General features: G+C 38.2%; 3 long non-coding RNA genes across 6 annotated transcripts; 2 read left to right on the top strand and 1 right to left on the bottom strand.

The window, feature by feature from the left end:
- The first annotated feature begins 32,798 nt into the window (after positions 1–32,798).
- Positions 32,799–65,062, top strand: LOC135734359 (uncharacterized). The gene is made up of 5 exons (XR_010527297.2): positions 32,799–33,370; positions 64,333–64,426; positions 64,525–64,658; positions 64,741–64,844; positions 64,955–65,062. It is a non-coding gene; the product is annotated as an uncharacterized lncRNA (long non-coding RNA).
- LOC135734420 (uncharacterized) lies at positions 34,330–64,051 on the top strand. 4 transcript variants are annotated; one of them, XR_012336997.1, is made up of 8 exons: positions 34,330–34,404; positions 42,394–42,436; positions 42,692–42,809; positions 43,115–43,263; positions 50,336–50,507; positions 58,940–58,997; positions 60,356–60,467; positions 61,340–64,051. It is a non-coding gene; the product is annotated as an uncharacterized lncRNA (long non-coding RNA). The 4 variants fall into 4 exon arrangements; XR_012336996.1 differs by lacking the exons at positions 43,115–43,263; positions 60,356–60,467 and adding an exon at positions 60,928–61,119 and having other exon boundaries at positions 50,428–50,507; XR_010527326.2 differs by lacking the exon at positions 43,115–43,263 and having other exon boundaries at positions 50,428–50,507.
- On the bottom strand, positions 65,010–66,688 carry LOC141282420 (uncharacterized). The gene is made up of 3 exons (XR_012337068.1): positions 66,176–66,688; positions 65,473–65,609; positions 65,010–65,149 (listed from the first exon to the last, which is right to left on the bottom strand). It is a non-coding gene; the product is annotated as an uncharacterized lncRNA (long non-coding RNA).
- Between the last annotated feature and the right edge of the window lie 5,401 nt (positions 66,689–72,089).

Raw genomic sequence — 72,089 nt, 5'->3', positions numbered from 1 at the left:
AGCAATGAGCTTACAACAAAAGATCGTCTGTAGATAGCAGAGAGACACTTGCTAGCTGCTAACATTTCCAACACACAAGTTACTGTTGATTTGTTTGTTTTAAGCAAAGAACGTCTTATCTTGGCTTCTTTAAAGTTTTGTTTTTAAAAATTTAAACATCGAATTGATTCTTCTAACAGCCCGATTTGAATGTTACTTCGCGTATTTTTAACCTCATGTTTACCGCTGTGTACCACGTATACCCTTAAAGTTTTACTGTTTGTGCTTTAAATTCAAACAGTTCTAGTATAAAGACAAAAACGAATCATAGTAAATAACATAAAATTAACAAATAGGCAACCGATCAGCGTGATGCAGACAAATGAATTAAATCAAACTTACCGTAATGTCGATGAGCAAACAAAGAGACCGAGAGTAGTCCATGCAGTAACGGTTCGCGATTTTGAATCTTCCCGTCAAGCCCATAGGTAAAGCGGTCGCACCTGAAGGGTGGGGGCAGATGAGTGGGTGCAGGTGCATCCTGGGAAATGTAGTCCTTTGGCGTTGTTTCTGCTTGATCCTCTGCTCGCACTTAATATACTTTTTTATAATCCGCGTTTTCACACTATGCATTGTTCTTTATACTTGATAATTAATAAAAAAATAAAAATAAATGTTTTTATAAAGTTTATTACATTGACAAAGCATGTTTAGTTGAAAAACATGTTAACAGTTATTTTGAATGATGCTCAGATTTTCTTAAATATAAAATCTTTGTGAATCAGCACTTTCTTGATGAAATACAAAACTCTGTATAAACATGCCTCAGGAATTATGTCTGGGTTTAGTGGATAAACTGCCATACTAATCATTGGAAACATTTAACGTATACCTAAATTAATTCTTACTTAAATATAAGTAAATATAAACTAATACTGAGTTAAGACATAGCCTAATTAATTAATTGTAAATGACTACATTAATTAACAATGAAAAACATGTCATGTTGTAGTTAATGATATCTCTTCAATAGTTTATGATTAGTAGGCTATATGCCTTAACTCAGGGTTAGTTCATGTTAAAGTAAAAATGCATGTATGTCTTTTTTCACTGTGATATATTGACCCTTATTATATTATAAAGTCCCCATCTCTTTTATTTAAATTGATTGATTGAAGACAAACATTATAATATGTGGTCTGACTTTGTATAAGCATGCATTATATGGTAAAAGTTACCTCCTCAGATAGACTAGAACAGTGGTTCCCAACCTTTTTAGCCCTAAGTACCCCCACAGCCCTATCAGTAAGGCTCAAGTACCCCTTCATCGAAACTAAACCAAAATTGTAATTTAAAGACAAATAATTAGTAATATTAATTAATTAATTTTAAACATTAAAGTAAAAATCACTGACAGATGAAGCATGTTTATTTCAACAAACCACCATCATTGCGATCAGTGTTTGCATTTTATCAGTTCATTTGCATTTTAAAAGACACACCCAAAACGGCACATTTTTGCTCAGGCCTATAAAATGTCAATTTTGACATGCTATAATTAATTATCTGTAGGGTGTTTTGAGATAAAACTTCACATACGGACTCTGGGACCGCCAAAGACTTATTTTACAAATGTAAAAAATTTCATCATATGACCCCTTTAAGGGCCAGATTTAGTAACAGCTTGCGCAAACCACAATTTTGGCGTTAATAACGACTGATCTTACTAAAGACACGCAGTAGATATTTAGATCTGAAAAGGTGTTACTTTTGCGACCTTATTGCATATGCATTTGAAGAAGTTTTCCTTTTAGGAGCAACATTAATGTGAGGAGAGTATTACATTTTGCCAGAGGAACATACTTTTTTTTAAAAATATATATAGTTTTGCCAAACCTATGCTATGTTTAATTTGCTGGAGAAAAGAGGAGGAGAAGTCACGAGGAGAAGTCAAATCAGGTTTTTCAAAACTTCGAGAAGTCAAATCAGGTTTTTCAAAACTTATTTTACCCTTCATCTTTCGTCCTCCGGTTCTTAGTGTGCTTTTAGCTGGAATTTCACACTCCGCAGTCCGCATTTTCATTGCGATGTCCTGGCAAGGTCTCTTTTGCGCTTTTGCAGTAAATCACACGCAAATCGTTCTTGAGTTGGACATCGCTAATGCGTTTTGGAGCATGCAGCGCATTTACTCAGGACGGCTAGTAATATTAATGATAAGATTAAAACGACATTTAAAGTTGTCCTTTTTACAATGCTTTCCTCACAAAAATCAATCTTATGTCAATGACTGGACAAACGAAAGACATTTTAATTAAAAGTAAATGAGATCAAAGCAAAATCTAAATCTTTTTGCGTACCCCCTGGAAACTCTTCACGTACCCCCTGGGGTACGCATACCCCCGGTTGGGAATCACTGGACTAGAACATTGATTGGTGCCCAAACATTTTCCTTACAAGGGCCAAACCTGACTGAGGGCCGTGGGCCAAAAGTAAATGAGTCCATTAATTTTCGTGATGCATTTTATACACCTTCAAGAATGCATGAAACATAAAAAAATTCACTTTAATCCCTTGCATTTAATTTTAATTTACATTTTGTAATGTAAAAATACAACAAAAAATGATACATTTAGAAAATGTTTAATAAAAAATACGAATATCTGCGTCAATGACTTTTGTTTTCTTTTTCCTTATCTCACGTGGCATGATGGACCAAATTAAAGGTCTATTGTGGGCCAACTTTGGGCACCTCTGGATTAGAAGTACAGTAGCTGACAGGTATCTGCAGATATGTTTACCCGAGTTTGTCAGTCTGTATCACCCAACATGTTTTGCATTCATATGTGAAAGACTGTCTTTTAGATTATGGACCTGTCTATTGATATTTTTGTTTCCAATTTATCAACATCCTAGCTAGCAAAAATGTGTTACATGATGTCATTTGAACGGCTTCTTTTAAACGATGTATGCAGCATTGAGACATACGTGCACAATATTCTGACCTAGGGCAGTTGGAGACATGTTTTCTAAAGTGTTGTAAATATACATTCTGAAATAACATTTGTTGCATTTCTCTTGAGTCAGAGACATAATTTTCACACATTAAAATGGTAATTGTGTCCATTGAATTTTAGTTATTTTGAATGATGCTAAGTTTCTTAAATAGACTAATTAAATTATATTAATAATAAACGTATTTAGAAAACACAGTTTTTATGTACCACAATACTTTATGTGCTGTCTTAAAGAGACATGATTAACCCCCCACCCCACTCAGCTCTGAAAACAAAGAAGACACCTCTACCTGTGGGTCATTAACACATAAAAAGCCCTTCACACCTCACACCCACCCCTCCTCACAACCAGCTGTAAGGATTCCTGGAAACTTCCACCAGTTCCTACATACATCCACAAACGTAAGGTTTCTGGATGTTTAACAAGTTTACTTTGGTGTATTACCTTTCCAAGCACTCTGCCTCAAAAATCTGGCAAACCTAAAGTTTAGCAGAGATTTCCCATCCCGTATTTGTCCGTATACAGCTCTTTTCATGCAGTGTTTCAGCCTGCAGGCGAAGATAGACACACACAGACAAAGAAAAAACAAACTGTTCTCCGCACAACTTTGAGAGTCCTGCAATTTGTCACTTTCCCCCCAGTACTTTTCCACTTCACATATGATTGACTTCACATAGCATATTATAATGCTTTCTTAAAAACAAATCATTAATAAAACATTCATTTATTCATAAAAAGACATAAGCTGTAAGATGAAAATGATTATTATGTAAAACACATTTCAATATCATAACATCATTTCATTATTCGTAAATTTGGTTATATGAATAAGGCACACATTAACTTCTTTAGATAGATAAACACATATTAAATCTTTTACTGCAATACTACTTCTAAGCAAACACTTTAATCATTATTAATAACCATCTGTTAGGGAGGAAAACACACACACACACACACACACACACACACACACACACACACACACACACACACACACACACACACACACACACACACACACACACACACACAAAGAACAAGCACAGGAGGCCCTGTTCTTCAAGGTTGAGCTGCCATGCCCCCACTAGGCCACTCTGTATGCAACCTTTATTTCATTGGTTAATACACATCTATCAAAGACAACATCTTATATTTATTACATCAATTATTCAATGATTAACACTGACCAAGTAAGAAACACATTGCATATTTTATCCTGTAAATATTAAAACATTGGTCAACAACATGGATGTCTGTTTGCTTTTCTCCCTCAGGCCTCGCTCTTATCTTGACCAATACCAGCTGTATACATTCCAAGCTAATCCAACCGAAACCACGGCCTTGCAGCTTTTGCACACACAAACTGCTCCCTCTCAGTAACTTTCCACTCTCTTAGACAAACACAAACAATCTTTTACTTCAGCATGCTATAATGATTATTGAAAACACTTCTAAGTAAACTATTTACAAACATTAGCAAAACCATAACAATGGAATATGTCACCAAATGCTGTCAATTAAGGTTTGTTTCTGAAAAGCATACAATAATGTGGTAAATCACATTAAAGGCAATTTGTATCTGCATTGAAATACTATGTGTCATAAAATGTGTTGCATAAGATTTTAAGTTCAAGTTCATGTTTTATTGTCAATTCTGCCATATGCGCAGCACAAACAGGGAATTGAAATTGCGTTACTCTTAAAGCCTAGGTGTATACAGACTTTAAACACTACATGTTAAACATTATTTTAAACACTAAACAGAGAATTTAGTGCATTGAGAAACAGAGGAGAGCATAGAGCTGGGAGATAGTTCAGCTTCCTTACAGCTTTATGTATGAAGCTGTCTTTCAGTCTGCTAGTCCTGGCCTGGAGACTCTGCAGTTCCTTCCCTGATGGCAGCAGACTGAAGAATCTGTTTGTCAGTGGGTCTGACCATCTGCAATGGAGAGGGTTTGTGGGTGAGATGGGTATATAAATGTCTTGAAGTAAGGAGAAAGCAACACCAATTTTTTGTAGCTGCTCTCAATACGCAGAGAAGGGTCAAATGGCAAAGTTGTATTTCAGGTAGCATATCACACTGCGATGCAGCTGGTCAGGATGCTCCCGATGGTGCCTCTGTAGAAGCTTCACATGATGGGGTTTGGGGCTGTGGCTTTCCTTCGAAGGAAGTAAAGTGTGTTGTCAGTCCAGGATAGGTAATCTGTGATATGCACACCAAGGAACTTTGTGCTACTATTCTCTGTACAGAACTGTTGATGGTCAGTAGACCATGCTGAGTGTGCAATGTCCTGAAGTCAACAACAATCTACGTTGTGTTGTTCCCTTTCAAGGGATACTTGATGCTGTGTCATGGTAATGACATTATGGGGAACGCTATGCAGCATGACGCATGTGAATATTCTTTCAAACTAGGTCTATATATAGACGCCGGCGGATGACGTCTTGTGACGTCGCAACGTGAGGCAATAAGTAGGCGGAGATAATGTAGGTCAACAGCTTCTGCTATTTTCAGCGAACGCTTGTGTGAATGTGTCTAAATCTATATCTAGTGAGATTAGATAAGATTAGATTAGTTTAAAAAACTAGGAAAACATGGATAAGAGAAAGGGATTTAGAAGTGTGTTACCCCCTGTCCTAGATTATTATTGACGAGGATAGCACGAGCTTTGTGTGTGTGTGTGTTTGGTGCGGACTACACGCACGCTTTCCCCGAGGGGAGGCGTGCGGGCATTGTGAGAAAATACTATTTAAATGCTCCGCTCTCGATGGTTTTGTTTGATCAAACAACCCCGCGTTAAAATGGGTAAAGCCGATTTACGGGCACCCGTGCTGTGAATTACTCTAGTTCTGAGGATCTAGATGTAATTAATGTTTATACAAAAAACACAAATTAGCTTACTGATAATACCATTTCACCATGCTACGAAGAACTATTATGTTGTGTCCCGATCGGTTGTAACAATTTAATATTGACTGGCCAGCACTTGAACAAAATGTGAAGGCTGCCAGTGAACTTGACGAAAGAGGTTTCACTTTCTTACCTGATTTACACTGAAGAAGTTATTAAACGGAAGACCATGCAGATTCCTCTCATTTATTGTTAAACACATCAACGAGTTTCTCAACCATTTTGGGTTTTTAAATAATCCAGATACGGCAAATGCCCCGTATTGAAAGTTCCTCGCGGTTTATTTGTTGCGAGAGACAGCAAAAAAATAAATAGATAAACAAGTTTATATGGTCGTGGGTCGCGCTGGAGCTTGCCTTCACAATATTGGCATTCTTCACGCATATCAAGCAGATTTATTGGATGAAATTAAGGATGAACCTGAATCCTGAAATATTAGTTGAGCTCAGGAGAGGGCAGACCTTTCTCTCCGTGCTACTAAAGAAAGGGGTTTTTCCTCGCCGTAGTTTCCCCCCAGAATCTGCATCTAAACAGTTTTACACAACATACAGATAATAAAAACAGAGTGTTATCTCTCGTGCCCCCCCTCCCTCAGAGAGTCTGCGGGACGAAACAACAACCAGCAACAGAGGCATATAAAGGCTGATCTGAGAGCAGTCATGTCTCAAATCATAAGGCTGCGTTAAAGGGGACCTGTCGTTCACACGTGGCTTTTTGGGGCACCCCTCATGAGAGCGCAGATAAAACCTGCGCTCGATGTGCCCTCACATACAACATAGTTTGTTAACCCCTTATGTTCCGTCTTCATTAAAGAAGACCTATTTTGTCTCCATTAAAAAAGACATATAAAACAGAACAATAGGGTATTTTAGTAGCTCAGCTGTGCCCTGCCGGTCCTCCGCTTCAGGGCAGTGAGCATTCGATTTCCGGAATCAATCTAATTTTTAGTGTATTTTTTCCACGAGTGGAGAAAAATATAAAATGTCACAAAATGGCTGCTAGAGGAACCAAAGAAGGATGGAGGGCTGAGGCCTATTTAGATCAATCTCTGAGGAGATACAATTCTAAAACTGACAATTCCTTCTATTGTGGCGCCAATCAGCTCTGAGGACTGGTTCGTCATGATACATTTAAATGAACCCTATGTCCATATATATATCCTCCTGCCGCATCTGGAATATTCCAGCTTTGCTTTCGAGGGCAAACCAATATTGGGTTCTGCCGTTCAGCGTAGTTCTTTTACAGCGCATAATGCATGGATTTAACCCTTGCTCCTCTGAGACTTCAAGGGATCTAAATACTTAATTACATAGACTACTGGCTAGTGTAAGTCCAGTCTCGAGAGATGGCAGTTCGGCATCGAGATGTCATCCTTGCCCATATGAAGAGCCTAGGGCTACAGAACAACGCCAAAAAAGAAAATATAATTTCTTTGGGTAACTTGGGACTCAGTGAAGATGTAGGCACATATGTCTCCTGCACACACAGAGTCGATCCTGGCATTAGTGTCTAGGATCAGATAAGGCCAACTTTACACCGTAAAGCACTTTCTAGAGTGTTAGGTCGGTTGGCGGCAGCGTCCAGTATTAGGGAGACCTGAGGTCGCGCCCTCTATACAGACTGGCACAGGAATTTTTTTGTCATTCAGACATCCCCGGAGTCCAAATGTGAGAGCAGACACCCTGTCGAGGCAGGGGCTGAGGCCGGGGGAATAAAGACTCCACCCAGAAGTGGTGATGGAGATCTGAAATTGGTCGAGCCAAAGTCGACTTATCTGCGTTTTGAGGGACGACTCATTGTCCATTGTGGTTTTTCCATTCATATCCAGCCCTGTTGGGTCTGGACGCTATGGTACAGACGTGGCTGAGGCGACGTCTGTAAAGTTTTTCCCCAATCGCTCTGCTCCCGGGAGTTTCAGCAAGAGTTTGTCAAGAACAAACCAATCTGGTTTTTGGTAACCCGGTCATGGTCAGCCCGAACATGGTTCTTAGACCAATTTGTAAATCAGGGTCTCTCAACCTAGGTTGTAGAGCCCGTACTATTCGAGACCCTTCTCTACCAGAAAACAATTATGGTTTAAAATGGAGATTACTCCAGATTTAAGATCCGAACTGCCCAGTGGCTTCAGTTCTGGAATTTTTTACGAAATCGGTTTTCATCAGGTTTATATCCATTTACTACCAGAGTTTATGCTGCGGCTATCTCTGTTTTTATGCTCCTATTACTAAGGGCTCTATCTGTAGTTGTTTCGAAAGCCCATCTCATGGACTCATGTACAGATAAATTTCTGTCACTGTATATAGCCTTTTTATTAGCCATCACTTCTCTGAGGAGAGTGGGTGACTTACAAGCTTATCAGCTTCTTATTCATGCCTGGTGTTCGCCTCAGATGAATTAAGGCTATTTTAAATGATTCACTACTTAGTGTAGTGACAAATATATAGTTCCAAACTGCCCAGTGGTTTCCGTTCTGGAATTTTTTACAATACCGGTCTTTTATCCGGTTTATACCCAGAGTATATGCTGAGGCTATCTCTGGTTTACATAGCAAAATGTTAAGCCCCAGCTGAACCAGTGTGTGTTTATGTCACGACTGGAACACAGGGAAGACGAGGGAAACCCAAACGCAGACTTAAATAAAGAATACTTTAATATACATGAACATACGAAACCAAAACACCCACGAGGGGGTAAAACATAACAATGACAGACACAGGAACTAAACTGACTAACATCAACACTGGAAACACTAAACTACATAAACTTACACAAGACTAGGAACGGGAACACACGCTAGAAACTTGGGAAAGGAACAGAGAATAATACCAATGCACGGAGGACAGGACAGAAGGGAATTAAATAGGGAATTCTAAACAACAAACACCTGAAGCTAATCAAACATAAGGGAGCGGGAAACAATACACGAACCCTGAGAGAAACGTGGACCGCGGAAGGGCCTGTCACACAACTCTCTCAGGGCAGACATGTACTGTCACAACCTAATCTCTCAAACTCGGATAAGACAAGAAATGGAGAGACCAGGTCGTGACAGTACCCCCCCCCCTAAGGGCGGATACTAGACGCCCTCAGGAGGAGACACTAAACACAGGACCTAAAATGAGAAAACCAGGAAAACAAAGAAACCAAAACCAATGGTAGACATGACCATAAAATGGTAGATTATGAACACAATCACAGGGTTGGGATGGGTTAACAGAAACAAAATACATGGAAGAGGAGGGGGAGTAACAGCAAAGTTTGTATTATGAAACTCAGTTTGTGCCCTTACAGTCTTATGAGTCTTTTTGGTGGTATTGGTGACAGATGGAGAAGTCCGGGGGGAAAAACCAGAGTTCACAACAACGGGAGGGGGCTGACGTGGGAACACAGGGGGCACAGGAAGCACAGGGGACTCAGAAACAGGGAGCACAGGGGACACAGGAGACGAAGAGTGAACAGGGCAACACGGTTCTGATCCGCCGGAAAGGGCGGATTCGTCAAGATCCATTGGACGCGCCGGCGACTCTGGACGCGCCAGCGACTCTGGCGGCTTGGGGGAAGCTGATGGTACTGGCTGCACAGGAGAGGTGTTCTTCCTCCTCGTCTTACGTCTGGGACGAGGAGCGGAAAGCGCCGGAGGAGTGGGAGACAGCCTGGCCGGACCACCCAACTCCGAAGCTGAACCACCCGACGCCGAATCCCAGGAGGCATGTCTCTCTCGTTTCCCCCTGAGACTGTCGGGTGGACAGGACACCGGTGGCAGAGACGAAAATGGCCTTTCTGAGGAAAACACTCCAACTCGCCGACGCTCCGGGATGGTTGCCAGAGGGGCTGGAAAAGAGGTCCTTCCTCCCTGGAATGCCCCTCTGGCCGTGGCACCTCTTCACGCATTGCTTCCCCCGCGTCGAACCAGTCTTGTACCTCTAAACGCCTCATAATCGATACTGGGGTTGAGGTCCATAGTCCGCTGGGTTTTTCGTTTGGCGTTGGTATTCTGTCACGACTGGAACACAGGGAAGCAAGGGAAACCCAAACGCAGACTTAAATAAAGAATACTTTAATATACATGAACATACGAAACCAAAACACCCACGAGGGGGTAAAACATTACAATGACAGACACAGGAACTAAACTGACTAACATCAACACTGGAAACACTAAACTACATAAACTTACACAAGACTAGGAACGGGAACACACGCTAGAAACTTGGGAAAGGAACAGAGAATAATACCAACACACGGAGGACAGGACAGAAGGGAATTAAATAGGGAATTCTAAACAACAAACACCTGAAGCTAATCAAACATAAGGGAGCGGGAAACAATACACGAACCCTGAGAGAAACGTGGACCGCGGAAGGGCCTGTCACACAACTCTCTCAGGGCAGACATGTACTGTCACAACCTAATCTCTCAAACTCGAGACAAGAAATGGAGAGACCAGGTCGTGACAGTTTAAGTGAAACTAAGTGTGAGGAATGACAAATACAAGGATCCCAGCGCAGAGGTGTTTATTCAGTATGTATAATAGATGACACAAATGTGAAAGTCAATATGTGTAACAGGAGACACTCAGTGCAAGTCAATATGTATAAGAGAAGACACTCTGTGTTCGTGGAGATGTATGCGAGGAGGAGACAACACAGGCGAGACAGGCTCAACGGAATCCCTTCGGGAAAGGCTCAGAGTGGGAAACACAGCACGGCCGTAGAACGTCCACTCGCACATCCGAACTCCTCAGAGAAGAAATCCTGGCGGGGCACAGAGAGAGAGAGAGGCAGTCAGAGTCTTCAGCAGAGTCTGTGCTGGACAGCGCACAGCGGCAGTCCGAGCCTTACGCAGAATTACGCGCCCAAAAGCGCACTGCTGCTGGACAGCGCAAGAGGTAGACTGGCGCTCGGAGAATCCACAGACAGTGAGAACACTGAGGTTTGACGGTGACACACCACTCGGGAGAGACTGACAGCAGGGCTCGGAGTCTACGGGGTAAAGGCAGCAGAGAGCATGGTGAGTAATCCAAAATCAGAACAAGAGACAGAAACCAAGACACGACAGGACTAGAACTAGACAAGCTAGCGGGCAGGAACATACTAAGACGAACTTGCAAGGAACAGAGGAAACGAGGGGAATTTAAATCAAACCGGATGGGCAGATAATAAGGATCAGGTGTGGGACGCCGGTGAGAAGAGTCGGAGATGAGGTCACCAGGTGGAAGGCGCGCACGTGTGGAGCTGTCAAAACATAAACACAACACAACACATGGTGAGACGAAGACAAAGCGGCCAATAAGACCGAAATCATGACAGGACTCCCCCCCCACGACCGCCACCGGGCGGTCCATGAGGGGGCTCACCCCGTCGCCGGCGGAGATCCTCTATCAGCCCAGGGTCCAGGATGTCCCGGGCCGGTACCCAACACCTCTCCTCCGGACCATATCCTTCCCAGTCAACGAGATATTGAAATCCCCTACCCCGGCGACGCATATCCAGTAACGACTTAACCGAATACACAGGGGCACCATCTATAAGCTGAGGGGTGGGAGGGGTGGGGGCAGAGGGAACAGGGTTAAGGTGGGAAAAATACACAGGCTTCAGTTTAGACACATGACAAACTGGATGAACCCGACCGAGTGCTGGGGGCAATCTGAGCCTGACCGTCACGGGATTAATGACCTTAACAATGCTGTATGGCCCAAGGAATTGTGGAGCCAGCTTGCGAGAAGGCTCACGGAGAGGTAAATCCTTGGACGAAAGCCATACTTTCTGCCCACAGATAAAACGGGGCGCAGTTCTACGGTGACGGTCGGCTGCGGCTTTGGTTCGTCTGGAAACCTGACGTAATGTAAATCTAGCTTTTCTCCAGGTGCGTTTGCAATGACGGACAAAAGCCAGCGCAGACGGAACCACCGCATCGGGTTCCTGTGATGGGAATAAAGGGGGCTGAAACCCCATGGACGCCTCAAAACGGGAAATGTTAAGGGAAGAAACAGGGAGAGAATTATAGGCGTATTCAACCCAGGGTAACTGTTGGCACCAGGAGCTTGGATATTGTGATGTCAGACAGCGGAGAGCTCTACCTAAATCTTGGTTAGCCCGTTCACATTGCCCGTTGGTCTGAGGATGATACCCTGAAGACAAGCTAGCTGTGGAGCCTATTTGTCTACAAAATTCCTGCCAGAAACGAGAAATAAACTGAGGACCCCTATCTGAAACAACGTCTGTGGGCAGACCATGTAAGCGAAAGACGTGTTCGATCATAACCTGGGCAGTTTCCTTGGCAGTGGGCAACTTGGGCAAAGGGACAAAGTGAGCCGCCTTGGAGAAGCGGTCGACAATGGTCAAAACTACAGTGTTTCCCTTAGAACTAGGCAAATTGGTTACAAAATCGATGGCGATATGTGACCAAGGACGAGAGGGAATGGGTAGTGGTTTAAGCAGACCAATAGGGGCTTGATGAGAGGCCTTATTACGGGCACAAACCTGACAGGCTAACACAAACTGTCTGACATCGGGGCCCATAGAAGGCCACCAAAAACGCTGACGTACGGTAGCCAACGTTCTCCGAACCCCCGGATGGCAAACAAACTTGGACTCGTGACCCCACCGGATGACCTCGGAGCGAAGCGCATTCGGAACCCACAATCGACCCGCTGGGCACCCTTCTGGCACTTCCCCCTCCCGGCCGGCCCGTCTCACCCGTTGTTCTATTCCCCAGCGCAGGGCACCCACCACCCGCCCCTCCGGGAGGATGGTTTCGTCCCCAGCGGAACCGGGGCTTTCGAACAAACGAGAGAGAGAGCATCGGGCTTAGTATTCTTGGAACCGGGCCGGTACGAGAGGGTGAAGTTAAATCTGTCAAAGAAGAGCGCCCAACGAGCCTGACGAGAAGATAACCTCCTGGCTGAACGGATGTATTCGAGGTTCTTATGATCCGTCCAGACCAGGAAGGGCTCCGAGGTCCCCTCTAACCAGTGACGCCACTCACCCAAAGCCAGTCTGACCGCCAGCAGCTCCCGATTGCCTATGTCATAATTTCGCTCTGCTGGGTTTAACCGATGGGAGAAGAAGGCACAGGGATGCACCTTGCCATCCTTAGCAGACCGCTGAGACAAAACGGCGCCTACCCCGACATCCGAAGCATCCACCTCCACAATAAATTGAGCAGCCGGATCTGGAATAGAGAGAACAGGAGCAGAGATAAACCGGGACTTTAAAATATCAAAGGCCTCCTGAGCACTGGAATTCCAGACAAACCTCTCCTTAGTGGAAGTGAGAGCAGTAAGAGGTTGAGCAATCTGACCATAATTTCTGATAAATCGCCGGTAAAAATTGGCGAAACCCAGAAATCTTAATAAATCCTTACGGGAGTCGGGGACTGGCCATTCGGCCACCGCTTTGATCTTGGCAGGGTCGGGACGGATCTCACCGGGGGCAACAACAAAACCCAGGAACGAAACTGACTTACGATGGAATTCGCACTTCTCCGCCTTGACATACAGCTTATTTTCTAACAGCCGGCGTAAGACTCGGCGAACATGCTGAGTGTGTTCCTGCATAGAGGGAGAAAAGATGAGAATATCATCTATGTACACAAAGACAAACTTGTTAACCATGTCTCTCAGCACATCATTAACCAGAGTTTGGAAGACAGAGGGGGCGTTACAAAGGCCGAACGGCAGAACGCAGTACTCAAAGTGTCCGGTAGGGGTGTTAAAGGCTGTCTTCCATTCATCTCCCTCTCTTATTCGCACCAGATGATAGGCGTTGCGTAAATCTAGCTTAGTAAAGAACTGCGCCCCCTGCAGGAGCTCAAACGCAGTAGACATTAAGGGAAGGGGGTACCTATTCTTAACAGTAATGTCATTTAAGCTTCTATAATCAATACAAGGGCGCAGGGAGCCGTCTTTCTTGCCAACAAAGAAAAACCCCGCCCCTGCGGGCGAGGTGGAGGGACGGATGAGACCGGCACGCAGGGCATCATTAATATACTGGTCCATAGCCTCTCTCTCAGGACCCGATAACGAATAAAGTGTACCCTTAGGCGGAGAAGTGCCGGGGAGGAGATCAATAGCGCAATCATATGGCCGGTGAGGAGGCAGGGAGGTGGCCCGGGCTTTACTAAACACCTGAGCGTTATCCGCATACTCCGCCGGGACCCCGGTCAAATCGACCGCCGGAACCTGAGGAAGAGAAAGAACAGAACCAGAAACAGCAGAACCAAGACATGACACATGACAAGACTGGGACCAAGACAAGATAATACTATGCTGCCAATCAACGTGAGGGTTGTGTTGCGCTAACCATCCATGCCCTAAAATAATAGGAGATAGAGACGCATGAAGGACGTGCAACACAATCTCCTCACGATGATTACCAGACACAGAGAGACTCACAGGAGAAGTGCAATGTGTAATCCGTGCCATCTGCTGCCCCTTGAGGGACCAGACATCCAAAGGGGATTGGAGAGGAACAACCGGAACACCCCAGGCGCGCACCAGCGCTTCATCAATGAAGTTGCCCTCCGCGCCAGAGTCGAGAAGGGCAGTGGATGGATGGTCACGCCCGGCGAAGGACAACATGATGGGAAGCTGGGTACTAGAAGCAGGGGAGAGCTTTGAAGAAGTGGCGCCCACCAGGACTCCCGTATTCACAGATGGGCAGCGGCCTTTTAACAGGCAGGTCTTAGCAAAATGTCCGGATCTCCCGCAATACAAACACAGAGCCTTCTGCAAGCGTCTCTCTCTCTCTCTCTGTGACAGGCGCATGCGCCCCAGCTGCATGGGCTCAGACACGGCAGAGGGTGAAGATGATGAAGAGGGGAAAGTGGTGGTCTTGTCCGAAAACGCTCGCTGGCGAATGGAGCGTCGCTGCTCGCGAAGCAATCTCCGGGCTTCGATCCGAAGAGCGAGGTCAATGATGGCATCCAATGAGGGAGGAAGATCATGGACAGCGATCTCGTCCTGGAGATCATCAGACAACCCCTCGACAAACTGCGCTCGGAGAGCCGCTTCATTCCAGTGGCAGGCAGCCGCTAGGGTCTTAAACTTGATGGCGTACTCGGTGACTGTGTGTCCTCCCTGAACCAGATGTGCCAACCGAGCCGCAGCGGCGTCCCCGCGCACTGAACGGTCGAAAAGCCTCTCCATCTCCTCGCGAAACTCCTGAAACGACCGACAGCAAGGATCGCGGGCGTCCCACACGGCCGTAGCCCACTCGCGCGCCTTGCCAATCAGAAGGGTGATCACAAACGCAACCCGGGTGATCTCCAAGAAATAGCGGCGGGGCTGGAGGGCAAAAATTAAAGCGCATTGAGTCAGAAAAGCCCGACAGGAGGTAGGATTACCGTCGTATGGAGGTGGGGCAGTAACATGAGGCTCCGTCTGCGATGGCAGGCTGAGTTGGGTGGCATCGGCACTGAGCTGGTCCAAACGTGAGGAAAGGTCCGACATACGGGCAGATAAGTCCTCAACCTCCGCGGGATCCATTCTGGCAAGTTCGTCCTGTGAGGAATGACAAATACAAGGATCCCAGCGCAGAGGTGTTTATTCAGTATGTATAATAGATGACACAAATGTGAAAGTCAATATGTGTAACAGGAGACACTCAGTGAAAGTCAATATGTATAAGAGAAGACACTCTGAAAACATAGCACGGCCGTAGAATGTCCACTCGCACATCCGAACTCCTCAGAGAAGAAATCCTGGCGGGGCACAGAGAGAGAGAGAGGCAGTCAGAGTCTTCAGCAGAGTCTGTGCTGGACAGCGCACAGCGGCAGTCCGAGCCTTACGCAGAATTACGCGCCCGAAAGCGCACTGCTGCTGGACAGCGCAAGAGGTAGACTGGCGCTCGGAGAATCCACAGACAGTGAGAACACTGAGGTTTGACGGTGACACACCACTCGGGAGAGACTGACAGCAGGGCTCGGAGTCTACGGGGTAAAGGCAGCAGAGAGCACGGTGAGTAATCCAAAATCAGAACAAGAGACAGAAACCAAGACACGACAGGACTAGAACTAGACAAGCTAGCGGGCAGGAACATACTAAGACGAACTTGCAAGGAACAGAGGAAACGAGGGGAATTTAAATCAAACCGGATGGGCAGATAATAAGGATCAGGTGTGGGACGCCGGTGAGAAGAGTCGGAGATAATGAGGTCACCAGGTGGAAGGCGCGCACGTGTGGAGCTGTCAAAACATAAACACAACACAACACATGGTGAAACAAAGACAAAGCGGCCAATAAGACCGAAATCATGACACTAAGTCTATGAAAAGCATTTTAACATATGAGTCTTTTTTGTCCAGATGTCTAAAGGCTGAGTGGGAGGCAGTGGCTATGGCGTCATCAGACTAGCAGATGGACTGATTTGCAAACTGGAAGGGATCCAGAGAGGGGAGGTCATACTTTTAAAGCACTTCATGAACATAAGAGTAAGTGCAACCAGACTTCAGTCATTGGAGCAGTAGTGTGTCATGGTCTTGTCAGACATCTGTGCTAGAGTTAGGTCTGAGTGCATCTGACAGGACCATGACAGTATTATGTTCTGTGTGGGGGACATGTGGAGTCATATTGTGTGTGTGGCTTCCACATGTTCCCAGTGTCTTGTCGCTGTCGTGATCTTGCCAGACCTTAGTATAGGTTCAGGTCCATGTTCTAGTTGTGACAGAACGAACGCGCCATATTGAACTCAGCGGACATGTACAGCTGTTTGGCGAGACGGGGAAGGAGTTCCTATTTAGAATATGAGCCGGGTTATGACTGGTATGACCCGCTCGTATTCGGACCCGAGGTAAACGCCAGGCGGAATTCGGCTGGGACTGCCGGACCCCGGTCGCCCTCATCCAAGCTCAGAAGTCTTCGCTCGGGGGCGGTCAAGCTGGGGAATCCGGTTTTCGTCTCTCCGGCTCTGGAGACCTCTTCTTCGCCGACCTCACCCACTCCTGCGCTTGATCTCCGTCCCGCATCCAAACGGAGGAGGAGAAGGACGAAGGACGCTCCGGATCAGCCGCATGCAGGACCGAAGCCACGTCAGCCGCCTGCGCAGCCAGAGCCACGTCAGCCGCCTGCGCAGCCGGAGCCACGTCAGCCGCCGGCGCAGCCGGAGCCACGTCAGCCGCCGGCGCAGCCGGAGCCACGTCAGCCGCCCCACGTCACCCGCCGGCGCAGCCGGAGTCACGTCACCCGCCGGCGCAGCCGGAGGCTCGTCACCCGCCGGCGCAGCCGGAGGCACGTCACCCGCCGGCGCAGTCGCCTGCGCAGCCACGGACACACTATCCTTCAACATCTCATCCGTTTGTTTTTGGGACTCATTTTAGTTACCCTGGACATTTTGCACGCCCTGTTGTTGCCCCACCCCCCCCCTCCCTGAATTGTTATTTTTGTTAAATCACCCCAACCCATTTGTCACCTATGTTTGTCTCCCATTGATGTTTGTTGTTGTTATTTCTTGGGTGTTGTCTATTGTTCAGTCTCTCGTTCCTCGTGTTTAATGTTTTTTTTGTGGTTTTTTTTGTTTTTGTCGTCTGGAATCCGCCTTTAAAGAGGGGAGTACTGTCATGGTCTTGTCAGACATCTGTGCTAGAGATAGGTCTGAGTGCATCTGACAGGACCATGACAGTATTATGTTCTGTGTGGGGGACATGTGGAGTCATATTGTGTGTGTGGCTTCCACATGTTCCCAGTGTCTTGTCGCTGTCGTGATCTTGCCAGACCTTAGTATAGGTTCAGGTCCATGTTCTGAGGGCAAGGTCATGGCAGCATTGTGGTCTGTGTCCCAGTGTCTCGTCACTTTTACCCTACTCCCTTATGTGCTTGTGTCTTACGTAATTAATTATGTTCACCTGTTCCCCATTGATGTCGTGTCTTTATATTGCCCTCTCGTTCTCTGTTGTGTGCGCGTTCGTTCGTCTAGATTCAGTGTATGTACTTCATGCCTTCCGTGTTACCTGAATCATATTCTCTGAGTCATTGTTATTTTGTATTCCGTGTTTGTTCCTGGTTTTGTTATCCACTTCGTCATTTATCTCCTGTTTTACACCCTCACCTTCAGTTTATTGTTACATTGTCTGCGTTTGGGTTCACTTCCTAGTTCCAGTCGTGACATAGTGAGACGACTTATTCAGGACTGGAAGGATGGCTTTAAAGCATGTTGAGATGACAGCTTGGCTTAGTGAGATGCTAAAAATGTCTGGGAAGACAGTAAGTTCCACTGCATACCGTAGGTGGAAAATCATTTTAGAATTTAAAAAGTTACAGTTAAAAGTAAACAACAACTATGCTGGTTATTGTTTATATAGTCCCTGAAAGCGCGTCTGTCCTTTGAAAAAATTATGTGATTTCTGTTCAATAAGGATGCATGTAGTTATAGCTGTGTATCATCTTCCTCTTGTGATGTCCTCACAGCAGTACATATTTCTACAGGGTAAACAACAAATATTTTCTATGATTATTTTTAATCTTAGGCTATTTTAATGGTAATAAATAGAAAAATAAACATACTCACATCAAAAGTCTATTCAGTATCATGATGTTTTAAGTAGTTAAGTGTCCTGTTTCTGTTATAGCTGTGTGCTGATGTACATCAGAGGATAAATGATTCCTTGTAGTACTATCGGTTCTACAACATAAACAAATTATTAATTAATATGCCATAATAAATATTAATGTGTTAATTAAAAGCTAGTGTAAAACATCATTCATAAAAATTATTATACTTACTTAAATGTCATTGAAGATGATTTTTCCATCTGCAACTTTAACCAGTTTGTACTGTAGTCTTGTAATCTGGCAGGTTAAATAAATATAACTGTTCTTTTAATTTAACGATGGATATGAACTTCAGTTGGAATTTATGCAGATAAAGAAGCTTGTTGAGCAATTGTTCATAAGCTAAGTTCTCCGTAAGGTCCTGATTGCTTGTACATTCAGAAAGGTTTCTGTTGGTCAATATAAAACAAACATTACAGGAAAGGAAGGTTTGTTGCTTTAGGCAGATGCAGAAGCTTTTTGCACAGATGTTCAGAAGCTCAGTTGTCCATATGGTCCAGATTGTCTGTGCATTAAATAAGGTTCCTGCTGGTGAATATAAAATGGACATTACAAGATAGCAAGCTCAATTGTTGTAATGTACATGGAGAAGCTTTTTCAGCAATTGTTCATAAGCTAAATTCTCCATAAGGTTACAGGAAGGTTTGTTGCTTTAGGCAGATATAGAAGTTTTTTGAACAGAGGTTAGAAGCTGAGTTGTCCATAACTTCCAAATCTGTACATTGATGAAGGTTCCTGCTGTTGAAAATAAAATTAACATTATAGGACAGGGGGGTCAGTTCTTTTAAGCAGATTGAGAAGCTTTTTGAGCAGAAGTTCAGAATGTGAGTTCTCCAGAAGGTCCAGATCTTCTGTCCAGTCAGAAAGGTTTCTCAATAAAAGGTTAGTCACTAAAAATGAAGATTACATGACAGGTAGGTTTGTTGCTTTAGGCAGATAGAAGCTTTTTGAACAGAGGTTCAGAATCTGAGTTTTCCATAAGGTCCAGATTGTCTGTGCATTGAATAAGATCCTGCTGGTTAATATAAAAATGAACATTGCAGGACATGAAGCTCAGTTGTTTTAATATAAATCGAGAAGCTTTTTCAGCAAAAGTTCATAAGCTTAGTTATCCATAGGGTCCAGATTGTTTGTCCATTGAAAAGGGTTCCTGCTAGACAATATAAAATAAACATTACATAAGCTAAGTTGTCCATGAGGTCCAAATTGTTTATGCTTTTTTTACATTAAATAAAATCATTTCTGCAGTGCTTCATGAAAATGTAAACATTATACAGAATAAAATATAGAGGTGTAAGTAGATCTACACAGCTATAAAGTGCTTGGCACAATTAACTGCACAATAACCATTCAAACATAAAAAAGCCCTGATAATTACTGTGATGTGGTTTTCCATTATATTATACAAACATCTTGATTCAAGTGTAATATATGTGGACTAATTTTAAATATCAGAAAACTAAATAAAAAAGAATACAAAGAGGAGAACTGGGTTGACTGGCATACAATTTAAAATTGTTTAAATGGTTAAAATATTTATTGTAAATAAACTTTGTTTTTCTCATCCTTGCGTTAATTAAACACCAATTTCAAACACACCCACACATCACTCATGTAAATAAATGAGTTATTGCATTTATAATTTATAAACAATCCAGATTATGTCATAACTGTGAAATAAGATGTGAAAGCAGTTCATGGTAAAAATAACTCAAACAAAAATAAAAGGGAAATACAGTATGAGGACACATAATAACATAAATTGTGAATAAATAAATAAATAAGCACTTCTCTATAGTACTTAAAGTACATTGCAACAACAAAAGGTTTAAGGGTTGGTTGACAGAGTTTTAAAAGTTACAAACAGTTTTGTTGATTTGTTAAGTAGGTTCATTTTTTTAGTAATGTTTTTAAGACATAATTATTTTAATCTATGTTAATACATTGTAGACGTTTGGATAAGTATAACCATAATTACTAGTTAACATTGTTATCAGTCTTATTAACCTATAAGACAAAATTCATCCCTTTATCAACCAACCCGTGCCAGCCAACCTAGTCTCCCCTCCGCCTCCCCAGGGAGCCGCCAATAGTTTGTGTCCTCCCCCCCCCATTTAATAGGAGGCGGAACATTTCTACAAACCACTTCAACAAGTTTTGCCTAATGAAAACTATAGTTATTTGCACAAATCAATAGTCTTATCTCTATTTGTTCATATGAACATGCATAATATATCTCTATGTTTAGTTGGATATTGTAAATGTTAACTGTCCTCATGTTGTTGTCATATTTAGTCACCCCATGTTAATATATATATTTTGGATATTAATATATAATTAACATATAAAACTGATTTGTTTTAACAGTAGCTATATGATTTAGGCCTATAGAAATGTACAGTAGTTAAATTGACATGTGGGACAACCAGGTGGCCTATAAACTATCTATTTATTTTTATACTAATGTTACAAGTATTGCCTGATGAAAACTGTAGTACGTTTGTACAATTTCAAGAGTTACACTTTCCATATCTTTTGTATACACATGATCAATTAGTGTACCTTTTTCTGTGGTTGAATTGTGTACCTGTTGAGTGTATCCCAGTGTTGTTTTTGGCAGCCCTTTTAGTTTTCGTTTTAGTCTTAGTCTTTTGGACGAAAATGCTTTTAGTTTTAGTCACATTTTAGTCACTTATGAAATTGTTAGTTTTAGTCACGTTTTAGTCGACGAAAACACAAAAAGGTTTTAGTCAAGTTTTAGTCGACGAAAACGCAAAAAGGTTTTAGTCAAGTTTAAGTCAATTTTAGTTAAAAAAGTATTTTTTAACAAATTAATTTAGGTTAAAAAGTGTGGTGTATTTAATACTATTAAAATGTGCATTAAGGTTCTCCCTGAGGTCTTGCCATTGTTTTAGTTGATGTGCCTTCTGCGCATGTCATAACAAAAAAGTTGAGCCTGATATACCCTCATGTTGAGTTTGTGTGTTACGCTGAGACCTCACTTATAAATTTGAGAAACGCGTGCCTTGCCTTATTTAAATACACCACAAAAAGTATAGGAAATGGGCTTAGGTTTGACAAGTAGATACATGTAAAACCTTAAGCTTACCATGAAATGTGTCACAAGCCGAATGTCGAGTAAAATGTATATGATTGTTAACAGCGTGACTGGTTAGTTACCTTTACAAAAAAATATTAGCGTGATGAGCCTTCAGGTGCCGCTTGAGGTTGGTGGTATTCTTCCCATTCTTGCCCTATTTGTGGCCACATTTACCGTCGTCTCCCAATATGCATTCCGTTTTTCTGTCTGATGGATTATACTGAAAGTATGTCCATTAATCATCTCATCGTTTCCGTTTATTGGCGCCTCCGCAACGTCCTTCGAACTCGCCACAGCCGCAGGTGTGGTGTTGTTGTTTGAAATCTGGTGCGCGTGCGCGGCATGGCGGCAGCCGCGTGGTGGGCGTGACTGTGTTGACCCAAAACAAGGAGAGGAAACGGCAGCATTGCGGATACTTTTTAGCTAAAAACAGACAGATTTCACGCAAAATATGCAGAAATGACATGCATTGTAAACGTCAGACTTACATTCATTTTCGTTCCGTCTCGTCTCGTCAACGAAAACTCGAAAGCGTCTCGTCATGTTTTCGTCACCTTAGAGACATTTTTAGCTAGTCATCGTCGCGTTAGCGTCATAAAAAATAGGTGCGTCAACGAAATCATTTCGTTATCGTCATCGTTGACGAAAACAACACTGGTGTATCCATGTTGTTCCATTACTTTTACAATTGTGCAAGAAGTAAAGATGTCCTCAATAAAGTCTCCCATTATTATTTTTTGTCCTGTATGGTTCTCCATCTCATTAATAACATGTAAAAGGTGCTGGCGAAACAAATCACTTTTATATGAATTAGGCCTATACAAAAGTGCAGCAGTCAAATTGACACATGGAACCACAAAGTACAAATACTCAAAGTTAGAACACTCAGGTACAAAGATATTACATTTAATGTTCTCAGAAAAATAAACTCCAACTCCACCTCCTCTCTGATGTTTTAGGGTGTTTTCACATATACACTGTTTATGTCGACCCAAATGACGTGTCGCTCCGAGTACGGTGCGTTTGGGTCAGTGTGAACACAACAGCCGCACTCGGGTGCGCACTAAACGACCGCTCCGAGACCGCTCTAAACAGGTGGTCTCGGAGCGGCTGTTGCTGAACTCTGGGGCGACCCACCTGTGGTGTGAACACTGCTGGACCTCGGGCCGAACCAAATACAGGAAGTTCTCCACATGTTTGAGCCACTGGGCTTTCGTTGTGACGTGAGCCGGGTGTTATATTGTGGGTTAACAACAAACAAGCCAATCCTGGTCCGTTGCATAGAGATTAGCTGTCTCCTTTACGTTTGAGCTGATGATTTTATAAATGCATAGCTGTCCTCCACACACAAATAGTGACATTACGGGCTTTTAGCAAACGGCTCCGTGAGAAAGGCTTTAATAGAACAGCTACGCAATTTCGCGTTAAAGCAAAGAAACTTCGCAAAGACGTGCATCGTTTATCTCCACATCTTGATAGCTGCGCTCTCCCTGTCAAGCTGGTTGTCGTGGAAACGTGGGGGTGGTCATGAGACGGTAAGAGCTGTCAGAGACCAATGACAGCGCTGACCGTTGTCACATGGTGTACGGTGCGGCATTTCGAATAAAGTAAAAAATATATATATGTGAACACGGACCGCACTAACTGAAAAATGATACAATGTATTTTGGTGCGCTCCGAGGCCGCACCACGGTGCGCACCAACATATGTGAAAACAACCTTAATTCAGTAAAAAGTGCAGTGCTGTCATCATAACAGTTAGCTCTTGGGTTGCTTTTGAACACAAATCCTGGTATCTGTGGTTCTTGGTCATTAACATTTAGCCATGTTTCAGTTAAACAAATACAATCAGCATTCATCAAAACTGTATGTGACAGGACACCCTGAAAGTGTGCTTTTAGACTTTGTACATTAACCAGTGCTATTCTGAATGTACCAAGAGATTTACAGAAAGTATACTTTTCCAAAGTGAATTTTGGCATATCTTTTAAAGCCATCTCAATTTTGTCATTACAGAATATGACAGAATCTTTAAAGTCCTCAATTATTAATCCGTTAAGAGATCTTACACGACTCAATGCAACATATGCCTGTCCTGCTGTAAAGATTTTATTAAGTGATACAACAGCTTTATCTACTGTGAGACCTTGCACTTTGTGAAATGTACATGCCCACGCCAATCTGAGTGGAAACTGCCTTCTTATGCCACCAGCATTAGTGACTTGGTCTTCTTGTACCTCAATTACAGTAGAATTTTGAGAAAACGTCTCACATGTTCTATGTCTTTGGAATTTTTCCAACTATTGGATTATCAAACTCCACATGAATAGCTGATGGGAAATCATCATTGTCTTCACCTTTTTTTCTGACTTTCACTAATGTGGACAACTGTACCAAAAGCTCAGTTGACAAGACCGTCAGCAACATCAATATTTTTCTTCAACATGACCCTTGCTCCAACACCCAAGGAAACACATTTAGACAAACATGAGTTGAAAACTTTAGTGTGGTATCCAACTTTACGTTCCATTCTTCCAGTTTTTGAATTTCTGATATAATCTTGAGCATTAAAGGGACACTTCATCCATTTGCATTAAGCTTTGTAAAATTAGAACTGCAGTCATGTTTTTGAATAGTCGTGCATCATTTCCTCAGTTGCCGCTGAGACAGGAGAAATACAGATTTCAGTGTTGCACTTCCTTCTTTCAATGATGTAAAAATCATCATTTTGCATCACTGAAAGAAGGAAGTCCAATATCTTTGTTGAGGGGGTGAGACTACAAACACCCCTTTTCTCTGTCAAATAGGCACCAAATTCTAAATGTATTTTACATTTTTACTACAAATATGACGCACTTTTTATAAAGATTAATGTTTCTACGGGTGAAATGCTCCTTTAATACTGATTGCTTCCGGACAACATTCGTTTAGTCTTTCAATGTTGTATTTGTCAACCTCAGCATTTGTAGCAAATATGTGAAGATCATTACATTTCTCCCCTGTTTCACATTTTTTCAACATATCAGTGTCAGTAGATGTAAGACAATCTCCTTTTTTACGTATTCTCAGACGATTTAACATCTCAGCAAAAGTTGCATCTTGTTGTCTAACAACTAGGGGTGGGAATCGCTTGGACCCTCATGAATCGATTCAGAATCGATTCTTGACGTACTAATTTGCATATCTGTGACGTCATTACGTCACATTTGCTCTCAAAGCCAGGTTAATGTTTGCGCTTTTGCTAGTAGTCTCTGAACTGTCATATACTGTACTTTAATGCAACTAAGGGATAAATAATGTCATTCTTATATACATATATGTCCTGTTTCTGTAAGACATTAAAACCAGTAGAAATAGTAATTAAACGTGACATAATAATTCTATATGTTAACCGGCATTAACTTTCACGAACTGACTAACGTTAAGCGTCTAATCATCATCATTATACAAAGTGATTGGCAGTATTACTGTATTTATATAATGCAGCGCAACCAGCGACTGAATAGCAAACTATGTGCATATTTTACAGAAGTATTCATGTTATATCTAAACAGTCAGCGGATGGTTTTGGGCAAGGGTGTCCAATAAGTAGATCGCAAAGGCAATCCCGGTAGATCACACATAAGTTAACTGCTGCTCCACCAGTGAAATTGTCATTATGGTCTTTTAGAGTAATTGTGAAACACGCAGGTCTTTTTTAAATGCTGCGCCTTCCTTCTCAACTGTGTTTTGCCAGGCCACTGCAGCTCAGTCGTCTTTAACTTCCAAAATTCACAAGGATGCGCATTCTTGCCTCATGCAGGAGCAGATGCACGCGCACTGTGTGTGTGAGCGAGCAAACGAGAGAGAGAGAGGCAGCGTAGCGCTGATTTGTATGCTTCTGATACAGTTGTAATTTTCTAGTTTGTTTCACTAAACCGCATCTTCGCTATTTTAAGGAGTACTCGACATGTACTCAAAAAGAATAAAGTAATGGTGACAGCCCTAAATTCAGTGTAAAAATGTATGCAGTATAATCCTAGAAGCATTTAAAGTGTTCTTTCTCTTCTGCTCTTTTAAGCTCCGCTATGCGCTTGTGCAGTGCGCGCTCTCTTTAGTTGTCCGTGTGAGCACCGCTCCCCCAGTTGAGTTCCGCCTTTTGGTTCTGATAACGTCACGTTATTATTTTGTAAACTAACATTTAAGAATTTAACACGTCCGAATCGCGATTCATCTAAGAATCGATTTTTTTCCCACCCCTACTAACAACTTTAGTTAACTGAGCAAGTTCAAAGTTGTTTTCCAATAGGTTTACTCCTTTTGTGTCAGAATAAAGAGCAGTACCCTTTACAGGCGGTAACTGATAGAAATCACCCACGGCAACAATGCTTACTTTTCCAAATAGAGATTAATCAGCAGTTTGTATTATTTGTATTATTGCCTTCCAAGAATGTATGACAACAGACGATGGTCAACCATAGAGACTTCATCAATAATCAAAATGTGTAAATTACCAATTTTGGCACGTAAAGAATTTATTTTGTCATCACTGAGTGGCTGATATGGCAATCTTACATTTGCACCAATTGAAAATGTGTTATGAATAGTTGAAGCACCAACATTAAAGGCTGCTACTCCTGTCAAAGCTGTTAAAAGCACTGTAACATCTTCAGGATTTTCAGACAGCTGAGATAACAGTCTGCAAGATTCATAGTGTATTGCCTTAATTAAATGACTTTTTCCTGTTCCTGCTCCACCAGTAATAAACAATCTTAAAGGTTCGGGGTTCTGTCCAAGCACTTTCTGTAGACACCACTTGCGGACTTTATAAAATATAGCTGATTGTTCCTCATTAAATGATCGCAGTAAATGTAACGCTTCATCTCTAGGCATTGTGGTGTGGTTTGTTTCTACAGTACAAATTGTCACGGCGTGGTAACGCCGGAAAGTGAAAACAAAAGGAGAACCCAAACGCAGACACGAAATACAAAAATAAACTATGATTTATTAATAAAGAACAGAAAATACCCACGAGGGGGTAAAACAGAATATAAACTAAACACTGGGGTAGGACACAAACTTAAACAGAAACAAAACAGGAACTTGAAACAGACACACGGAATACGAGGAAACTCTGACATTCAACAATGCACGTGCACAACACAGAGAACGCGAGGGCATTATAAAGACAGCACATCAATGGGGAACAGGTGAACATAATTAATCACGTAAGACACGAGTACATAAGGGAGTAGGGTGAAAGTGACAAGACACTGGGAACACGTGTCACACATACATGATGTGAAAACACACGTGTTCCCACGTAAACACAATGCTGCCATAGCCTTGCCCTCTAACATCCGACCTGGATAATAACCAAGACCATGACAGCCACAAAACACTGGGAACAGGTGGAAGCCACACAAACTATATGACTCCACATGCTCCCACACAGAACATAGTACTGTCATGGTCTTGCCAAATACAGTCAGACCTGAGTCTATTACGAAAGGTCTGGCAAGCCCATGACACAAATAGTTTGAGGGTTTCCGATCAGGGGATCTCTGGATAATCCGTAATTCGATTGTAATTATAAAACGAAAATACCGTTTTTCTGTTTTTTGTTTCAAGACGAAAAACCAAATAACCGTTTTTATTGTCAGAATCAAAAAAAGAAAAAACAATTAAAAATGGCCCGTTTTTCGTTTTTGGCGATCATTTTATCGTTATTCCTATTTGGACAAAGAATCTTCATTCTTTGAACTTCAGTCAATTCGTTTTTCGTTTATTGCAAGTAGTGCTCGCTGCAGAGCCAAATGGGCGGAGCTAAAGCTCCAGCTCCCCCTCGCTGGATCTAGTGGGCGTGGCAGCATCAAGTGCGCACTGCGCAGGCGCAGATAGAGTTTGTTTAAACTAACTGTACAGCCTGTATCAAGTACTCCGGAGTATTGCACAGTAAGTAAACGGCAATTTAAAGATAAACTGAACTTTAATATGTATATAAAATCTTAATCTTACCATTATCGCTGTCTCGACGTGATTTTCGGGAGTATATTGAGTTTTGCGTTAAACACTCGCTAGCTAATTTGCTAACATTCTCCCGTCCATCACAAGTTGTACGTAGTGTTTTTATTTTTATATTTAAATATTTGTTTAACCTGCACAGGTGCATCAGACAATACTTTTGCGTGGACAGGATCTTCTGCTGTCTATATCACTGTCTGTGCCTACTGTAAATAACCATTTACACGAGCTCTAAAATCATGCAGTTCAACAAAAAGGTATGTGTGTGTGAATTACCTATTTTAATTATACTGTGTGTGTGGAAACATCATGTTTGTTGAACCTTTATGTTTGTGAATGTCGACCTTGTATTTAAAACTAAAAACATATTGTTTATTTAATATTTTCTTGTCTTGTGAAACCTTTAGGATGTCTGAATTTAAACTACTTTACTTCAGTTGTTGTTGTTATAGTTTTTCTGCGTTACATTACTTTTGACAAGTTAAAAACATGCATATAAATACTCTTTATGTTGTGCTCTTGAGCAAGGTGATTCATCACGAAAGCTGTTCATATGCAATGCATTGTACAAAACATGTAAACAAGACAATTATGCTAATTTATTCTTTCTATGTTTTAGATTTTATCATCATCAAGCATGGTCTCAAGATTAGGCAATCCCCACTTGAGACCAATTTCACTGCTGTTACTGTACATCAACAGTAATCAGATGTGATAGTTTTATTACACATTTTAAAATGTGTAAAAATCCAGCCTCTGGACAACCTCCCATTGGCAGCACCCCACCTTCATTTCGCCCGGACATTGGAAGATGTCTGTACTGATTTTGAGGTACAGCTTTTTAACTTCTTGCTTGTAAACTTTTTTTAATATCTTTAGTGGAGTATTAAGAAAGAACAAAGTACACAGTTGTCACAAATAACTTACTGAGGGTCACTTAAGTAAACCAAGTGCACGTTTTTAACAAAACTATAAACAAACAGAAAGACTTAACTTAAAAAAAGCAATCCCTAGATGTGACCGCTGTATACTGTATTAATTGTATATCTAATTGTATTGTCTATAATTAACAGGGTGCCCCTCTACAGCTAGGAGGAATTGATTGTGGGGTATTTATGTTGATGGTAAGGGGTCTTTTATTTGCTGTACACCTGTCTCTGTGTACTGAACACAGCATTTGTTAATATTTTGTTTTTTTGTATGCACTCTATGTTATGACTGTGAGAACACATAAAAAAATGAACGATTTAGATTTTCGATTGCTATCTTTTACCAGTCTGACACACTAATAATCATGAAGTGGTGGTGCTCGGTTAATTTAGACATTTCCTCTGACAAAGTATGATATTGATAACTATACTTCTGATAAAACCTCCATTCTGTGCAATTCCAGTATGCAGACAATATATATAAATAAAGCAATGCATGCCTAAAAACATTCTAATGTTTGTCTCTTCCCACAGTCAAGTCCCACAACTACTCACCCAGGAAGTAACATATGCAGATAACATGAAATTCACTCCACCTGAGTCAGATGTCATGGAGATCACCCAGACATCAGAAGTTGTATGTAGAGGGAATGTTTATGTGCTGATTGACTTGTTTAACTTGTTAATGTGTGTATTAACCTTTTCTGTTTCATGAATTTGTTTATGAGCAGCACATCATTATTAAGTGTGCTTGCAAAAGCACACTTATTGTTCTTCTGAAGTTTTATTATCTTTTTTATTATTTTTCCCGGGTAGATTTTTTTGGCCAGCTCTAGCTACTAGACCGTTTGACACAGAGAGACCGTTCAAACTTTAAAATGTCAGGGCAGTACCGGTGTAAGTTGCTTGAGAAGATGAAGTCACAGATCGATGTCGTTCTTCCGCCATATTGGATAGAACACAAAACCTTAAAAAAGTTTCACAGGTCACAAATTTTGTCCAAACTTCACGAAAATCGACGTACACGATCCTTGGACCAAGCCTCACAAAAGTTACTAGAAGGATTTTTGATTTTCGGTAGCGTTTGCCCGTCACAGCCCAAACTAAATGTGCGTCGACGTCGCCAAAACAGGAAGTAGTTTATATCTCAGGAACCCTTTCACGTATTGGAACCAAACTTTGAACATGAATTTAATTCTCCAATGTGAGGATGCACAACATCAAAAGAACATTTTTTTTTCTAAAATTTTACGCCGCGAAACAGGAAGTAGTTTATATCTCAGGAACGCTTTCACGTATTGAAACCAAACTTTGTACATGAATTTGGGTCTCCAATGTGAGGATGCACAACATCAAAAGAACATATTTGTTTCTAAAATTTTACGCCGCCAAACAGGAAGTAGTTTATATCTCAGGAACGCTTTCACGTATTGAAGCCAAACTTTGTACATGAACTTGGGTCTCCAATGTGAGGATGCACAACATCAAAAGAACAATTTTTTTCCTAAAATTTTACGCCGCCAAACAGGAAGTAGTTTATATCTCAGGAACGCTTTTACGTATTGAAACCAAACTTTGTACATGAACTTGGGACTCCAATGTGAGGATGCACAAACTAAATCGGCGGCACCAGAGCAAGCACACTTTTGCAGTTCGTCCCGAAATGCATTTTCTAGTTAATTATATTATTATTGGAATTCTTATATAGCACACAGGACTCAGCGGTGATGAGAAACATTCAGCTGACCTGTGAGTGGGTAAAGGAGACCACTTGCTGTGAAGATGAGCTGGAAAAGATCTAAAGGATGATTCCATGTTGTCTATAACAATGTGGGACTTGTTTATAAACACAATGATTTATGAGGGTGAAAGGAATTAAGAAGAAATGTCGACTCCCTTCCCTTTTATATTTTAGAGAAGAGCAGGAGATATATGAGACAAAAGAGTTATCCATGGGTTTTGTTTACACAACAAAACCCTGTCTTGTGAATCTACTAGTGGGGATAGACTAATGTAAATATTGATTTTTTTTATTGGTTTTGTAAAATACCATTAAACTTTTGTGTGAACTATGAAGTGATGTGTTCTTGAAATAAATATATAATATTTATTATTGTATCTTATTATACCATTAAAGTGTCGTGTTCTTGAAATATTCATGATATTATTTTAAATCTTCTTATTATAACATCTAGATTTATTTTATGTTAGATGCACATTTTACTAAATTTGGGTTAATAGAAACCAATAAATCCAACTGTAGGACAGTGGAGTTTAACACTTGTAGGACACCTGAGTATGTGACTATTAAATTACATAATTTATCTTCTACAAAAATGTAGTTGAAGCGAATGGCTCACTAATCTCAAAGCACTTTGTATATCCTCTACTATGGGAAGTCACATGATTGATTTTAGACTACATGTCTGCTTATTCATAAAATATAGTATACTGCATAGCCTATCACATAAATGTTGAATCTATCCAAAGTTACAGTCAATATTCCATTTAAATTTGCAATATCATTTTTACATGCTTTCACATTTACATGCAATAAGGGCAGATTAGGTAACCTAATCTTATTTATTATTATATTTATTTATTGAATTAATGATGATTTGGTAATACAACAAGGTCGTAATAAACATTAGTAAATGCATAAGCTAACATGAAAAAACAATGAACAATATAGCTTTTCAGCAAGTACTATTTCTTGTTAATGTTAGTTAATGTCAATACAGTTATTTAGTTCATGCATTAACTAATGTTAACAGTAACAACGCTTGATTTTATAAATGTATTAGTAAATGCTGAAATAAACATGATGAACTAAGATTCATAAATGCTGTAGAAGTTTTGTTATTTGATAGTTCATGTTAGCTAATGCATTAACTAATCTAAACAAATACAACCATGTTGTAAAGTGTTATCGATCATTTAGATTAGTTCACAACCCACACGTTGTGGTGGACACAAATAAAGAGGGGTGCACAGATAGTACGCTTTCACTGGCAGGACAAAGTAGCACACCACTCCTTTCTCCCTAAAAGGGCATTGTTGTCACTTTTAGATATTTACATCATGGTTTATGGTGAGCCACATCTTTGAATTGTGGCACTACTTTTGTAGAATTGGATGATGTCAACTTGTGTCTTTAAATACAAATGTACATCATAATGTACAACAGTACAGTGTAGCAGGGCTCTGCATTTCAACTCTTTCACTTGCATATATGCCCTTAAATGATTTACAAGCAGTGGGTAAGTGAAGACTAAAACCTACTGTAAATGTTATAATGTTAAGGTTATATTATACTTTTATACATTTACTAGTTCCTGTGGCTTACCATAAACAATGATGTAAATATCTGAAATTGACAACAAAGCCCTTAATGCATTTATTAATGTTTAATACGACCTTTTTGTATTACCAAATCATATAATTAATTTGATAAATAAATATAATAATAATCTAGACTATACCTAATCTGCCCCTATTGTATGTAAATGTGAAAGCATATGCTGTAAAAATGATATCGCAAATTTATATGGAATATTGACTGTAACTTTGGATAGATTCAACCTTTATGTGATAGGCTATCAATATATACTATGCTCCGGAGTACTTGATACAGGCTGTACATTTAGTTTAAACAAACTCTATCTGCGCCTGCGCACTTGATGCTGCCACGCCCACTAGATCCAGCAAGGGGGAGCTGGAGCTTCAGCCCCGCCTATTTGGCTCTGCAGCGAGCAGCACTTGCAATAAACGAAAAACGAATTGACTGAAGTTCAAAGACTCTCTTCATTCTTTGTTAAAAAAAATGAATAACGATAAAATGATCGCCAAAAACAAAAAACGGGCCATTTTTAATTGGTTTTTCGTTTTTTGATTCTCACACAAAAAACAGTTATTTGGTTTTTCGTTTTGAAACAAAAAACAGAAAAACTGTGTTTTCGTTTTATAATCACAAACGAATTACGGATTATCCAGAGATCCCCTGACCGTTTCCTGTAAGATCTGGAATCACTTCTCGAGTGTCATCTTCATCAGGTAATACTTTATTCTTCATTATTTCAATACATTCATGACGTTGTCTTTCGGTTTCAGGACATATTCCAGCCCAAGCATCATCTAAATCTATATCCTGCTCCAAAAGCTGTTTAGCTTTTTCTATTTTGTCAATTTCCTTTTCAAACAATTCTCTGTTGCCATCAACAATTGATTTAACTTTATGCAGTGTACAACCAATTTTTATGAAACCACTGCTGTAAAAGTCCTCATAAGTCTCATAGAGTCTAGGCTTTAAAGAGCACCTATTATGGGATACACGTTTTTAAACATCCTTTTGTGTGTAAGTGTGCATTAGTACATGCTAACGATATTCAAAAAGTACATACCTCAAAGAAAACGATGACGCGAGTTATCGTCTCTAACGTTCGAGGACTACAAAAAACACTCGGATTGTAGGCAACAGTTTACTTCCTGGGATTAGTGACGTAGATAAGACCAACATTATCATAGTTCAGCCCTCTCTGCTTTGCTTGGGTACGCCCTCAAAGACGGGGGTGGGGAGCGCCGAGTCAGAAGAGAGCTAAAATGGCGGAGGTTGTGAGTCCCTGCTTTGACTCTGTTTGCAAACTCTTGTTTCATTGTTTAAGCGATTAAATCTCTCGAGTAGACGCTGTCTCTTTAGATGCGAGGGCAAAATAGCACTTTATGGACTTCCACAGAGGACATCATGTTTAATACGGTTCCGGAAAAATCCAGTCAGAAGTTGTTCACAGAGTTTTCACAATAACTGCTTCTCATGAACCGAAGCTGGATTTGCACGACGTCTCCTCTTGAAAGTTGGATTACTGTGCACTTCTGGATCACAGGCTGTAAGTATTCACGTTTATTATTTGCCTTTTACTGTACGTTACGTAACCGGTAACCGGAGATTAACATAATGTGCGTGTAGAGCTAAGCTTGCAAGCTAATTGTTTTGTGTTGTAATACTGTATTTCATAAACAACGTACCATATTTACACACGTGTATGTTGAATTATGCAGACTATCGGTTTTTTTTATCGATGTTGGTTTAGACATGTTTACAAACTTGCTAAGTTGCTAAGCTAAATACAAATACAAATGCCAGCTAAACTGTTACCAGTAAAATTTGTTCTCATGATCAAACTCAAGAAACTCTAAGTACAGATGATTTGTTTAAAGTTATATGTATTTTACTGTTGTATTTACTTGAAGCTTTCTTAGATTTTGAAACGAAGTAAACACGTAATGTGTGTTGCTAATGTTGGGCCATGTAATATGTAATACATTTACGTTTTAATGAATAGTCTAACGATTTATAGTCGTTGTACTCTATTGTTATAATCCCACCCAGCACAAGACGTCATTTAGACGTTGTTTTTTGGGCTAAATCACATCGGCCCGTCATGACCTTCATTTAGTCCAAAAAAAGACGTTGAAATATGGTCTTTGTTTGGTCCGTCTAATTCAGTCCAAATTTAGCCTAAAATTAGACGTCTTTTTCGGACCACTTTTCAACGTGTCTCCATTCAATAATAATCCAGACAAAATATGCATGAATGTATACGCAGAAAAAATAAATACTGAGCACATTGAACCATAATGAAACACATGCTTTGTTTAAAGTCTATTAATATTTCTGTTTATTTTAATTAAATAAATATGTTAAATGTGCTCTAAACAGGTCATTTTGGTCCTGTACAGCACTGATAGAAGCACTTCATTTTCATCTTTTAACAAATATCTTTATTTTCTTTTAATATGATATTATTGGCAGAGGCGCGCGACCATCTCATGCTTTGTGATCACGTGATTATTCAACCGGAGACGCGCGTTGGGGATTTTCTCCTCAGACAAGTGTTTCTGTTTTGTGGTCGATTCTGGGGTAAGTTTCCTTAAATTCGTTGTTACTTTATTGAAATTAGTTCACAGGGATGTTAATTCAGTTGTCAGTATATGTCGATACGACTAATAAATGATCAATTTGAATGTTTATCGTTTGTTAGTAATGTTAGCTCGAGCGCTGTCAGCTTGACTGAGCTCGTCGCGCAGGTGTGAGCTAATGGACATCTTTTATTTGTCTTTATATCTTCTATATAATCGTGTTATGCTTGTTTTTAAATGTATTTGAAATTGTTTAGTTAATTATAATGCAAGTTTACTCCAAGTATTGTAGTGTGGGCTTTTTTCAGTTTACGGCTAGCCTGATTGAGCCCGTGGCACAGCTGTGAGCTAACAGTTAACGTTAGTGGATATTTGTTTTATATCTTTTATAAAAACGTGTTTTGAAACGTTTTTTCTTAAGTGTATTAAACAAATTATATCGCAAGTTTACTCCATGTATTGCAATATATGTGTGCTTTGTTCAGCTCCCTATCAAAATTACATTAACTACTCTACTTTAAATGTTAAAGGCCATTCTGAATAAATAACTGTTGTATATTTATTGTTACTTCTTTTGTTGTGGTTTTCCTTTTAATGTTGTGGTTTTCTTTTTCTTCAAATAAACAATCTTCAGTCTTAGGTTTTGATTTCAAAGATGGACTTTATTGTTAGCGAAATAAAGCCGTGAGGAGATCTTGCAAGATCCACTGGCTTCTTCTGGCATCATGGCTGATATATATATGCTTTGGCTCCCTCCTCCCCTCCTATTTGCCCCTGGGCTATTCCCTTTGTGTCCGACATTACAACACACACCTGTTCCACACAGATGGCTTTTATAACTCTTAACACAGATGGCTTTTAAAACATCTAACATATAAGGCACCACACAGATGGCTTTTATAAGGCATAGTAAACTAATTCAACAGATGGCGTTTATAAGGCATAGTAAACTACTTCATAATAAAAATGCATAGTTGGATTATAATGGTAAACTCATGATGCACATTTAAAGATTAAAATAAACTTCTTCATAATCCCCGCTCTGAGGCTTACCTAGCCTCAGTTTTCCTGTTTATTTATTTTAATCCGGAGTGCTGTTTCATAATTTAGTGTTTCAATTATTACTTTCTTGTGACTAAAGAAAGCCACCATACATTACCAATTACCAAATTACGCCACAGCACTTCGAACTATGGACAATAAGAGCAAACCTCTTTCCATTCTTGTTTTGTCTTTGAATGTAACAGTAAAAGAACTTAAAGCCCCTCTTTATAAACAGTTTAAAAATGTGTGCAATTGGTTCTGCACCTGCTGTTGGTTGTCACAGTTATGTAGAATATATTGTAATAGTTAAAAGGAAACAAAAATAAAAGCAAAGAAACCAAAAAGCAAATAAAACAAAATTACTGAAAATAAAAACAAAAAGTAAATCATTCATAATACGAAATATTTGTTTCAATACAAATACAGCTTATTCCTCTTCTTCGTCATCATCATCATCATCATCATCAAAGGTTCTTGAATATTATCTACCCGTTGTGAATTCAATACTATTTTGTAACGTAAGTTCTGATACCATTCTTGTTGATTTAAAATTAATTTTTCCATCCTCCTAATATTTTAACTTTTGTTTGATTTTTCTAAAAAGATACCTACACCTTATTTACCCACTAACCTCTAATTAAAATTTATTCAGTATATGTTATCATGTATTTCTAATGGCTGCATCTAGTTGTTATCCTAAGATAAATTAATGCCTTATTTGTAAACTTAATAATCTACTTTTTGATTGTAGTACTGTACATAATTTATTTATTCTGTATTTTTATTCTGACAAAACTTTATTAAATTCCTTGTTTAGCTTAATCCCATCCCTTTATCTAATTTGTTACCCATTTGGTTGATCAACAGAATCTGCATATAATTTATGATTAATTGTTTTGTTCATCCTTTTATAAGGACTCTAAATACCCTTCTTTTGTAGTGATTTCCTGTCTCCATCATATTTAAGTACTTTTTCTCTCCCTCCTAATGATAACGAGGTCAAGCATTTTCTTTTTCTACAAATCCAAAATAATTCTCCAATCGATATATTTGATCTTCAAATACATTGTATATGTTCATTGTATATGTTGCTCTGATTTGATTATAATATTCTTCTAATAGCATTCCTCTTCTCACCTTACACCTTAAGCTAGACTCTTTGATGTCTTCATAATATATCTAGTGTTTTATAGTTGATTCATTCAAGATTCCTGTTATAAAGCATTTCATATTGACTTTTCTTAAGTCTATAATTCCATAAGGTTTGCATTTTCTTTTACTGTATCATTCTGAAATTTCTATCCTTCCTTTTCCTATTTTCAATGTTTTGTTAATATACCATTGACACCAATTTCCAAATGGTGGCCTGCAAAATGTATTTTTAAACTCAGATTTTCCCAAATGACCTAAATATTATCAAGATAAGTTGACCTTAACTTTTTCTCTTATCCATAAGAATTCTTGTTGAATTTATCACCCTATTTATGTGGACTTGAAAATGTTATTGCATTATTGAAATTTAGTTTAGTTTAAAGCCTAAAAAGCAACTTTGTAAACATATTTCCTTAACTCTAAATATTTCCCATTTGTATCATTTGTTATCTTTGGAATGTTTCCCATAAAATGTCCACCTTATGTTCTCAGTTCAATGTCTCTATGTTTTCAGTCTTTCTTTCAGATTCTGTTCCTTTGAGATTGTTACAGATCTTTCACTGGGCCTCGTTTAAGGCAAAAGTCCATCGCCAGGCAGTTTAATTGACTGTAGCAATGCAAATTTTCTGTAGTAATCAGCTTCGTTCTTTAATTGACTGTAGCAATGCAAATCTTCTGTAGTAATCAGCTTCGTTCTTTTCAATTCAATTTCTTTTGACAATTTCTCTTTTTCACTTCTTCCTCTCGGTGCTCAAAACTTTGCTCTCCATCCGTCGGTATAATTGAATTGCTTTTACTTTGATTTGGTTTTGATGTTTCTTCTTTCATATCATGGCATTCTTTCTCCTTCTCTCCTTCCTACGAGCTCTGATGCATTGGTTGCTCCTTCCACTTGGACATTCTGGGGTTGCTCTCATCCTTCTGTCTCCCCCAGTTTAGGCCCCTGTGGCCATGTTTAAGCTTCTCCGATCTGTCGACTCTCAGATAAGCAAGATCATCTCGCACAATGAGGCATGTTGTCTCTTCTCCTCCTCATTCACTCCTTTTATTTTCTGTACACAAATAGCTCAATAGATAGACAATTAGTTTCTTCATATAACACTTAACTCCATATTTCCTCAATACACATAGGTCGATTGGCGAATATTTCATGCAGTGTTAAAGGTGTACTTTTGTTAGTTTACATGCTCATTAATACAAGGTAAAACATCAATTCTGTTAAGATTAATATTTTCACACATTTTCTTAAGTATGGCTTTGATGATAATTCCTTTTCTATACCTTTTTATCTACCATCCCTTGCAATTATAGATGAGTCAAATTTTTCTTCACTCTTATCCGTCAAATCAGTTTTTTCGTTCTTATCATAACTCAAAATCTTCATTCTTATCACGAAACAAATACTACATTTTCATTCCACTTATTCACCCCATGTACATCTATGATAATAATATTTATGACTGAGATTTTTCACTTCTAGCTAAAAAGATCTCCTGACACTCTGAGGCCCTTTTTATCTTCCACATCTGTTTGCCCGTGCCAGCTACATCAACTGTTTTCCTGTGAGTCTATTATTCAATGACAACCAATCACTTGATCAACCATTTAGCGTTAATCAACCAGACTAACTTTTCAGCATGTTGGAATGGCGGTTCATCCATTCTATACCTGTATAATGTTTTTTCCTCATAAGTAAATACCTAAATGCAAGTATCTATTTCTTATCCAAATCAGAATTCACAGTAAAAATGTTTATCAAATGGAGAAACACTTGTCAGCAAAGTATGTAGTTTTTGGAACATCAATCTTTTCTTGTCATTAATTGCTCTTAAATCGTAGACTAGATACAATTTAGATTTATTTGCTTGAAATGCTAAGTTTGTTACAATCATTTGTTATTTCTTTTCTCTATTCTCACAGCTTTTTCTTGTTTACCTATGGTGTTATTTGAATTTATTTATTTTATCTATTTTATTTTCCTTTCCACCATAGCTGTTCTATGCCATTTATATTTGCTTTTTAGCTTAGTACCATCATTGGAGTTCTAACTTCCTCTGTAGAATACCAAATTTAAAAACCCCAAATTTTCATTATGCATTTCTTCCTGTCAGATTAATAGGTGTCTGATTTGATTTCAGAAAAGGTAGTCACACCTAACAACATAACTTCTTGATCAGCCTTTAAATTTGTCTAGCTGATTTTCTCAAAAAGATTGTCTGTGTCCCTATAGTATCAAGGTCTTTACTAAACATTGAACGGCTGTTTACTCTTTCCCCTTTTTCACTCAACGGCTTGTATGAAGAAGCAAAAGTATAGTCCAGTTTTTCTCTTGTCTCCAAGAACAATATTGTCTTTGTTGGTCTCCTTCTGGATTCCACTTAGTCTTTTTGTTGTTTGTTTGTAATTGTCTCTTGAACATATGTGCAGTGCCCCCTTCACTACTGCTTGAGATCAGTTATAGTCCCATTCAAATACAGTAGGATGTGTCCACAGCTTAGTTTATGAGTTCTCCTCTTTTTGCAACTCCAACACTTTGATGTCACACACAGTGTTTCATTGTCTTTGCATCGCCAGCTTTTATTCACTTTCTTGAATGTCAAAGGATCAGAGCTTTCAGCCTTTCAAGGTTTAACTTAACCCATTGCAAAATATTGCCTTTCAATTTAAAATAAAATTTATTTTGTGACCACCTTCCATCATCAGATGAAGACTCCTCTTTATTTTGTTAAATCCTTTTTTTTATCTTTATGTAATTTATCTGTGCCATTCACCTTTTAATAATTTTTCTGTCTTTTTTAATTTTTCATCTTTATTTCCACCTTTAATAACTTGGTCTCTACTCTTTTTTCTCTAATTTGTTATTTCTCTTTCAAAGCTTCACCTCTGTCTTTCTGCTAGATTTTGCTTAATCCCACAATCCCCTCGAGCAATGAGAGTTGACCTTTACATGTCAAATCTGGTGACCGTTTGTTTTCCCCTCCCTTTCTTTCTCTCTCTCTCTCTCTCTCTCTCTAAGCATTTCCTTGATTGTTAATTATCTCCTCTTATCTTCAATTTAGTTTATATTTTTATTTAGTTATATTTCTTCTCACACAATGCCACATCAAATGTTTCCTCATTTGAACATCCAATTATTCTATTTTCTAATTCTCCACACAACAATTGTTTAATCCTTATTTTTCCATTAATGTGACTGCCATAATCTTTTCTTTGCAATATAACACACCTTATATTTTATAATTATTTCTCATTTAACCACTTCACAAACTTATTGTTTTTATTTGTCCAATTTATATATTCTCCAAATAATTACTTAGATTTCCAATGTGTCTTTAAAATAAAATGTCCTTTATAATATTTTGTAATGTTTTGTCAAATAGAATCAAATACCATCACCAACATCTGTCCTTTTTTGGACAAGCAATCTTTTCCTATTGAGCACATTATGCACATATTTTACTCAATCATTTAAATGAATTATTTAATTTCTAGAAGTAGCTGTATACTTCACTGTAATAACTAATATTTTTGGCTACAATACCTCAGAACCACACTGTCTTCAAATCTAATCTTTAATACCCAGCATTTATAACTGTCTCTTATCCATACCCATATTCACATACTTTCAAACTTTATCCCCTTTTTTATAGTTTTAAACAATCTTCACTCCTGTAACACAACACCTCTCTGTGCTCTCTACAGAGCAACAGAAGAAAGACACACCCACTGCTCACTCAGCCCCCACTCTTTCCATCTCATACATTCACACACAGACTCTTTATATCACAAACACATTACATCCTCACACAAATAAAATAAAACAACTCTATCTAGACTACCTGGCCAAGTTCATCATTCCACTTCACTTCCATCAACGTGGAAAAGATTCACTTACACAATTTACCAATCCAACATGACAAATAAAACAAAAACAATATCTCTTGTCAGCCCGGGCCTTTCAAAACAACAAGACAAATAACACATAGATTGTATCTGACCTACAGGATTTAAGTACTCTTCTCTCCGAACCCCAACGTGTCTGCCCTGACACGGTAACACTCAGGTTCGCGAAACTTCTTAGGCATTTTCTCAACTTAACATTAAATCTTTATCCAAGACACTCAACGACAAAAAATAAAACTCATTCACACAATAAACCATCATCTGTCATAGCCCACATTCCTTTTGAAAATGAAACCCTTTATTCTTATCATTAAGTCTAATAATCTTTAATTTCCCCTTTTTATTCTTAAATTTGGAAGAGCATTTGTGATTTGACCACCCCGAGCCCTCTCAGGTGAACAATACAATCTTTAAACAAGAAAATTGATTGATTAATAGGTGGCCACCAGATTGCATTGCCCATCGAGAAAGTTAGCTGTGGTCTCAGGTTCTGTGCTCTTTTTGATGTCCCATCTGGTGTCAATTGTTTTTACCAAACCTTAAATTTCAAATGTATGTTTGGTAACCTATAAACCAAATTGTTAACCAAACAATTTTTCAGTAATAACCAATTAGCATTTATGTCAAACCCTTTATTTATTTGGGCTCTTTTTATTTTTTAGGGCTCATTATTCCACACTCTAACCCAGTATTCATTCACCCTACACTCACAGGACAGCAATTAAACCCCCCTTAACAGCCCGCAGAGACTGCCTAAGGGAAACTCTCTCCCTGCCTGCCAGATGCAAGTTCACATTTCTCTCACTCACACACACTCTGCAGCTGCATACACACTCAAAATTCAAACACACAGAGTACATATATTTTCATACATAAAACCTTGTATGCCACCTCTTGATATCACCTTATATACCCAAATCAAAGGACCATTACACCTCCATCAACATGGTCGTTAACTAAAACAATAAAATATACCACTTTTAAGCGGTATACTGTCAATTTTGCTACACTTACAACCACACAAAATTGACCCCTATACCATACACCTCCGTCCTACTGGTATAGCCTCCTATATTATACACTTACATCGACAAATATAGGTAACTCTAACGCGTTCTCTTCAATTAAAATCTGTTTCAAGTCACTGTGATCATCAACGCCAACTCATCAGTAAGAAAATACAGATTCATGCATGCATGCCTTAATTGTATCCTTGAAATCAAAACCCAGTTCACATATAGGTTCTTAAATTTAGAAGAGCTTAAATTTCTCACCACTGGGAGCAAATTCTGGCAAACAACACAAACCTAATTAATAAGCAAAAAGTGCTTACCTTTAGTATATGGCCATGTTGTTTGTGTTGCTCATCAGGTTCGCCCAGGTGGTGTGACTGTCCAGCTCTTTTCTATCCCGGGTTTCGGCACCAAATGTTGTGGTTTTCCTTTTAATGTTGTGGTTTTCTTTTTCTTCAAATAAACAATCTTCAGTCTTAGGTTTTGATTTCAAAGATGGACTTTATTGTTAGCGAAATAAAGCCGTGAGGAGATCTTGCAAGATCCACTGGCTTCTTCTGGCATCATGGCTGATATATATATGCTTTGGCTCCCTCCTCCCCTCCTATTTGCCCCTGGGCTATTCCCTTTGTGTCCGACATTACAACACATACCTGTTCCACACAGATGGCTTTTATAACTCTTAACACAGATGGCTTTTAAAACATCTAACATATAAGGCACCACACAGATGGCTTTTATAAGGCATAGTAAACTACTTCAACAGATGGCTTTTATAAGGCATAGTAAACTACTTCATAATAAAAATGCATAGTTGGATTATAATGGTAAACTCAGGATGCACATTTAAAGATTAAAATAAACTTCTTCACTTTCAGATCCTTTTCTTGGTGTGTCTTGATGTTTTCTATTGGCTAAAGAGTAAGTATTACTTTGTTCATATTTTCACAGCCACCAGAATCAGACTCAAGTCAAGTGCTCAAAAGTGAAATAGCATGTTGGTCTCTTCAATGCAATGATAAATAAAATAGTTATAACTAATTAAATAGTCATATCTCACTTTGACTTTATGTACAGTTTGCTGTTTTTTGTTTCGTTTTATTTTGTACCACCAAACTTGCGCGTATAACTACGATAATAATACTTTTTCTGATGCTGCTGTTTACTCCATTGTAGCATGTCTCTGTGAAACTGACAATCTCAGGTAGGAGCTGCTGGTTTGTGGTTGGCAGTATGGATCACAGTCTGCGACTCATGAGGAGCTGGGCTGGAGACATGAAGAGGTTGTCAACAGGTGTGTTCCTGTACTCTACCAAAATGAGATAGGGATCAGTCATGTGGGCCAATGTGTGTGAAACTTAATGTTTTTGCAAAGTCTTCAAACTCTTTGTGTTGATATTGTGGACCTTTTAATTTCACTGGTATGCCATGTCTCGCGAAAGTGACTAAGCTTGCTGATGACAGTGGCAGCCATAGTAGTGTTGAGTTTGTCTAATTGGAAGAAATGGTTATAGTAATCTACATTAACCATTTATTCATTGTTCGAGGTGAAGAGGTCTGAAGCTAATATCTGCCACTGTCTGATTGGTATTTCATTAGGAATCATGGGGTTCCTTGGTATTTGAATTATGTTGAACCAGGCAAGTACTCCATCTTTCGATCATGTGTTCTATCTGCTTACACATTTCTAGCCAGAATAACATTTCGTGCTCTTAGCTTAGACTTCTCAGCGTGTGCGCATATCTCAGGTGTGGGATTTTTATGTTGTTTTGTTGGTCGGTATGTCATGTTGTAGTTGATGTGTTCCGTTGTGCTTTCTGTGCTGAGATATGTGAGTAAATGTCTGTGTGTAAAGTTGAGAGGCTGTGGTTTCGGTTGGGGGAGAGACCAGCAAACGCTGATAACAAAGCCCTGAAGAGAAAACACGCAGAACAGATGGTTTCAATAAACAAGTTGTTTGCTTTATAACTATGTTATATTTAGAGAAAGTGAAAATTAGTATGTTTAACTAATGAATGCATTTAACCAATTCATGAACAATGGAGTACTGTTGTGTTGTTGAATAATTATGTTTTACATATTTACTGCCTACATTTCATGCTGATTGCTAAAAGTGTTAAAGTTACAAAGATGTCCAAATAAGGACTGTGGAAATTGATTTTGTTCCATGTTATATTTCTTTAATTAATCATTTTATTCTATAAACATTGTGTGTTTTATATATGCACTGAGCTATTATGTAGAAATGAGGTGTTTATGTTTGAGAGTGGAGAGTTACCAGTTTTTGTGTGTGTGCTGCAAGGAGGAATTTAGGAATTTACGACTGGTATCGATCAAGATAAGAGAGAGGCCTGAGGGGGAAAGCAAACAGGCGACTATGTCATTAACTAATGCCTTAATGTTCACAGGATGAAATATGCAATGTATTTCTTACTTAATCAGTATTAATCATTGAATAATTGATGTAGTAAATATAAGATGTTGTCTTTGATAAATGTGTATTAACCAATGAAATGAAGGTTGCATACAGAATAACTTAATGGGGGCAGGGCAGCTCAACCTTGAAGAACAGAATCTCCTGTGTGTCTGTGTGTTTGTGTTTTCTTTGCTAACAGATGGTTTTTAATAAGGATTAAAGTGTTTCCTTAGAAGTAGTATTGCAGTAAAAGATTTAATATGTGTTTATCTATCTAAAGAAGTTAATGTGTGCCTTATTCATATAACCAATTTTACAAATAATGAAATGATGTCATGATATTGAAATATGTTTTACATAATAATCACTTTCATCTTACAGCTTATGTTTTTTATAAATGAATGTTTTATTAATGATTTGTTTCTAAGAAAGCATTATAACATGCTATTCAAAGTGGAGGAGTACTGGAGAGGAACTGCAGGGCTCCCAGGGATGAGAGGAGAACAGATTGTTTTTTCTTTGTCTATGTGTGTCCATCTTTGCCTACAGGCTAAAATTGGGTGTGGTGATGGAGTCAGATGGACGAGGGGAACGGCCTTTGTGGGTGGAGATTTTCTGAAGAAAGATCAACGTCACATATCTTATAAATATGCATGTTACTTCCTGAGCTGGTGGTTCGCTACTTGAGAGGACCCAGCGCTGTTAAACTTTTTCAATCTGATCAATAAATATTTGAACTTAGATATTCGTATCTTGTGCCTTTCCTCTAAATTATGAACATGCAAATGGACGCCTTAAAGTCCAACAATTGGTGACCACCGACGTTTTGTGGAGGGAAAGGAGAGAGTGAGAGGAAGGAGGGTTTCACATTGAAGAAACCAGAGTAAGGGAGGGCTCCATTTCAACACAAAGAGCGCTCTAATAAACAAGGTAAGCAGAAACCTGTTGTATCGAATTCTGCTATTTGGACATATACCAAATTAATTGTGTTGATAAGGAGATCCGAACTGAAATTGATTATTTAAACAATAAGAATTGATCAGAGTGAAAAACTTTTTGAAATTTTTGAATTTTTTTTTTTTTTTTGTTAAATAAAAGGTTGAGGATTCCTTTAACGCATTAGGCGTTATAAAATACCGACTCGGTTGTAGCCGTAAGGAGTGAGAGGCTCTTGGATGAAAGGTCCATAAATACTGTTAATGGCGGTGTAAGTTAACAGAATTAAATATAAGGTTGAGGATTCCTTTAATACATTAGGTGTTATAAAATACCGACTCGGTTGTAGCCGTAGGGGGTGTACAGCAGCCCGTGAGGTGTAAGGCCTACGAATACTGGAAAAGAAAATTGACGTCTTACTGTTATTGTTGTGGTTTTGTCTGAGAAATTGTATTGTAATAGTATTTGTACCGTGTATTGTACGTTGATATATATTATGGCTGAATTTCAGAAAGAGTGTGATGAATATGTGTGTTCACCGGTGTATGTGCCATGGCAAAAAATATTTCAATTCATGATGGCCCAAACTGATCCTAAAGATGTTAAGAAAAGACAGAAAGAGGTTGCATTAGTTAGGGGAAGTTGACAGTGGTGCAGCTGCAAAGCCAAAGGAAGTTAAACAAGGAAACAGTCAGCCAGACTCAAGTATGACACCTACGGCTCCTCCTGCAGCTCCACCCCCAGTGAAATTGATCTACCCCTCCTTGCACACACCTAATCCTTATGAGAAAGCCAAAGCCCAAATGAAACAGCCTGTTTTTCAAATCAATAGTGGTGAATTAAATGTAGATGCAGATTTTATTTGTGTGAAAATGTAGTGTGTCTGTGATATAATGAGTCTGTTAAAACCATAAATGGGATTAAGCAAAACCTAGCAGAACGACAGAAGCGAAGCTTTGAAAGAAAAAACAACAGATTAGACAAAAAGAGTAGAGACCTAGTTATTAAATGTGGAAATACAGATGAACAATTGAAAAAGGACAGAAAATTGTTTAAAGGTGAATGATACAGATAAATTATACAAAAAAAGATTTAACAAAATGAAGAGGAGTCTTCATCTGATGGTGGAAGGTGGTCACAAGATAAATTTTATTTTAAATTGAAAGGCAATATTTTGCAATGGGTTAAGTTAAACCTTGAAAGGCTGAAAGCTCTCATCCTTTGACATTCAAGAAAGTGAATAAAAGCTGGCAATGAAAAGACAGTGGCAAAAACTGTGTGTGACATCAAAGTGTTGGAGTTGAAAAGAGAGAAGTAACTCATAAACTGGACTGAGAACACATTCTATTTGAATGGGACTATACTTGAACTCAAGCGGTGAAGGGGGCACTGCATATGGTCAGAGACATTTACAAGGATGAAACACCAAAAAGACTGAGTGGAATCCAGAAAGAGACTAACAAAGACAATAATGTTCTTGGAGGCAAGAGAAACTGGACAATATTTCACTGGACACTGAACTTTTTCATCTTCATACGGGCCTTTGAGTGAAAAAGGGGAAAGAGTAAACAGCCGTTCAATGTTTATTAAAGACCTTGTTACTATAGGGACACAGACAATCTTTATGAGAAAATCAGCTAGACACATTTAAAGGCTGATCAAGAACTTTGTTGTTAGGTGTGACTACCTGTTCTGAAATCAAATCAGACTCCTATTAATCTGACAGGAAGAAATGCATAATTTAATTTGCTATCTACAGAGGAAGTCAGAATTCCACTGATGGTACTGAGCTAAAAAGCAAATATATATGGCATAGAACAGCTATGGCAGAAAGGAAATTAAAATGGATAAAAGAAATAAATTGAAAAAGAAAAAAGAACACCATAGAACACTATAAAAGGTAAACAAGAAAAGCTGTGAGTATAGAAAATAACTGATTATTGTGACCAACTTTGTATTTAAGGAAATCGCCAGCCCAGACATCATATATGTGCATGAAGGTGTTCACATGGCAGATCTAATCACTGAGGGTGAGCCGCAGGATTGTATACCATTGACTGATATACAAATTATTCTTATTGTAATTAATTATAGTTGTTATACCATTGACTGAAAAAGCAAATAAATTGAGAGATGGTTTGTTCGCGGTACCACTGACAACTACCCCACCGTTAATCACACTGTTTACAGATGGTTGTTGTTTCAGAGCAGCAAATGACACATTGAAGGCAGGCTTGGCTGTGGTTGAGCAAGTTGTGGGTGATTTTGTAACACGACTGAGTGGTAGATTGAAAGGTAAACGGTCAGCACAGAGAGCTGAAATGACAGCTGTTATCAAAGCCTTGCACTACACTGGTGAAGAGAGGGTGATTGTTTATAGTGAATCTGCATATGTGATTGGTGCAGTATATATGGAACTGCCATATGGCAAATAGGTGGGTTTGAAACCAGGAAAGGCCGGCCTATAGTAAATGCTAGCAAAGCCTGACACATACTACAGGCTGTGAAGGTACCTAATGACGTGGCTGTTGTCAACTGCCTAATAAACCACTTATATCCCCAACCATGGTTTCCCAAGACAAAGTTAGATCTGACAAAATTGACAAACACGCACTGGAATTGACATATAGTTTCGGGGCTGCTTATCACCCCAATGTTAGAGCAAAGATGAAATAATGAACCTGACTTTGACATTAAAACTTGACTTGACAAACTATGTGCACAGACAAAAATAACACGGCTTGACGCATTACCAATTGCATTAATGTCTATTCGCTCTTCTGTTAACAGGATTTCTGGTTTCACAACCTTTGAATTGCTTACAGGTCGTCAGTTTCCAGGCCCACGGAACGCCTTGGTGCAGGATCCAATCCTGCCACTAACTAATGCTGTTTATTTCTAGAAACTAACTGCTATGATTGAACATTTTTCCTGCCAGGCTACCAAACAACGAAATTGTGAGAACGACCCAGCTGTTAAAAATGATGATTGGGTTTCTAACAGACACAGGTGTGGACCTGAGGACTCAGGTCCAAGAGAGGGAGAGTGTTGAAAGTGAAAGTGAATCAGCTGGAATACAGAGAGAACAAACAGGAAGTGAAACATCAGTGGTAACACATCAGTGGTAACACTCACACAACACCAACAACAAAGTCAACAAACACACTGTAAAATTGTGCATAAAAAAGGTGACATTTTTTCCAGCCCAGTAACAGAACCCCTAGCACACTATGTGAGCACAGATTGTGCCTACGGAGCAGGTATAGCCGTACAGTTCAAAGCAAAGTACGGTACACAAAAGGTTGTAAGTCAAAACAAACACACAGGTGAATGTGCAGTTACCCATGAGGACGACGGCAGATTGATTTTTCATTTAATAATAAAACAAAATTGTACTGATTTACCAACATATGAGAATTTTACCTACAGCCTCAGATGTATGAGAGAGTGGTGTGAGAAAGAAAACATAACAAGTGTATGCACTCCCCGGCTGGGGTGTGGCTTAGATAAATTGGATTTCCACAAAGTGCTGGAAATCCTGACAGAAGGGTTTAGAGACCTGAATATCACAATTACCATATATTCATTATAACCTACATACCATATTGACCTTTGAATTTTGATCTTTGAATTTCTTAAGTTTCTTATACAATTCTACAGTATTAATTTCATATTTAATTTTTCTTTTCCTTTCTGAATTTACGATTGTTATTTGAGTATTAGCCAATAGGCATAAGTGTATTTTTTCCACAGAGATGAAGCTATATGGAAATTGGAAGGTTCTGTGGCCCTAGGAGGTATAACTGCAATTATAGTCACCATAATATTTGGCATAAACAATGGAGATCCCTGTGTAATAGACTGATAGTGTCTGCAATAGAGAAAAGAGAATAGTCCACCCCCATATAGCATGCCCCTATTAGGCCTACAGAACCTGGACGAGGAGGAAGAAGAAAATGTGTGACCTCTTTCAGAGGTCAAGAGAGGGAATTGTGGGATTTTTATGTTGTTTTGTTGGTCGGTATGTCATGTTGTAGTTGATGTGTTCCGTTGTGCTTTCTGTGCTGAGATATGTGAGTAAATGTCTGTGTGTAAAGTTGAGAGGCTGTGGTTTCGGTTGGGGGAGAGACCAGCAAACGCTGATAACAAAGCCCTGAAGAGAAAACACGCAGAACAGATGGTTTCAATAAACAAGTTGTTTGCTTTATAACTATGTTATATTTAGAGAAAGTGAAAATTAGTATGTTTAACTAATGAATGCATTTAACCAATTCATGAACAATGGAGTACTGTTGTGTTGTTGAATAATTATGTTTTACATATTTACTGCCTACATTTCATGCTGATTGCTAAAAGTGTTAAAGTTACAAAGATGTCCAAATAAGGACTGTGGAAATTGATTTTGTTCCATGTTATATTTCTTTAATTAATCATTTTATTCTATAAACATTGTGTGTTTTATATATGCACTGAGCTATTATGTAGAAATGAGGTGTTTATGTTTGAGAGTGGAGAGTTACCAGTTTTTGTGTGTGTGCTGCAAGGAGGAATTTAGGAATTTACGACTGGTATCGATCAAGATAAGAGAGAGGCCTGAGGGGGAAAGCAAACAGGCGACTATGTCATTAACTAATGCCTTAATGTTCACAGGATGAAATATGCAATGTATTTCTTACTTAATCAGTATTAATCATTGAATAATTGATGTAGTAAATATAAGATGTTGTCTTTGATAAATGTGTATTAACCAATGAAATGAAGGTTGCATACAGAATAACTTAATGGGGGCAGGGCAGCTCAACCTTGAAGAACAGAATCTCCTGTGTGTCTGTGTGTTTGTGTTTTCTTTGCTAACAGATGGTTTTTAATAAGGATTAAAGTGTTTCCTTAGAAGTAGTATTGCAGTAAAAGATTTAATATGTGTTTATCTATCTAAAGAAGTTAATGTGTGCCTTATTCATATAACCAATTTTACAAATAATGAAATGATGTCATGATATTGAAATATGTTTTACATAATAATCACTTTCATCTTACAGCTTATGTTTTTTATAAATGAATGTTTTATTAATGATTTGTTTCTAAGAAAGCATTATAACATGCTATTCAAAGTGGAGGAGTACTGGAGAGGAACTGCAGGGCTCCCAGGGATGAGAGGAGAACAGATTGTTTTTTCTTTGTCTATGTGTGTCCATCTTTGCCTACAGGCTAAAATTGGGTGTGGTGATGGAGTCAGATGGACGAGGGGAACGGCCTTTGTGGGTGGAGATTTTCTGAAGAAAGATCAACGTCACATATCTTATAAATATGCATGTTACTTCCTGAGCTGGTGGTTCGCTACTTGAGAGGACCCAGCGCTGTTAAACTTTTTCAATCTGATCAATAAATATTTGAACTTAGATATTCGTATCTTGTGCCTTTCCTCTAAATTATGAACATGCAAATGGACGCCTTAAAGTCCAACACAGGTCAGATATGACTATTTTCTTATCTTCACTGGTCAATGAAAGTTTGTCTTAAAAGTCAATAATGTATGTGGGAAATTGTCTCCTCTTTGCAGGCCATCCATCCAAGATCATCTATCTGAGCTGCTGAAAACTGCCTCGGTACGGATCTGTTGGAGCTTTGTGTCACTGACTGGTAAGTTTTTATAATTAAGTGAATCTACATGTCCATATCTTTGATGAGATTGTCATGTTTTGTTGCTATGGTCTTTCTGGAGAGGGTGTCTGCCACAGGAATCTTCTTTCCTGTTCCGTGTTTGATGTCATATTTCTAGGGCTGTAGAATCATTCTTTAAAGTCGTGGAGGAGCGGCATCTAGCAGGACCCTATGAAATCATGGATTAAAGTTTTCCGTCGCTAGACGGATTTCCGTCAATTGCAAAATTATTAAATTCACTTTTAATAAAGACGACGTGTATCGACGTGTTTTTTAAAGTTGGATGTGATCAAAGCCTGGAGTGGAGCTTTGAGTAATGGACTGTAAGCGTTCTGTAATCACTACGCACCGGATCCACTCCGGGTTTTCTGGCTGTATCACGTTAAGCTGAGGTAAAACTTTATTTCAGCTAGCATGGACAAACTTGTAATGCAGAAAGGCTCCGATGTTTTGGCGATTGATAAAGGTGTAAAAGACCAATGGAGATTGACTTGGCTTAGCGAAATGATTAAGATTGGCAAGCCTTTCAGTTCGTGGGATAAGAAAACCAAACCGCCAGGTAATTTACGTGTCTTTGCGATTAGGGGTCCTGTATTTTGGGGGTAAATGATTTCTCACGTACGTGATCACCCGCGTCCCGTTTTTGACTGCTATGCTCATCAGGCTAGTTGCTGATACAACGGGTTTGTTAAACTTGTGGGTAAACTTAATGTGACGCCACAAGAACCAAGAGGCAGATGACATCCACATCCTGTGAGAGCTTTTTCAGGAATCATAAGAGGAGACTGCTTCCGAAATGGTCTCGCGGCACTTTGATGTCATCCACCTGTCGGTTCTTGCAGTTTCATTTGCGTGTGGTCTCAAAAAACGTACATTTGTACATATATTTAAGCGCTGCAGTTTATAAACAAGTGATATTAAGCCATACAAACACAAACAACAGTGTTAACGTTAAATGCGTTCGCTGTTTCTGTGTCAGAGCTGAACACGTAAGCCGCGCATTCGCCTCTCATTGAGCTTGTGAGTATTTTTGCCACTTTATTGGGCTTAAATACAAATATGCGTCAAAAATCCCGTCTTTGCAAGTATCCTCATATAAACACAACCATTTAGGTCTTAGGAGAAAGTAAACAGCAGAACCATTGCCCATAAAATAGCACATCAGCGCTGCCTCTATTGTAACATAATAATTTGTTGATAAAGGTACAGTCATCAATTAACAACTGTCACTATGATTACAGGCATCCTGTGCGAATTGTACACTAGTTTAACTCGAGTTACACGTTCAGGGTTTATATTCATACATAACGTTACTGTAAGCTGTTGTGTGAACAGAACAGACCCTGGATTATTCGTTTATGTGTACTGAATAATATGATATGAAAAAGTTGTATTTGTTCACATTAGTAAATGCATTATATAACTTGAAAAAACAATGAAAAATATAGAATATATAAGCATTTATTAATTCTTGTTTATGTCATTACAGTAATTGATGGTCGTTCATGGTGCATTCACTAATGATAACAGTTTCAACTTTGATTAAAAAAATTATTAGTAAATGCTAAAATAAATACATTTACAATTAATAAATAATTAATAAAAGATTCATTAAAGGTGGTGATATTGGAGGCGGTGCTAATGACGGAGTAAGACGTGTCTTTAAGACCTCCTCGAGCCAAATCCGTTAAAAACTATTTTTCAAGAGCCAAAAACTATGTAAAATATATGTTTTTGAAACGCACTTAACTTTAAAATACTACAATTTCAAATTCGATTGGATACCTCAACATGAGCAAACAAAAATCCAGGAAACCGAAATCGACTCAACTAGGCCTTAATCAACCTCCGGCCTTGCCTGACACGCAACCCGATGAGTCTAGCGGCGATGAAGAGGATCCACCTAACCGAACTCTACTAGCTGCTATCACAGCACTCAGAAGTGAAATGACTAAGATAAAAGATGACATCTGTGAGAACTTGGAAAGACGTATTGAACGTGTGTATAATGATTTGAGAGAGGAGATTGTCACGACTAACAATATGGCCCAGATGTCAATTGCTAATCTTGAAGCAAAATCCCAGACGCTACAAGCTAAAGTTACGGACATAGAAGAAGCCGCTACTACACACTCCGATAGCATTACTCAACTTGAACAACAGGTGACTAAACTCAATGCCGAAGTTGTCAGCCTTAAACAAAAGAATGAAGATTTAGAAGGAAGATCTCGTAGAAACAATATCAGAATTACAGGCGTACGAGAGGGGTTGGAAACGACAAAACCGAGGGATTTTATTGCCAACTTGCTGAGGGACGTACTCTCGCTGGATGAAGCCCCGCTTATTGACAGAGTCCACAGGACCATCCGCCAACGTCCGAACCCCTCTGACCCACCACGCCCATTTGTAATACGTCTTCATTACTACCACGTCCTGGAAGACATTCTCCGTAAAGCTGCTGCTAAGAGAAATCTCCAGTATCATGGTAAACCCATAAGCATCTTCCCCGACTATCCTCCATCAGTGGCAAAACAAAGAGCGCAATTTAACAGAGCCAGGCAAATATTGCGCAACCTACCCGGCGTTAGATATGGTTTACTCTATCCAGCAAGACTCCTAGTGACCCATAACGGCACCCAGTCATCCTTTACAGATCCGCAGAAAGCCGAGGAGTATGCTGAACGCCTCATCACAACACCATTGGGACCAATTGGAAGTTGTTAAAAAAAACTGATAATATATTAGGTACCATTACTGACAGAGAGCCTTACAGACTATGGTAAGATAACGCGACAAGAACTGTAAGTGGAGAGATAAATATTAGATTTTTATTGTCAACATGCTACAAATCTCTACTTATGTTAATATCCTTTCCCATTTATGTAGTGCTGCTCCACAGTTGCTGAAGTTTTGCTCTGGAGGTACCCATTAAGATTAAAGTATAAGAATACATTGTTAAGTTTACAAACCTTTCACAATATATGATTATTATATAGGTTTTACTTTTTTCTTTATTATTATTATTATTATTATTATTATTATTTTTTTACTCTTAAATTTACCTATAAATAATTTGTTCTATATTATACATGGCTATGACATTATAGTTAGGCTTGAGGGCCTTACCCCAAAAGGAGTAACATTCTTTGTTAGTTAGGTTACTCATATAGGGAAGTTTTGTTTTTGTCTCTTCCCGTTAACCATTTTCCTGCAGCTACATTAGGTTAGCTTAAGGTATTTAAGTTTATGTTGTTTACTTGTTTGTTGTGTATTGTGTTTATGCTCGTGAATATGCGGAATTACAATTTTTGTGCAGCAATAGAAGCAAGTCTCATTCTTTATATTTCATATAGATATTTGATCCATTATTTTATTCATATGCCAATTTCCCTTTCTATTACATATGACGAATGCATTGAACTTTAAAAAGGGACTGACATTTACAAGCTGGAATATACGAGGCGCAAACAATCCGGTGAAAAGAGGTAAAGTTTTGAATCACCTTAAGTCACTACACTCAGATATAACCTTTTTGCAAGAGACACATTTAAAAGACAACTGTCATAACAGATTGAAAGCCAAATGGGTAAAAGAGATATATCATACGTCCTTTTCCACAAAAGCAAGAGGCGCTGCTATTATAATAAAGAAAGGGATACCCTTTATTCATAATTCTACTATAGCCGATAAAGACGGTCGCTATATCATTGTCTCAGGAGAGATACACAACACAACTTTAACTCTCGTCAATGTATATGCTCCCAATATAGATAACCCTGCATTTTTTAAGAAAATCTTCAGTTTACTTCCCAATTTATCGCAAACTATGTTAATAATAGGAGGAAATTTTAACACGCCTTTAGACCCATTTCTTGATCGGTCAGCATCTCGTAAAATTCCCAAAAATAATTCAAGTGTTCTTATAAATTCATTTCTTAAAAGTATGAACCTAATAGATTTATGGCGCTTTACCAATCCATCTGGTAGAGATTATTCCTTTTTTTCGGCAGTTCACAACTCGTATAGTAGAATTGATTATTTTTTAGTTGACGCTAAACTAGTTCCATTCACAACGAATGTGAAATATCATACCATATCAATTTCAGACCACAGCTCACTAACATTCAATTTACATTTGGAAGGTATGGACCCACCCACTAGATCTTGGAGATTAAACCCTCAATTACTGACAAATAGGGAGTTTTGTGAATTTATTGAAGCTCAAATAAAACTATATTTTGAAACGAATGATACCCCAGAAGTCACATCATGTACTTTATGGGAAGCGTTTAAGGCCTATTTGAGAGGATGTGTGATTGCATATGAAACGACCAAAAAGAAAAAAGAAACAATTAAATGTAAACATATTGAAGAACAGATACAACAATTGGATCGACAGAATGCTTTAAACCCCACTCCCGACTTGCATAGAGAAATAACTAATTTGAAATATCAATTGAACCAACTTCTCTCCAGGAAAATTACATCAGCTTTCTTATTTACTAAACAAAAATATTTTGAATTTGGAGAGAAACCTCACAAATTATTAGCTCGTCAACTTAAAAAAATTGAAGCCGACCGTGCTATTCACAGGATTGGAGATGACAGGGGGCATATATTATTTAAACCAAAGGAGATAAATACACGTTTTTTAGAGTTTTATTCTGATTTGTATACTTCAAAATGTAATTATGATCCCAACATTATGAATAAATTCCTAGACGAATGCAATCTATTAAGAATCTCACCTGAAAACTCGGAAAGGCTTAATATAGATATTCACGCCACAGAAATACAAAAAGCAGTAGCCTCTCTTAAAAGCGGAAAATCGCCTGGACCTGACGGCATACCGATTGAACTTTATAAAAAATTTAGTGATATTCTTATACCATTTCTCCATAGAATGTACAACCAAGCTCAATTAGATGGCGTCTTGCCACCAACATTAACTCAGGCTACAATCACTGTTATTCATAAAAAAGGTAAAGATGAATTAAATGTAGGCTCATATCGCCCAATTTCTCTATTAAACTTAGATTATAAAATATATGCAAAAATACTCGCCAATAGATTAACTCCCTTAATGAATACAATAATTCATAATGATCAAACTGGTTTTATATTAAATAGATCCTCAACGTCTAATTTACGCCGTCTGTTTGATATTTTATACACTGACAGAAAAACCCACAACGACCTAGCCATATTGACTCTCGACGCCGAAAAGGCGTTTGACCAGATAGAGTGGGAATATCTGTTCGAAGTACTAAAACGATTTAATTTAGGTGAGAGGTTTATAAAATGGATAAGACTTTTGTATACAAATCCAAAAGCACAAATTCATACTAATCGCAACCTATCTTCGTCATTTACTTTGTTCAGAGGAACACGACAAGGATGCCCCCTGTCAGCACTAATTTTTGCTCTTGCTATTGAACCACTTGCACAAAGTATCCGTTCAGATCCCCAAATATATGGCTATCAGACTAAGACTACTATAAATAAAATATCGCTATATGCAGACGATATTTTGTTATATGTGACCAAACCTCTCCTCTCCATACCACATATTCTTGAAAAAATTGAAATGTTTGGGAAATTTTCAGGATATCGAATAAATTGGACCAAGAGTATATTAATGCCAATTCATGATATCCCTCAAATAACGTTGGCAAGGTTTCCCTTTAAGGTTACTACTGATAAATTCACATACTTGGGTATAGAGATTACAAAGCAACTCTCTTCCCTCATCCAGTCTAACTTTTTACCTTTATTAGAAAAACTCAAAAATAAAATAAAATTTTGGAAAACCTTGCCAATATCACTACTTGGGAGGATAAACTCCATAAAGATGATCTTTTTACCACAAAAATTATACCTGTTTCATAATATCCCTGTTTTTTTAACAAAATCATTCTTCAAAAAAATTGATTCAATTATAAATCCATTTTTGTGGGATTACAAAACGCCAAGAATTAATAAAAAACATCTAACCAAATCTAAAACGAATGGAGGCCTATCCCTTCCAAATTTTATGATGTATTATTGGGCGTGTGCTTTTAAAAAAATAAACTCCTTCAACATCACTTCTAATACACTCCCCACTTGGTTAATTATTGAAATGGAAGACTGTGATCCATATTTACCTACAGCCTTAATACTCTCACCAACACTACCTGACAAAGCAAAGGGCGTTCAAAACCCAATCATACATAATTTGTCTCGTATATGGAAACAACTCAAATTGCACTTTACCCACAAAACGCTACCCCTTTCTTTACCAATTGCTAAAAATCCATCCTTTACTCCTTCTAACTTAGATTTGACCTTTTCAGACTGGAGGCACTTAGGATTATGTTATATTCGCGACATGTATATTGAAAATAAATTTGCTTCATTTGCACAACTTCAAAAAAAGTTCAAACTACATCACAATAATTTCTTTAGATACCTACAGGTTAAAGACTATATTCGAAAATTCATGCCAGGTTTTGAGACACAACCACAATCTATGCAAGACGAATGTTTTACTATATCTCCATATAAAGATAAATTTATTTCTATTATATATAATAAATTACAAACAATGTCTTCCCCTTCGTCCAACAAATATAAAGACAGTTGGGAGAAAGATATGGGTATTCATATTCCTGATGACATCTGGGAAGAATCTCTAGAATACATACACTTCTGTTCTAATAACACGAGACATTGTCTTATACAGTTTAAAACTATACATAGGCTTTATTTTTCAAAAGCAAAGATTCACAGCATTTTTCCGAACACCTTAGCAAACTGTGATAAATGTCAGTCCCTCAATGCAACACTTTTTCATGCTTTTTTTTCTTGCCCGAAAGTCACTAGTTATTGGTCTGATGTATTCAACGTACTGTCAAGAATTCTTAAGATTACATTATCATTGGACCCATTGTTGATTATCCTTGGCACATCACAGGTATTTAGAAAATTGACTTCAACTCAACAACGGTTCATTTCCTATTCTCTTATTATTGCAAAAAAGTTACTTTTGAAGTCATGGAAAGGACCAGCGATACCCACTGATAAAATGTGGCTTCGAGACTTGTCCAATACTTTACATTTAGAAAGAATCAGATATCTGTTGAAGGATAATCTCTCAGGCTTCTATAGTATTTGGCAACCCTTCATAGATTTTTTACAATCAATATCTGTATAATTTCTTTCATTTATTTTGTATAAATTTTCATTGCACTTTATATTACAAAACTGTTTATATCTTCCGCGTGTTTTGTCCTGTCGTTTATATCTCCTTTTTTTTTTTTTTTTTTTTTTTTTTACCTGTCGGTTGTTTTGTTTCTGTTTATTTATATATAAAAAATACCTGAGCTTTTCTCATATTGTTGATTGAAAATTGTATATCTTGTATATGCTCAATAAAAAAAAAAAAAAAAAAAAAAACAAACAAAAAAAAAAAAAGGTGGTGATATTCAAGTTTTCTTTTTATATAGTGAGTTATTTAGCTGTTTCGCCTTCATCTTAAATGCCATGCAAACTACAGCCACCTATATATGCCACAGGCGACTTTATAATGGAATTAATGGCAAAAAATACACCCTTAAAATGCTATTGGTCTCGCCTACATTAAGTTTTGGTTAAAGAAATATGACTTGGCCTGAAAAAAATTTCAGTCAGAAGAATTTTTTTCACTTTAATCCATGTGAAATCCATTAAATTTTTGTCCCGAATTCAGTTTTATTTTTCTCAAATAATCACACCAAACGCTTTTTAAAAAAAGAGCAGTGTGACGCGACTTTTCATATTGCTAGCCACCAACGAGTCAGCTGTCTTGTCAATCAAATATTGAAGCGTGATATTATTTTGCTATAAACTGTCATATTAGCAGAAACTTTATAAAGAGGACGCTTGCTCTGACCTTGTTTGAGGGTGAGAGGTGCACAAACAAGTAGTAGAGTGAGCGAGTGGAGTCCGGTTCTTCAAAGCAACTGTAGAATTCCCTCACCACACCGTAAGGCCCGCCTCTCCCCCCATTCGATTGGACAATAGAAAGATGCGAATGACGTCGGCTGCTTTTCCGCTCTCAGCGCTGCTTCAAAAGCGTGTGCTGCGGCTGGTGACAAAAAACGCAAGGCGTTCGGCGCGCATAAACAGTGCGCAAATACTCCCTGCCCATAGAATATAATTAAAAAAGGCGCCTGCAACTGCCATAAATGCGTTTGGTGTGATTGGCCCCTAAGAGTGATTCTTAGCTTTAAGAAATTTGACAACTTGCTTTTATACTTAAGATTGAAAGTAGGAGTATATTTCATGAATTCTTAGTACTTAAGACAAAAATGGCACTTTCAGAAGCTTGATAAATATGGGAACAGTAGTCCAACTTAAAACTAACTTCAGTTTCTTTCCTTTCCTATCAGTATTTCTGCAAATTAATGTTCCATGTCACATGGCTTATGCAAGACTGAATCCATAAAGGTGAGTCGTCATCATCATGAGAAACGTCTTTGCTCACTGCATGCACATTTCTTTTATAAGCAGAATGACACACTTTGGTGAAGTGATTGTGTTTTTGGGGCTGTTTAAACTTGGTATTAAAGCCGCTCTATGCATTTCGGCGTTTTTGTCAAACAGCGACCCCTAGAGTCGCTGGAGAATATTTGCAACTGTCGTAATTTTCCACTCTAGCACTCCAAAGGTAATGACCAGGTAATGTTTCACAATTTCATACAAATATTAGGCTACTGCATAGTCTACTAAACTACAGATGATGGTAATAGGATAATAAGAAGTTTATTCCAAGTGTAGAGTGCATATAATAATAAAGTACTGCGTTTGCTAGCTTGTAACGTTTTTACATGATTGCAGCTAAATCACAAGTAAACATTACAAAATGTTGTAACAAAGTTAATTGTGTACGTTGCATTATTTCATAACATTGTTCGCTATATTGTCACTATACATGATTATTGCTATCTATCATAATAGTTTGCAAATTGTGCATGTTCACACTATTTACAACCTCTAGGCTTATTTATGTCCTGATAATTATGTGAGATATTGACAACTGTTGTCATGATAATCTACATACTACAAGCGCAACAACATACAACATAGACCGCAAACAAGTTTACAAATAAGAGATTTACTTACTAGTCCATCAACAAGATCGCCAAATCAGCATCCCATCTGCTGTCTTTTAGCTCACGCCAACGAGTAAAAACCTGACCGAGTGGGACTCTTGTCCGGTTACTAACGCGGTCAGATTCTCTTTTCCTTTTCCAACTCTCTTCCGAACGCGCTTTCTAAACTTTTAAATTGTTTAGCCTCACGTCTCAAATTCGCGCGTGCAGTTGTTGTCATAGGCTTGATCAACTTTATGCGGCGCTGCAAGAACCGACAGCCGGATGACGTCAAAGTGCCGTCTCGGATCATTCTCGCGGTACTTTGACGTCATTCAGCGGTCGGTTCTTGTAGCGCCACACAACGTCGAACAAGCCTAACGTGTGTGACGTCGTTGCCGTAAAGCAAGTCGTGATCTCGCGAGATTTGTCAGGGGCGGTTCTCTCAAGCTTGCATTGCTGGTTTTGGTAGCGGCGTCCTTCCAGAGCTTCAACAGGAGGATGATTCGCCCTACTATGACTTTGTTTACCACCGAAATAACTTTGAAGTTGTTACATTAAGGTAAAATAACTGCATAGTGTGTCTTTAAGATGTGTGTGTTTTTTTTGTCGATCGGATCATAAGCGGATGAGAAGGACACATTCTGTTACACCTGGTATTTAAATCCGTCAGTTTTGTCCCCTTTCAACCTCTTCTGTTCTGAATACTTTTAGGGGATGGTTTGTGGAGACTGTGGGCGATTCCTTCTGCTGTCATTAAACATGAGCAGGAGTAATGACGGGATTTAAATGGACGCAGCTAATATTATGCCAGAGTCCGCTGCTTGTAAGTAAACATGCGGCACAGTGTTTTGTACATTTATATGTAAAAGCTTTCTTTGATATTTCTTTGATATTCTCTTGTGGGTGTTGGAACACATTCTACCACATGCACGCTTACACTACATAAGCAATCCGATTAAAAGTGTTTTCAACTACCTCTGACTGTGGTCAAAAGTGGACAACCTCAAGATGTTTTGAACATCGTTTACACATGTCTTTAGCATCGTCCACTTGTGATCCGATCGACAACAGCACATCTTAATACCAAGTGAAAATAGCCCCTTTTTTACTTGCGCTTCCAAGGTTTATAATGGTAGAAAACATAAATTAGGGAACAACTTCTGACTTTAAACCTCAATAAAGTGCATTCATCCTTCACAGAGGTAATCCATATTCAAATGTTTACCGCAAACTAGTTATTATAGTTTATAAAGTTTAAAACATTATCTTTTCTTACTATATAGCATCGATTACCCACAGAAGAACTTTATTAACCCCTTGGAGCGGTGTGGATTACTTCTTTAAAGGCTGCACTTCTTTGGGAAAATGTACCCTGATCCATGTTTTTTCCCATATTAAGCTCGGAAAAGCAAGGACATTTACTAAAATAACTCCAAATGTGTTCGTCTGAACATGTGTATGTCGAGTTACTGAGTGTGAGTACATCACGGGGTAATTTTAAAATCTGTCTGAAGCATTGCTTTAAATATTTAAATGGAGTATAGCAATACATAATTGGGACTAAATAACAAAGGTAAAATAAAATATAAATTCCTTTTAATATTAGTGTACCTAATTGGATTGATCATGCTTTACTTTTTGTTAAGACAACCCCTGTTTTTAATGTTAACATTTTTTTTTTATGTTCTCACTTAGATGCTGTAACCATAAAGCAACCAGGACAACACACCTGGAGTGACCGAGAGCAGGATGAAGAAAGAATCGGACGAGAAAATATCAACTGGTGCCCATGAGGAGATATTGTTCTTGGACCTGCTTTTTCTGTTTAGTAATATGTGGTTTTATGTGGTTACATAAAAGTAATTTAATATTCAATCCACAAGCTAAATTTCCTACATTTTCTTAAAAGGGTAGTTGACCCAAAAAGGAAAATTCTGTCATTTACACAAACAGTTTGGTTACAAACATTTCTCACAATATCTGCCTTCCTGTTTATCAGAACAAAGAAATTTATGCGGGTTTGTAACAACATGAGAGTGTGTAAATGATGTCATAAGTTTCATTTTTGGGTGAAGTACCCCTTTAACATTTTTATACACAGGGGTAGGGGTGTGCAGCGGAGTCAGTATTTGTATCTGTAACAGTCTCAAAATTATTTGTATCTGTATTTGTATTTGGATTAAACCGGAAGTGGGTGGGTTGACAACTCATATTACATTAAAATGGCATTTTAAATGCATTTTTGCTTTTTATTATTATTATAACTTAAATAACTGTAAATATTTATTCAAAATAATAATACAAAATTTTAATCAAAAAGACAAATAACTTGATTCTCGTTAGTAATACTCATGGAAAGCAAACAACTCATTTTAAAGCCTCATACAGCTTGTGCTATGCATCATTGTACTGTAGCATTAAAATAACAAACTTGAAAGCACTGTAGGCTAGATCACCTTTAAATGTTTATTGTGCCTGTCAGCACAGTTCCATGAGACCCATTCTTTCTAAATGAGTGCGATGTTTTCAGAAAAAAATAAGTAGCCTACATTAATCCCTAGTCTAGCGATTTAAATATAGTAATTAAACATCTAAAATGATCGTTATTTGTAAGTTTTCTAAAAGAGTGAAATATAACCTAATACTACTCATATCCATGTCTGACATCTTGGTTTCAGTTTAAAAACATGCAGGAATTTGAAAATAAAATGCAGGACTTGCTTGATGCTTAAAGAGTTATTAAGGGAGATAAAGTTCGGGAACTGATTTATGTTAAAAAGTTGTTAAGATCGACAAACTCGCGCTGACTGACAGATCCGAAATGCAACGCAGGGACACGCAAGTGGCGCAGTATATGCACAGAATAGTTCAAAAACATCTGTTATGATAAGAATTTACGAAAGCATAATAAGCATTAGAACAAACTTGCTGAGCTCATTTTTATCTATGTCCATATAGCGTTTGCGCGAATATAACGAATTGTTTAAAAAAAAACTTTCTTATTAATCTTCATCTAAATAAATATATAATCAGATAGTTGTTTAAATTTTTAAATAACAGTATGCTCTATTAAAAATCAGTTTTGACTTAGTTCAAAACCAGCAACATGATTTAAAACAACAATGTAATTAGAAATATTTAATTCAAATGTTTCAGTTGTTATTTGCTTACTTTAATTTTTATTGCAATTCATGTCATAGTATTCTTCAGTTTAAATTTTGCTTTTAAAATGTTACATTTTCATATTTTTATCTATTTACTTATTTATTTTATATTCGCCTAGATTGACAATAAAGCTTGCTTCGACTAGAAGTAATTAAAATATCATCTACCGGTGCCACAGAGATACAGAGTTATTAACGAATATTTTATTATCAGAGTGCAGCATTTTATCAAGGTTTTCTGTCCTAATTAAATAAAACGGAATTTTTTTTACAGTTGGGTTAAAAGAAGTTTGATATTAGCAGCGTTTTTAAGATTTTAAACTAATTCCAAAACAGCTCGCGTTTCTAAATAAGGGTTGCGCCGAAAATGTCATTTTATAGATTGCACTCATTCACTTCACACACATATTATTCTTGCTTTAAGGTGTTTATAATTTAGAGCTGTTCCAGTAAACATGTGATTATGTCTGGCCGAATATTTTCTATGTTATTCGGATGAATTCGTTGTTCGTTTTGAAGCTATTATCCGTGCCCTTCCGAATAACGTATTCGGCTTCGGTCACATCCCTACCCAGGGGTAAAAGAAATGTATGTTAAACATTTTTAGTTTGTCTTTTTTGTTACTGCTACTTTCAACAAGACTAATTATTCAGCCAAGTTTATTTTGTACTTTAAGAAATGAACAGCTTTTATGGGTTTTAAGACACAGATATGTGCTCACAGTTTGCCCATAGAATGCCCAGTGGTCCCACAATTTTCCCGCAGTATGCCCACATTTTTCCCACGTATTTGTATTTAAATAAATTTTTCCACACAGTATTTTGTATTTGTGATATCTGAATTTGTGATAGTAATTTGAATTTTAAAACAATTCCATGTATGTATGGCTATCTCAGATCATATGCATGTGAAAGGCAGTTTCTGGTATAAATAGCAGAACACAAAAGGCTTTCTGTGTCAGAAATGCAGTCAAAAAGTGGGACAACAAGGATAACTGATCATGAAGGTAAGAATCTTAACCATGCAAGGTGAGGGATATATTATGGCTGAAAAAACAATAAACCAATTAATGAAATATTCATGTCATATGTGTGTTTGACATATAAATTCGTATTACCTTTTTGTTAGCTGTCCTATTTTGAGATAATTATTAGCCTAATAATAATAATAGTATAATTAATATTATATAATACATTCTTGAAACGAGGTTAAACCCTTGGAAAGACATAGGAAATAATATAGAAATTTAGCCCATTTATAGACGTCTTTTCAACGACCATGAAAAGACGTCTTTTAGCCTTTCACTTTTCAACCAAATTTAGCCTTTTTCTAGACGTCGATTTCTAGACGTCTTTTCAACGACCATGAAAAGACGTCTTTTCACCTTTCACTTTTCAACCAGAATTTCACGTCATAAAGACGTCTGGAGAAGTCGTCGTTTCGACGTCTTTTCAATCAGATTTTGCTGGGTGGGATATGTCTTTTTGACTGAATACATGTTTGTTTTATTTGTCTATATCCTAGATTCGCAGCTGGACACATCCTTCTACACTGTATGCAAACATGCAACATCATTACACACAGTACAAGGAGTCTGACTGGCATATGAGGAGCAAAGGTGTGTAACACATATGATGTATTTAGCTAGTGAAACCACTACCAGTCTTAGATGTATAACTGATGATGACAAAGTTTTTTTTCTCTGCATAATAATAGGAACCCAGGCAGTAGCATCGTTTCACAATGTTTCCATCACCATCATCAGTGGATGCCTTTGCCGTCCGTAGCCTGAGATTTCAGATTTGCAGCAAAAAAAATTAGATTTTCTCATTTATTGGAATGCTGTGCAGGTATTTAAGTATTTTAGTAACTGTGTTAAATAAAGTAGTATTTACTTTTACAATAAATTAATTGCTTGTTTATATTTTACAGGTATTTGTACCTTGCAGCCATCCATTACAATGTCACCAAGCCGTAACAAAAGCAGGAGAGGGAAAGTACAAGGCTATGTTACCAAAACACACAAGTGACATACCGTAAGCAGTAATGTTTTATTTCAAATACATTCATAATTAAAAACTTAATGTATGAAGCAGGGAAATAAATGATCAAAACAAAAGATTTATTGACTGCAATATTTCTACAGTTATGTGGAGGATGTGATCAGGCTTGTGTTTGATGAGGTATTTGAAGATAAGCTGAAGGAAACCCCGATTCCAATGGACCTGGCATCACAGTTTGAGAGACCTTCAAAGGAGGACGTGATTGCATGCCATCTTCAGTGCAGGGGTCGTCGAAAGCCAAAATTGTGACCGATCTGATCAGGAAGCTCCAAGCACATCTGGAGAACAACACACGACAGGATGATAACCTTATAGTGTCGTCTTAAATAGCACCAGCTGATAAAGCTTTGATATGCCATTTATCTGAATAGATAGCTGTAAGAAATGAATTGAACAATTTTTAAAACAAGAGCACAATATGGTTACTAAAGTATGTTTATTTGTATATTGTTTAACATTTAAATATATATTTGTAATAAATAAATAAAACTTTTGACTGACTATTATATTTTCTTTAAAGTTGCATCTTTTGTTCTTTTGGGTACTTTGTTACTATAATGATACTTTAGTGTTATTGGTTTAAAAATGTAATAAAACTTACTCTAGTCCTGCACCTCAAAGGCTTATAGTCGGTACAATAAATGTTCTGTGTGTAGGGATTTAGACAATTTGTGCAAAACCTGGATGATGAATCACGCAGGTAAGAGGCCCTGGAACATGTTGCATTCTCCTTAAAACCTAATAAGTAAAAACATAGCACTTATAAGTAAGCAGTCTTTCATAAAAAAGTTAACCATAGTGAAATAATGTAGAACATTCATTTCAATTAATAATTTCTTTGTGCTACATTTGGTGTTTCCATATAGTTTGCACAGTAATATAGTATGTAACAGTCTTTTATAATAAAGTTTACTATAGTAAAATAATGTTAATAAGTGAAATAGTTTTATAATCATTTCAACAAATACTTTCTATGTGCTACATTTGGTGTTTCCATATAGTTTGCACAGTAATATAGTATGTAAGCGGTCTTTTATAATAAAGTTTACTATAGTAAAATAATGTTAATAAGTGAAATAGTTTTATAATCATTTCAACAAATACTTTCTTTGTGCTACATTTGGTGTTTCCATATAGTTTGCACAGTAATATAGTATGTAAGCAGGCTTTTATAATAAAGTTTACTATAGTAAAATAATGTTAATAAGTGAAATAGTTTTATAATCATTTCAAAAAATACTTTCTATGTGCTACATTTGGTGTTTCCATATAGTTTGCAAAGTAATGTAGTACGTTATAATTACCTTTTGGATGTCTTTGCAACACATTTTCGTCTTCGTTTAGCATTCTGGCAGAGCTAAGGACACCTAAAAAAGTTAAATCCAATCGCGTTCATTGACGGAGATCGTTTATATCATAACGGCCGTATGAACTCTCTGGATCGAGCTTGAAGTGGTAAGACAGTACAGACACCATCGTTTATAGAGAAATATAGCGCTTGTTTACGTTGCCTGTGACTCTCAGTCAGAACCGGAAAACCCACGCGTAGTCAGGGGCGTAACCTTTCAAACACACGCCGAACCCAGTTGACCAATAACAGTTGAGTAGTCATCTGACCAATCCGAATACACTAGACATTTTGGGAGGCGGAGACAGGAACTAAATCCGAGCGTTTTCCAGACATGCAGAAATCGGTGAGGTATGTAAGCAATTTATAAGACTCACAGTGCATTAGTTCAAGTTTTAATAACATGTATGTACTATGGGATATTACAATAACGTGCTAACGTGCTAATTTATTAGCATAATTGGTGCTCTTTAATTGACAGTCATCATAATGTGGTAGAAAAAGCTGCACTAATGAATGATAATATTTTTCTGGATCATTTGTTGATGAAAATCTTGGATACCTCACAACTGCAGGTTCAGTTCGTGTTCTTGGTTTCACATAGCCACAATTATTTTTAAGTTTAATAACTTCACTTGCTGCTGGTTTCTTTTGTGAAGACACATCTGACTTTGTCAAAACTCTGTACTCTGAACAAAAACTGGCAAGACAAAGATTTATCAGTGGTTCTTTCTGTGGTCTGTTCTTGTACCTGTCAACAACACTTGTCATCCAAAAACTGCTTTCATCATCAGACTGGTCGTTCTCCACTTTATTTTGTAGCACATGTAAAGGCAAACTCATCTTTACTGGATTTATTCCTATTGGAATAAATTGTATTTTACGTGAACATTCCTTTAAACAGTAACTAAACCCTAAACCAACTTTTTTTAGTTAATGATCTGTAAGAATGATGCTTTATTAGTGCTGTTCATTGATTTTAGTAAGTTTTTTGACATTTGGATATAAAGTGTTTCAATACTACAATATATGGTGTAAAAACGTCTGAGTGCTGCCCTCTTCAGGTTGAACGGTGGCTACTGCAGTTGAATTTTCCTATTGGATGTTGGGTCCAAGAAATAACTCGTGACGTAAGGAGGTTCAAGCTCACCACGCCCTTGTTACGATCTCACCACACACTTGGTACGAGCTAGTTCGTCCCCTCTATCTCCGTTGGGATCTGCCCACTTTTCTTGCATTTTTCAAATATTTCAGTGGGTGGAGTCAGGCTCTGACCAGGGGTTTAGTTACTCTTTAAATGCATGCCTGTCAGTCTGTACACGGCTTCTTGCGCGGAAAGCTCCCGATTGTGCAAATACAAACTTCCCAATTGTTTTAAAGATGCTTTTGCTTCAAGATTTCCATTTATAGCCTCATTTTGTGCACGTTGAAGTAACAATCCCATTTCTTGCTCAGCTTTTGTGATGTAACTTAATATATAAACCACTACAGAAAAAGCGTCTGTGACATACTGAATATCCATATTCCCTTGCCAAGCACACAGTAAATCTCTATTGTACTGGTTTACCCAAACATCTTTTGGATTTCTTTTCAGGACAATACTTTTCTTTTTAGAAAATTTGTTGTATGCTTTCTCAAACACAGCCTGATCAATACCCAAAAATGCATCAACTGAATCAAAATTAACATCAGAGTTTAATGCAGTTTTGACTTTTTTTATAATTGCACTTGCTGTCTCATCTTCATCATTACCTTTAAACTCATTTGCATTAGATGCTCTTGTGATAAAGGTACAGCTAGATGGAGGTCTTGGGAAATTAAAACGACATACTGTATTTTTCTTGCGACATGTTTTTGAATGTCTTGTGTTGGACTTTAAGGCGTCCATTGCATGTTCATATTTAAAGGAAAGGCACAGTATTAAAATTAAACTATTTATTGATCAGATATGAAAAAGTTTTACAGCGCGCTGGGTAGTCTCAAGGCCACAATCGGCAAGCGACTAACCACCAGCTCCGGAAATAACATGCATATTTATAAAATATGTGACGTCGATCTTTCTTCAGAAAATCTCCTCTCCAACTGGTCTTTCTGTTTATCTGACTCCATTACCCCACCCAGTTTCTATCTGTTAGGGAAGAAATGACACACACACACACACACACACACACACACACACACACACACACACACACACACACACAAGAACAAACAAAAGATATTCTGTTCTTCAAGGTAGAGCTGCCATGCCCCCATTAGGTTATTCTGTATGCAACCTTTATTTCATTGGTTAATACACATTTATCAAAGACAACATCTTATATTTATTACATCTATTATTCAATAATTAATACTGATTAAGTAAGAAATACATTGCATATTTTATCCTGTAAATATTAAAACATTGGTTAATAACATGGATGTCTGTTTGCTTTTCCCCCTTAGGCCTCGCTCTTATCTTGACCAATACCAGCTGTACATTCCAAGCTAATCCAACCGAAACCACGGCCTTGCACACTGCATGAAAAGAGCTGTATATGGACAAATACGGAATGGGAAATCCCTGCTAAACTTTAGGTTTGCCAGATTTTTGAGGCAGAGTGCTTGGAAAGGTAATACACCAAAGTAAACTCGTGAAACATCCAGAAACCTTACGTTTGTGGATGTATAAAGGAACTGGTGGAAGTTTCCAGGAATCCTTACAGCTGGTTGTGAGGAGCGGTGGGTGTGAGGTGTGAACGGCTTTTTATATGTTAATGACCCACAGGTAGAGGTGTCTTCTTTGTTTTCAGAGCTGAGTGGGGTGGGGTGGGGGGTTAACCATGTCTCTTTAAGACAGCACATACAGTATTGTGGTACATAAAAACTGTATTTTCTAAATATGTTTATTATTAATATAATTTAATTAGTCTATTTAAGACACTAAGCATCATTCAAAATAACTAAAATTCAATGGACACAATTACCATTTTAATGTGTGAAAATTATGTCTCTGACTCAAGAGAAATGCAACAAATGCCCTAGGTCAGAATATTGTGCACGTATCTCTCAATGCTGCATACATCGTTTAAAAGAAGCCGTTCAAATGACATCATGTAACTCATTTTTGCTAGCTAGGATGTTGATAAATTAGTCAGTGAAATGTAAAGCTGCTTATTTTTGCTGATGTCTCATGATTTGAAGTTCACGGTTTCTATTGTTATTATAATTCTACCCTAACATTTCATTAAATCTTTTAAAATAGAAACAAAAATATCAATAGACAGGTCCATAATCTAAAAGACAGTCTTTCACATGTGGATGCAAAACATGTTGGGTGAAACAGACTGACAAACTCGGGTAAAGATATCTGCAGATACCTGTCAGCTACTGTACTTCTAGTCCAGAGGTGCCCAAAGTTGGCCAACAAAAGACCTTTAATTTTTTTATGTTTCATGCATACTTGAAGGTGTATAAAATGCATCACGAAACCTAATGAACTCGGGTACTATAGGCTAAAAATGAAGAGGTTGCGGCAGTGGCACAAAGAGAAAAGGATATTTAAAATTGATTGGCAAAACTATTTCTTTTTTCTACAAAAGCCTTGGAAAATAAAACTGCATTAGTTATGCATAAACAGAGTAATGTTTGCTTATTTATTTTTAAAATATTAGAAAATTATAAATTAGGGGTTATCATGGCAACTTTAATTTTAATATAACACAACAACATTTACTTTTGGCCCACGGCCCTCAGTCAGGTTTGGCCCTTGTAAGGAAAATGTTCGGGCACCAATGAATGTTCTAGTCTATCTGAGGAGGTAACTTTTAGCATATGATAATGCATGCTTGCACAAAGTCAGACCACATATTATAATGTTTGTCTTCAATCAATCAATTTAAACAAAAGAGATGGGGACTTTATAATATAATAAGGGTCCATATATCACAGTGAAAAAAGACATACATGTATTTTTACTTTAACATGAACTAATGCTGAGTTACAGCATATCCTAATCATAAACTATTGAAGAGTCATCATTAACTACGACATGTTTTTCATTGTTAGTTAATGCAGTCATTTACAGTAAATTAATTTGAGTTCATGTTGTAGTTAAGTAAGTTCAGTAAGTTACATGTCTTAACTCAGCATTAGTTTATATTTACTTATATTTAAGTAAGAATTCATTTAGGTATACGTTCAATGTTTCCAATGATGAGCAGTTAATCCACTAAACCCAGAGATAATTCCTGAGGCATGTTTAAAGAGTATTGTATTTCATCAAGAAGGTGCTGATTCACAAAGATTTTATATTTAGGAAAATCTGAGCATCATTCCAAATAACTGTTAACATGTTTGTCAACTAAACATGTTTTGTAAACGTAATAAACTTTATAAAAATATTTTTTATTTTTTATTAATAATCAAGTATAAAGAACAATGCATAGTGTGAAAAAGCGGATTATAAAAAAGTATATTAAAGAAAAGGACTACATTTACCAGAATGCACCTGCACCCACTCATCTGCCCCCACCCTTCAGGTGCGACTGCTCAACCTATGGGCTTGACGGGAACATTCAAAATCGCGAACCGTTACTGCCTGGATTACTCTGTGTCTTTGTTTGTTTGCTCATTAACAGTAAGGTAAGTTTGATTTAATTCATTTGTCTGCATCGCGCTGATCGGTTGCCTATTTGTTCATATTATGTTATTTACTATGATTCGTTTTTGTCTTTATACTAGAACTGTTTGAATTTAAAGCACAAACAGTAAAACATTAAGGTTATACGTGGTACACAGCGGTAAACATGAGGTTAAAAATACGCGAAGTAACATTCAAACCGGGCTGTTAAAAGCCAAGATGAGACGTTATTTGCTTAAAACAAACAAAACAACAGTAACTCGTGTGTTTGAAATGTTAGCAGCTAGCAAGTGTCTCTCTGCTATTTTAAATGGTACAGACGATCTTTTGTTGTTTTAAAAGCTCATTCAGTTCTGGTAGATGCTGCTTATTTTTCAAGACTGTTTTAATAGCTTTATATTGATTTGTAACAAAGCCAGCTTCACTTTAAGAGAACGCTTAGGTTACTCACGTAACCCCGGTTCCCTGAAATAACGGGAACGAAGCATTGCGTCAGTTAGCTGACGCTATGGGGGGGAAACACCTGTTTACTCCGTGACTGAAGCCTATTGGTTAACGTCTGTACAAAGTACAGACCAATGACGTTTGAACCCGCGCGCGGGAGGAACGCGTCCTTATATAAGCGCGGTTCAATCGTCAGGAGCTCATTATTATTCGACTGAAGCGCGCAGCCGAACAACACTCGCTGCGTAGACGTTTGTAGCACGGCAAGAGACGCAATGCTTCGTTCCCGTTATTTCAGGGAACCGGGGTTACGTGAGTAACCTAAGCGTTCCCTTTCAATACGGTTCACTTCGCATTGCGTCAGTTAGCTGACGCTATGGGGAAACGTAATCCCATCACGCCGTGCATACACAACGTACTGAAGTGCCTTACCGGAGAGACACTGCGTGTGGCCCTATACCCGGCATATTCACAGCTTTAAAAGCAAATGTGTAAGCACCATATAAATTGTTGACGCGCACACGGTGGGGTTTTAAACGCACCGGGGGCACATAACATAGCACAAGACGGCGAGGTACCGAGCGCGCCGCGGCTGTGCGAGATAAGTAAATTCAGAGTCACGTTGGTGAGCTCGCTGAGCGCACCGTGGTGTACACATAAAACGCATGAGCGTGCATGATTGAGCCGAGAGAACCTGCGCTCGTAGGGCAGGGACGTCTAAGCTGTACAATCTGACAACGTAGACGGCGAAGACCAGCCGGCCGCGTAGCAGATATCAAATATAGATATAGATACCCCTGTAGAC

Source organism: Paramisgurnus dabryanus, chromosome 7 (assembly GCF_030506205.2).
Source record: "Paramisgurnus dabryanus chromosome 7, PD_genome_1.1, whole genome shotgun sequence".
Lineage (NCBI taxonomy): Eukaryota > Metazoa > Chordata > Actinopteri > Cypriniformes > Cobitidae > Paramisgurnus > Paramisgurnus dabryanus.
Note: the sequence above shows the minus strand (reverse complement) of the source record. Positions and strands in the feature narration are given on the sequence as shown.